This window comes from Haliotis rubra, unplaced genomic scaffold (assembly GCF_003918875.1).
Source record: "Haliotis rubra isolate DU_JTF1 unplaced genomic scaffold, ASM391887v1 Scf1167, whole genome shotgun sequence".
Classification (NCBI taxonomy): Eukaryota; Metazoa; Mollusca; class Gastropoda; order Lepetellida; family Haliotidae; genus Haliotis; species Haliotis rubra.
The window spans coordinates 77,649-138,596 of record NW_025765078.1 but is presented as its reverse complement, the minus strand read 5'-3'; the positions used below and the strand labels follow the sequence as shown (position 1 = coordinate 138,596).

The 60,948-nt window shown below is 40.9% G+C and overlaps 1 protein-coding gene and 1 long non-coding RNA gene across 2 annotated transcripts; one reads left to right on the top strand and one right to left on the bottom strand.

Moving 5' to 3' along the window:
- The first annotated feature begins 704 nt into the window (after positions 1 to 704).
- On the top strand, positions 705 to 21,233 carry LOC124256915 (mucin-5AC-like). Its single transcript, XM_046690889.1, has 5 exons — positions 705 to 713; positions 16,831 to 18,154; positions 18,227 to 18,258; positions 18,289 to 19,395; positions 19,567 to 21,233. The coding sequence occupies exons 1-5, from the start codon at positions 705 to 707 to the stop codon at positions 19,669 to 19,671; spliced, it is 2,577 nt and encodes an 858-aa protein (XP_046546845.1). The 3' UTR covers positions 19,672 to 21,233.
- Positions 21,234 to 39,878: 18,645 nt separating this feature from the next.
- LOC124256925 lies at positions 39,879 to 44,771 on the bottom strand. Its single transcript, XR_006893129.1, has 4 exons — positions 44,608 to 44,771; positions 42,275 to 42,341; positions 41,465 to 41,581; positions 39,879 to 40,676 (listed from the first exon to the last, which is right to left on the bottom strand). It is a non-coding gene; the product is annotated as an uncharacterized LOC124256925 (long non-coding RNA).
- Between the last annotated feature and the right edge of the window lie 16,177 nt (positions 44,772 to 60,948).

Genomic DNA, 60,948 nt, shown 5'->3' with positions numbered 1-60,948 from the left:
ATGATATTGGTCAGACGTTATACATAGTCCTATGACAGTGAGCATGCATAATGAATGGCAGACCAAAATAAGGATTTCTTGTCACCGCAAAGGACGTCACATTTTAGTGAGAATTATAGCTACAAAACACTAAGTGTTTGAAAATATTGCAGTTACCATTATTTCTGTTCTATGTGCATCATTTAGTCTCGTGTTTTGTCAGTTCTACCTGGTGTTACCCATAATTAAGGTTGACAAGGGAAAGATACCTTGCAACGAATAAAGCTTGTCTCGTGGTTGCTTCGTAGTTAATAGAATAACTTGTCCAGGGACGCTAACCCTTTGTAACTGTTAAAAATGTATGTATCCCCTTGTAACCAATTATGCGCTGATGGAATAGGTGGTGAATTGCCGATGCTCTACAGACACTTGTCGAACTGACAACACGAGTCCCCCTCTTGGTCCTAAAAGTCATATTTTGTGCTCTTCATAAACAGTCCAAAAACTCCAAGAGTAAATCTGGCCTAATGCATAATTAATTTGGGCACACAGCGGTGCACGCCTGACATGTGACCTCGTTGCATCAGCCAGTTTATCAATTGAATTTAATAAACTATTTTCTATTGGTGATACTATTCAATAGCATTTACTCGACAATGCTTTTGACTTTGCATATTTGTACGGATCGTATTTTTCATTGCCGTTTGTTTTCTCAGTTTCAGATGATGGAATCGGTAAGTACTTATGCTTTTTTCTGACTATTCCCCATTATTGGTATCACAGTTTATGAATCAGTTTTAGTTTTTCAAACTGTAATCAGGATAAACTATTGAATACATTTTGAAAATGTGTTTGGTGGATCGTTGGGGTTTACGTAATGGAGAGACTCGTGTACATTGATTTGCGTATCCACTGATAATGACACTAGCCACACTGATAATAAAGATTTGAGTCTATATGAAGGGATCCAGCAACAATAACAAATACTGATATCTTTCTTATGCCTTGCATTTTGCAAAACCTATTTTATTATCACCAAACATCTCTCCAGCACATTTGTGCCTGGTGTAATGAATTAAGCAACGTGTCTAATACGTAGTTCTGACCTCACCAGCAGAAGAGATCCAGTCTTACATTGTACATTACTTTTCTCATCATGATATAATGCAAAGAATGACTGAGACTATCAACATTATAGTCTGTCAACCCAACTTTTGGGACACCCCATATTTTGTAAAATATCTTCCAAATAACACCAACTGACCACATGCCAATAATGTATATATTAATGACCCCCCTTTTGACGTAATAAGAAAAAAATGTTCTAATTTCGTTGGGCACTTGGGGAAAACGTTACTTAAGTGACAATCATTAAAATTTCTGATTTTTGTGGTGGCAAGAGACGGGGTGTAGTCGCAGTAAACGTAAGAGGTTACGGGTTAGGTCAGAGCCCAATTCACGTGTATGACCACGAGTCATCATTACAAGTGACTTGGAAGGACAGAGTTGTTACCCTAATGATAATTTCCTCCAAAACATTTTCGCACATTGTACCCATGTTTGGAATCAAACCCGGGTCTCCGGCACCATGAGAAAAGGTTTTAACCTCAAGAATATCTTACCGACCCCTTCCCAGTTAAAACTGTTTAGATGTCTATTCTAGCGTCTGAGTGAGATTATCAGGAGTAAGGATTGTGTAGATGTGTTTTTTAGTGTTCGAATCAGACCAATTGGAGTTAGTGAGTTAGTGTTTGAGTTAGCGTTTAGCAATATTCCGGCATCATCAGGGCGGGGGACACCAGAAATGAGCTCAATACAACGTACCCATGTGAGGAATCGAACCCGGGTCCTTGGCGTGACGAGAAAAAGGCTTTAATTACCAGACTATCTCGCCGACCCTGTCCTAGCTGGATCTGTTCGTGTCCGAGTTAGGACTGTTGAGATGTATCGTTTAGTGTTTGAGAGAGACTATAAGAAGATGTATATGTTAGTATGTGATGTGAGCCTTGAGGGACGTTTTCCTTCCGGAGGGAGTTACTATGTCTGTATGTGATTAATGGTCAAGTTACCCTTAGGGAAACGTATGTGTTTGTGAGAGAGCAAAGACATGGATTGTGTACTGGAAAAATGTGCTGTTTGAAAATATTTATAATTTATAACGTATCTACAACTCGCAGCTAGACACGAAAGGCTACTCATACCAACATAGTATCTTAAATGTTATTCCTGGGGAATGTATACAAGTAAGATGGGGAATAATCTACGCGTGTAAATCTAACAGCCTGCTATTCCACTGATGCATCAGGGAAACGGGGACCGCTGGGAACCCTTGGAGGCCACGTTATAAGACGGATGGGGTTTTCTTCGTTTAGTTGTATGTTTTAGCTGTCGAGTCAGACAACATGTGAGTAAATATGCAGATTATTAGAAACGTACGTGGTAAATAATTTAAAGAACGTCCATTGCGATCAGACGTTAAAGTAAGCTGGCTTCTCTTCAGTCTCTATATGTTGAATACATTTGTTTATTTTGAGCTTTATGGTCGTAAACTATCGTATAAGGTGAATGCCCACACTTGCCATATCTGACCAGTTAGGGAGGGTGACCATGAGGTGGACAAAGTTGAGTTTAGGTGGAACCTGTCGCCCCCTTTGCAATTTGACTGCATCCATTAATCTTGGATCAGTATCATATTTCGTTTGACAGGCTTTTGGGGTAGGGATGGCCCTATTGGCCGAGGCGCCGAAAATTGCTGTGCATGAAATGACTAAATAATCAGCAGCTAAGTAGCAACAAACCAAACTGGCACATTCGGACAGGTTACATAGTTTCGTTTCTGTGATGTGTAGTCAAGACTGTTGTAAACAAGGGTTCAGAACAATGGGTTTTTTTCCCTTCTTTCGGGGATAATTGTTTGGATGTTTTGTGTACATTTACACACACCAGTTGAATGCAGTACATCTCACTCTCTCTCTCTCTCTCTCTCTCTCTCACACACACACACACACACACTCACACACACACTCACACTCCTATCATATCCGTCACTGAGTGTTCTATTGTCAATCAATTCAGATGTGAAACATATCAAAGTGTAGTCCCAACTATAACGTATGTTACATTTGACCACTTTCTAAAATTTCATTGTGTAATCATATGAAGCATATCAGTTAGGTGATGTAGATTGAGATCCCTCATTAAAATTGTTTAGGTCTGGTAGTTAGGTCCGCACACAGCAATATTCCAGTTTTATGGCGACCGTCTGTAAATAATCCAGTTTGGGCCAGACAGTCAAGTGATAAACAGCATTAGCATCGATCTGCGCAATTGGGAACCGATGCCATTTGTCAACCAAGTCAACGAGCCTGACCACCCGAACCCGTTAGTCGCCTCTTATGTCAAGCATGGGTTACTAAAGACCAATTCTAGCAGTCACTGTGGGATTGGGGGTGCCTTAAAGGATTGTGCTATTTATAATATTTATGTTCAACCAAAGTAGAACCTCAGCAATGTACATTATTTAATACCAGCATTGCATATGCTGGTTAATCGTGTACTATAAATACACCCAAGTAACTGGGACAAACCACAATGCTATAAATAGATAGTTTGCTTCACTGCCCTGCACAGAGGATTAATCCTCGAGTCGCGTTACCACTGAGTTATCTCCCCTAGCGAATATCTGAATACTGAAGTTGTTATGGAAACAAATAACCACGGTCATTAACATGTGAATCCAGAAGTGCGCTTGTTGCCAAAATATTATCGCAATCCAAATGCATTTTATGTAGCAAATAAGACGTATGTATAAACACACACATGCACAGTACCAGTGACATGCGTGGCGGGGCTATCCTGTGGCTAGAAATAGTTCCAGGATGGTCTCCTGACTTGACGCTGATGAATACAAACTTGGTTCTTCTTCACATGCATCTTTCTAATCGTCAGTTACTTATATATCAATTATAAGTCTTCCGTAGGTTTATGCCATCGATATCAAGAAGTATTTAGTAAGTGTGAGTGAGTTTAGTTTTACGCCATTTTTACCAGTATTCCAGCATCACCACGGTGGGGGACACCATACATAGTTATACTGGACCTTATTCATACTGGACAGTATTCCACCATCATCACGGCGGGGGACACACATACATAATTATACTAGACCTTATTCATTCACTTATCCACTCGTTAAGTCAGGAAATTCAGTACCAGAATTCTATTATTAGAGATATAATACAATCCAAGGCAGAGGCAGTATCAGAGATGATACGGGACGGGACATATTCATCATATGCCATAGTTATGTCAATTACACAGACGATGGGAAGATAGACGTGTGGTCATCCGAGTGAGGACTTCAGAGACATGTTTTAGGGTGGGATTTAGGTTATTGTAATATGGATGTATTAAGGTGGGTGTAAGGCCGCCGAGGCCGTTTGGTTTACAGAGGCAGCGAGTCTTGGGAGATATATGCGTTGAGGACACAATTACGACAGTGAAAGAGTTAGATCCGGGTGGACGTATGTGTCATCAAACTTTGTGTTACAATTGGAGTTAATTGCATGTGTTAGTGTGAGAGTCAGGTCTGCAGAGACTTACGTTTCTGGTGGGAGTTAGACTGAGGGGAGAGTTACGTTATGGGCCTAGGGCGATGTGTGGGAGATAAGGTTTTGCTATAATAGACTATGCTATAGAATGTACAGATAGTTGGACAAAGTTCACTACATTATTTTATTATTTAAAGTGACAAATTATATCACTTTTATAATGACACTATTTAAAAAAGCAACATCAACCTAATCATTGCGTATTCTCTGACACAATTTTCAGTATATGTCACATGAGTGAGTGAGTGAGTTTAGTTTTACGCCGCACTAAGCAATATTCCAGCTATATGGCGGCGGTCTGTAAATAATCGAGTCTGGACCAGACAAGCTAGTGATCAACAGAATAAGCATCGATCTGCGCAATTGGGAACCGATGACATGTGTCCACCGATCCCGTTAGTCACCTTTTACGACAAGCACAGTCGCCTTTTGTGGCAAGCATGGGTTGCTGAAAAGCTATTCTACCCCGGATCTTCACGGGTCCTATGTGTCAAATGAGATAGCGTCATGTAACAGATGCGGCATAAGAAAGCAGACAGCCATCTACCAACAACCAGCATACAGGCATGCTGAACGTACAGAGTAGTATACCTCAGTATTTCTTCACATCAGGCAGCTACATGCAGCAAGCAGCCAGCACTACTCCAAGTTTTCCGGTTGCGATAATGGCTACAAAGATGTGAAAAACATACTATTACCATGGATGAAGACATATGCACTCATACTCTAAGAACATATAACTTATTTAGTTTGAGGTACTTAGACAAACAATGACAACCAAAAGATGGAAGGTGATGTGATCTTCTCCTTCCTTCCGCCAGGCGTGCTCTCGCTCTCTTATTTGGTTGCTGAAATTTCAGCAATATTACAAAACAGCAAGCTGTCATTCCCCCATACCACACCGAAGGGACACATCCACTCTGTAAATCGGTCATCGTCGGAGGCATGCGATCCAGAGAGACAAACTACTGGAAGAGGTATGCGTTAGAGGTATTGGTAGCTAGAAGATGTGTGTGTTTGTCTGAGAGTCAGATTCCGTTGAGACGAATATTTTAGGGTGGGCGTTAGACTGTGGGGAGATGTATGCGTTAGTGAAGGAGCTAGGTCTGTTTTGACGTATGTGTCAGGTAGGGAGTAGCCAGGTTATGTGTTACATTTGTTGCTAGACCTTGAGAAATGTCAACTGTGCATACATATACACAGATTACAAGACTGAATAGATTACACCACATTATTGCATTATGTATATTCATTACTTTTATTTTGTTATTATTTTCAAAATCAGCAAACTCAACCCATTAATTCCGTAAACTCTGAAAAATAAGGAAGGAAATGTTAACTGTGTAACTAAGAGGCACACGGAGCTTCAAGAAAAGGGGCCTGAGCTTTATGTCATCAGAAAAAGTGAAATCGGCCCTTCCCTGGCAGTAAAGTAGATAAGTAGTTTCCGCATTCAGAACACTATGTCTTTCACAGTGGAAGTAACGAAGCAAGATTATTTATGACAGTACTCTCGAAGAGTCCACGATTACACCCTTTGATTGTAAGCAATGGAGTGTTCATGTAATTGAAGAAAGCTTTAAATGGATGAGAGAGAGATATACAATATTCACCAGATCGTAAAATAACGTTGCTTCTTCAAACTATAATCAGGATAAAGTATTGAAAACATTTTGAAAATGTGTTTGGTGGTTTAGTGGTTTGGTGGTGTTTGGGTTTTACTTAACAGAGAGCCTCATGTATCCTTTACAGTATCTCCTATTTATCCATGAGGAATTAAAGGCACTCACTCACTCACTCATTTACATCGTTCTTGTATTCTGCAATACCCATTGTTATTACCACCAAGCGTCTTTCCAGCACATACATTTCTGGTGCAATTAGTGAAGCACCGTTGTTTAATACGTAGTTCCGACCTCGCCAGTAGAGGAGATCTGTTCTTACATTGTATATTATTATTCTCACCATGATATGACGTAAAGAATCTTTGAGACTATCCACTCTCCCTGGTAATTAAACGAAGAGCATGTCCCAGTTAGGACTGTTTCGATGTATGTTTTAGCGATCGAGTCAAACAGCTAGAAAACGCTTGCCTTTGAGTCTGAGTTAGCTATTAGCAATACTCCAGGACTGACTTGCACAAAGCGATCTTAGCGCTACAATGATTGTAACTCCCATTTTCCAACATAGGCTAAGATAGTCGTAGCGCTAAGATCGCTAAGTGGTCCCAGGAATGTCATGGTTGGGGACCCCAGATATAGGCTTCACACATGGGAAGTCAAACTCGTGTCTTCGGCTTTAACCACTGGACTATCTCACTAACTCCGTTCGAGGTAAAACTGTTTTAGTGTTTAGTTAGAAATGTTTGCTACAATAAAGCATGAGAGGAATGCAGACGGCCATCTACCAACTGCCATCATACAAACATGCTAAACGTACACAGTAGTATATCTCAGTAATTGTATACATAAGGCAGCTACAAGCAGCAAGCATCTAGCACTACTCTGAGTTATTTGGTGGCCATAATGACTACAAAAGATGCGGAAAACATATATTATTACAATATATGAAGACATCAGCACCCTTACACTGACAAGGTACATAACTGATTCCGTTTGAGGTGCTTAGACAAACATTGAAACCTGCAGATGGCAGGTGATGTCATCTTCTCCTTCCTTCCTCCAGGTGTGCTCTGGAACTTTGATTTCGCTGCTGATATTTCAGCAATAGTGCAAAACAGCAAGCTGTCATTTCCCTATACCATACCCTGGGGCGATGGGGTAGCCTAATGGTTATAGCGTTCGCTTGTCACGCCGACGACCCTGCTTCGATGCCCCACATGTATGTGAAGCCCATTCCTGGTTTTCCCCCGCCTTGATATTGCTGGAATATTGCTAAAAGTGGCGTAAAACCAAACTCACTCACTCACTCCACTCCTCAAATCGGTCATGGAATCAACCCCCTGTCCATGTTGCATCAATACACCTGTCTATCGGGAGATCATTGCATAACCAACCATAAACTGAACTCAGTGGGATCGGTATGCAACTTTAGGAATTGTAATTCACCTCTGAGCCATCTCCAAAACTCCGTCATACGATTACACCGACATCACAGCCATTCCTGTTTTTTTCTACCTTGTATGAACATAGGTCTCATCTTATGCCATCTAGCAATGAAGTAATAGCGGGGGACTTGAACATCGGGTCAGATTTATAGGCTACGTGTACTAATCCCCGGGTCGCCCGTTTATATCAAATACATCGCGAACATCTACCTTTGCTTTTGGCCAAGCCACCATGACTCGATCTGTTTGAGCCTGGCAAAACTGGGTTTGCCAATATCAGCGTGTATGCTTTCATGTCAGAACCCAACATTCGCACCTTAAGTTTTATCTGTCCTTGTCGGGCGAACAGTGCCCGACATGATATATACTGCATGCTTCAGTTCTGCTTGCTACGACTCTGTAAACAATCAGTTAAGTGCCTTATAATCTAATGGTGAATACCATGAAGACCGCTGCCGTTGGAGTTCCTACACGTAATATCCACACATACCTGTATAATTGCGTTGTTTGATGTGCCTCACTTTCTCATGGACTCGCTTAACATTGGCAGATTGTTGTACTCTTCGTTTAAACATTTGCCAGACGATAGCGGTACTTAATAGCTAACTATATTTATGCCTGAATAACTGTGTTGGCTGACATGTCATACCACAAGTATCCAATTTATTGTAACATACGAAGACACATATCTAAATATCGATATCTTACAGCTTTTAGAAACAGAACTGCTAAATTGTAGAGGTACTTTCGCGCATTAATTCTTAATTACCAAGGATTTGTAACCCCATGCAACACACATGGGTTAATGCCTCGTGGGTTTCAACATTTTGTCAAAATATTAAAAATGTTACATCACAAACTTATACCTTTACTGAAGACCTTCATGTTCTTCGTAGTTGTTTTGTCATCAGATGCGTATTATACCTGTCCAAAGCCAGTTGTTTCTGCACCATGACAATTTTGCAGTATGCGTTTAGGTAGGGAAACATGGATTGAGGTGCTATTTCAAAGTGTATTATACAACACGGTGTGTGCAACTAGGCACGGCAGACTGACCACGCTTACAGAATCTAAGAATGAACGTTTTTCAGCTTTAAACGAAATATAAGTATAACACCTAGACGTTAAAGACGACAACACGAAAAGAATGCAACCACTGCGTCAGTTTTCTTCCCTTCCACTAGTGACCACGTGAAAGAAAACGTGATTCATATCACATACAATCATCTTAAATATTTTACAATGGAACAAGGCACAAAGCCTTCGTTTGTAAATCTACGTGCCTTCTATTCTACTGACGCATCATAATTACGTGGCTGTGGACCGCTGAGAAGTCCAGGAGGTCACATTTAGATGGATGTATCAATCCATGGGGTTTACCGCAAACACGACATGTGTTTTATGCAGATACATGTAGTAAAGAACAATTGCGCATAAGGGGCAGATTGAAGGAATGCTCCTTGAAGGAGTTAGTCGTTAGAGTAACCTATGGTATCTACAATATCGATACTATTTGAATCAACTGGTTTATTTCGACGATTTATATGCTGTTTCTTCATGGTGATTTTGCAACATTGTTTTCCGTCCCTGTCAGTCGCAGATGATATATTCGTATGCTGATTTTTAATAGGAATTCAAGAAAATAGTTTCTGAACTTGTGCCACTTTATTATATGCCCTTTACAGTCAGTGAGTCATCCAGGTAAAATTTTGAGTGTTGAATGTATTTGGAAATGTGTCTGAAGAAATGGACTACGTTCTGGGGATATGTCTGTGTGTTGAACTGCCTGTCAGCAAATAATGATTCACACTTGCTACTCTGATAAATATGAGACTGTAGGAAGGGATCAGGTTAAAATACCAAATGATAAATTCCGAATGTTTTCCAAGGTTTTTGGAATAACTATCTCCATTTACATCAAATGTTCATCTAGAACCCGTGTGCTAGGTGTGCTAGGGACGTCTGAAGAGACGTATCCGTCTGAAGAGAGGGCATGGACACAGATGATACCTACAGGAGAAATGGTCTGTCTACATTATCATAAACTTAAACAATTAAGTCTCGATCTTTGATTTAGCTGCTGATATTAAAGCCACGGTACACAAACCCTAGTCACTGGGAAATGGACACTGGCATAAAACAAGACCAATCACAGAGCATGTGACCAGGCAATATTAGGTCAAAATAACACCCTGAGAGAATATGAAAACTACAAACATAGCTTAGAAAAAATACAACACAAATATGCAAGCACTTGAATGTTTTATACCTGTTCTAACTCGATTCGTGAAGTATATCATTATCCCCAATTTATAATGGCCTGCTACATCTTACTACCTGCATTTAAAAATATTGCCTTCAAAAGCCTAGTTGATTGTTGAAATTCATAACAGTATGCAATGTTGTATTACATGTTTGGATCTGGTGTAACACATCCTCGTCAATTCAGTCTTAGTAAGTGACGCCTATTATCCTAACATTAAGAATTACAGTACAAACTGTTAAGTGTACCATCATTCCTACCATCCATTGCCACAACACAGTCCCAAACCTAGGGTTTCCCAGGTCAGAGATATAAGCAACTTATGCAAAGGGGGCAACAGGCAAGACTGTATTAGTGATATAAGCCGAGTGGACCAAATTAAGATATACTGTAAACAAATGTTATTGTAAACTGGAATGTAAAGCAACAGTGTTAAAGGTTGCAAAGATACCTAACTAGACTGAGTGAAGGATCACAAAGCTAACGATAAGTGAGAAGATCTGTGTGAAAGTGAACCGGTGCCATTTTAACGTAAACGTTCGAATGACGTTTTAAGCATATCCGCAAAACATATCCCTCAAGAACTGCACGTGCAACTGTGTTTTCTTCACTTACACACGCTGATAACCTCTTTGGGTGGCTATAAAATGTTATAAATCTAATCCATGTGACAGATCACATTGTGACAAAGTATGGTGTTAAACATGGTGAGAATGTCGGAAGCATAACGTCAAAATGCCGCCTGGAAGCAGGCGCGACACGGTAAGATGCTGCAAACAACTTTGATGTTTCCAGACAAACCATCTCCAACCTCTGGTGTCGTTACAATGCCAATGGCTATGTCCACGACAGGTCAAGGTCAGGTCGACCTCGGGTCACTACTTCTGCCCAGGACCGCTTCACACGACTGTGCTAGCAGCACAGCCCTCAGCGCTAGCAGCACAACCACATCCATTCCTGAATAACGCCGGATTTCGGACCAAACTGTTAGAAGAACTGTTGGTGTAGAGTGAGACGCCGATGAATCAGGAATCAGTGGATGGAGATGTTGTTGACACCGAATCATGTTACCCGCTGCATGAGCTCATAGCCGTAGGCGTGTCGTGGGGAACGCTACACCGCCATCTGTGTCTTGAAGGCTGATCGTTTTGGTGGTGGGGCGTTATGGTGTGGACAATCACCCGCTTTGATAGAGGAACAAACAGAGTTTGTGGAAGGGAATCTGTCAGGTGTGCGCTATCGTGATGAGATTCTCCAGCGTCATGTTGTGCCTTTCATTAACCGTCATGGTGGGATGTTTCAACACATCAACGCCAGACCACACATAGCCGTTGTATGTCAGGACTTTCTTCGTCAAAACAACGGGTTTTCTGCCTTGGCCTGCTCGTTCTCTTGATTTGTCACCTATTGAGTATTTATGGGATGCAATCCTTCAGGAAGAATGGCAAAACATCCCACTGCACACTAATCTCCGCTTTATTGCTTCTATGCGCCGTCGTTGTGAGGCAGTGATTCAAGCTTGCTGTTGTGTCACACGTCACTGACCCCCTCCTCCGACAAAAGGCGCGATTTTAGCCTTCCCGGCCATGAACCGTCTCAGAAGGAGGAGGGGGTCAGTGACGTGTGACACAACAGCAGGTTCATGGTCGGGAAGGCTAAAATCGTGACTTTTCTCGGTTTGATGAGCGTAGCCTTCCCGGTACTTGTAATGTAATGTTATGGTTGAATGAACATGGCGCGCCTCACTCTGACAAATAACAAAGAAAAATCGGAGGCTCTTTCGATTTGGCACATATAAAAATATACATAAAGTCATTTACACATTTTCACGTCTATTCTTCTTTGTACATTTTCTTTAATTCGAAATTTTATTGTCATTTCCCATAGTAAATCACATTTATGACAATCTACTTCGAGTTTACGACCAAAATTGTCAACGCTTAGAACTGGAAATTCCCAGACATGCCCAAAGCCAAGTTATACAAAACCATTAATACACTACGTAACCATGATTTATAACCATTATTAACATCATTTTAACATTGATCTGCAAAATATGCCTGCAAAATTTTACGTAAATTCTTTCGAATTCAGAACGTTTCACAATACCCCACACTTCACAGCCATACATCATAGTAAAGGTAACAAAAGTGTCGAATAGTTCACACAAGGTTTTCAATGAAAAGTTGTAACAACTGACATTTTTAAGTAAAGCATTCATAGCTTTAAGACCTTTGCCTGCTAGAGTTCTTCAAGCTTGTGTAAAGGAGCCTGTGTAAGAAAGCGCTATATTTCCTTCGGTCGAAGCAAGATATTTTTTTTCGGTCGATTCTTCGCTCCTTTACGAAAAACCATAATTCTACTTTTGTCTACATTATCGTTAAAGCCCCAGTCTGTGCAATAATTAGCATCATATGTCGGCAAACAGTAGAAAAAAAGGTTAATATAGTTAAGCAGCAATCACGCGTCGATATTTTCCTGTAAAGCCAGATAGCTCACCATTGTGTTAAACACATGATTTCACAGTGTCATACATAGACACAAAGAAATCTATCTACACCCCGACATGGATTATGCTTCCCGGCACCGTATCTTCCGCTTTGGCGGTACTCTCCTACTCCCTTGGAAATTAGCTCTCCTGGGAAATCCGAAATATACATTTTAGCCTTCCCGGGACATCTGAAAAATAAATTTGAGCCTTCCCGGCACGACTCCTCTGAGACTTATGAACCGCGGACATTTTGAAAAACTATCAATCTTGTGATTTATTTGTAAGCATGAATATCTTACCTTTCGATGTACTGCAATAAATCAATATATGCATAAATATTGTTGTTTTTATGTTCCCTCTAACACCGGTGTAAAAGAACTGTTTTTGAACAGTATATTTCACGCATCAGTTATCGTGGTTATCTGACTGAAATGATAGCAGAAGATGTTTTTCAGGAATGGGTCAGTCCTGAAGTGACTTGATCTTTGCTCGACCAAAGCCAAAGCATATGTTGAATACGTAACACCATTTAACCCTAAACATGAAACACATTACATGAAACGTACACATTATTCTGGGCCTTATTCATGCACTTATGTGCTACACGATATGTCAACAGAAGTCAGAAGAAATACAGTTCCAGAATTCTATTCTACTTTAATGGTGTACTTTATTCACATACGACAAGATGAATATATAGTTCAGTCCCAGGCAGCAGCAGTATCACGGGGATGAAAAAGGGGATATATTCATCATTTGCCATAACTGTATCACATAAACAGACAACTGGGAGATTACGTTTTTATCAAACGAGTTAGGACTAGAAATATATGTTTTAGGATGGGAGCTAATCTGTTGTAACATGGTGCGAGTGAGATTGTCGGTGCCGTGTGTTTCAAGGAGACAGCCAGACTATTGTGAGATGTATGCTTTAGTGACAGAACGAGGGAAATACGGTCTGATGTACGCCTTTTTGTAGAAGTGTCACCGGAGCCGGTAGGCGAGGGATGACACTGCTACAAAAAGGCGTACATCAGACCGTATTACCCGAGGGAGAAGCATACAACGTATTTATCTTACCGCCATGTTAAATGTACAAAATATCATTTTATTTTATGTTAAAGATCGCGACCGACTATATGACATAAATGGGGTCTGCCTCTCCACTGGAGTTTTAAAAACAGTGAAACAAATTCTGACAAGCTTAAAACTGCTATAAAAATTGTTAATTATGTTTAAGCTGAGTGTGCAAACCACTCAACCACTCACTATAAAATAGCTTAAATCAAGCAGTGAAAGTCGGTAAAATAAATCTGTACAAAGTGAACACAAAAACAGCTGATCGAACGGTTTTCGAACTCCGGGCACGGCATGCGTCATATTATGACGTCATACGATTGTTAGCGCTTCAGCTTCTCGGTAGAGAGCTTGGCGGTTACCGTGACAGCGGGTAATATTTTTTCCAGTTGTCACCCTCCTGGGAGGGGTGACACGGAAACTTGTTAAAGCGTCATTGACCAATGAAATTAAAGTATTTTACAAGAAGGTAAGATAATGTGCCATCTGCCATCAGTCAGCATAGAAGCATATTGAATGTACCTCAGTAATTGTACACATATTACTATTATTTTATTACTCCCGGGGGATCATACAACTCTGGTAGCCACTAGACGCACCGAGTTAATGTGGCTTTCCCATCCTTATGAGGTACACATTCACAGGTGGGTGGACTGGGACACGTAGTCACAGCTATGTTTACTGCACGTTGCTGTATTCATGTGCCCACCATCTGGTCATTTACCATTCGTGGGTTCTTTTAAGTGTACAGAGTTGTGTATTATGACACCACTGAAACAGTCTGCAATGGTTTCGGCAGACCATGTCACCATTACACGGCAATCAGTACTAATCCCGTTTATATCGTACACATCTCAAACATTTAGCCATGCTTATGGACAAATCACCTTTCAGCCATCAGCCATGACTCGGTCTGCTTTACCCTGGTCATACCACAACTGGACCACACACAGAGTTGGGGTTGCCAGTATCAGAGTGTGTGCTTTCATGTCAGAATCCTATATTCCCACCTCAATGTTTTATCTGTCCTTGACGGTCGAACGGTGCCCGACATTATATACACTAAACTCTTTTGCTTGCGTTAGTTCTGCTATCCTACGACTCTGTAAACAATCAGTCAAGTCCCTTATAAACCAATGGTGAAAAGTAAGAAGGCCCATGCCATTAAAATTCCTGCGCCCAATATCCACATGAACCTGAATACTTACGTTGTCTGATATGCTTCACTGTCTCGGTTCTCATTGGCAGACTTACAGATTATTGAAAGATCGCCGAACCTACTCTGTAACTATCTATGTAAGAAACGCAAGTCTAGTATAAAGTATATTGTACTTATTTTTGAACAGTATAGAATACAAATACCAACAGCGTCAGATATACAGATATTTGAGCAAGAACAGTTCATTGGCAGCAATCACAGATGACGTCATTACATTTTGTGACAGCAAAAGAGTTGGGCAGATTCTAGTCAATTGCCATGATGTCATTCAATACCTCGTGTGGCCACCATTAGCATTGATCACTGCAACATATCTCCTGTACATGGAGTGGATCAGACGATTCGTAAAGGCCCTGGGGATCCTCCTGCCCACATCCAGAACAGCTGTACGAAGTTCATCAGCAGTTGTAGGCACTGGTCACACTTCATTCAGGCGCCTTTGAACCTCATCCCACAAGTGCTCGATGGGGTTCAGGTCAGGGCTGAGAGCTGGTCACGGTAGGACACGGATGTTGTGTTGTTGAAGAAAGTCCATGATAACTCTGGAACAACATGGGGTCTGATGACTCGGTCAATGTAAAGCTGAGTTGTGACCCCATGTCCTCGACCTTGACCCACATTCTGGAAGCACATTGGTCCAAGTCTCGCATTAAGTCCAATTCCGACCCAAATCATGACACTAGGTCCATCCAATGCATCCCCTTTCCAAACATTTCTGTCAGCAAAACGATCTCCTTGACGCGTCCATCTGTATGTGACACAGAAAACCGACTCTCATCAGAGAATATGACACGTCTCCATTCACGTTGACGCCAGTTTTGATGACCCTGTGCCCACTGAAGTCGTGCTTGTCGATGCCGTGGTTGGAGGACAGGACGACGTGCTGGTTGGCGACATCGGAGGTTGCTGGAGCGCATACGTCGGATGACAGTGTCACGGCTGATGCTTCGATTATGCGTTCCTATGGTGTCTCGAGCAGTCTGGCTTGCTGTCCGGAAAGGATCTCGTTGGTGTTGACGTTTAATGTGCCGATCTTGTCGAGGGGTGGTAACCCTAGGTCGGCCGCTTCGGGGAAGGTCATCTGTAGTCTGCGTTGTGTTGTGTCGATGCTGGAGACGGTAGATCGTGGTTATGTTGACATTAAAGTGACGGGCAACATCTTGGACAGACTCTCCAGCTTCCAGCCGTCCGATACCCTGGTTCCTCCAAGTTGATTTAAACGTGGCATTATTGAACAAAGAGTGACTGGCCAAAGATTTTTGCTCAGTTTTATACCCACCGAAGATGGTGGCAACTCGTGCATGTTTGATTGCATGAGGAAAATGTGCATGATGCCCACATCGCCATTGAAGCGGTGCGTTCTGGCGATTCGGTTGTTTTTTTTCTGTTCCCACACTGGATTGTTAAAACGCAACAGAAAATGTTAACAACACCATCAACCATCATTATTTACCAACGTTGTTATAATTTTAGGGGTCTGAGGTTAATTCATCCTTTGTGTAAGAAACTTGCGTTTCTTTTGCGAGTGAGTATATATTAATGTGCCCATGAAATAACTGTGTTCTGCTAATGACCAGATGGAAGTTTACAGAGGAAGAAATATGATATTTCATGATTGATGATGGTAGTTACAGCTTTCAGAAGCAGAACCACCTAATTGTGAGGATATTTTCGTGCAATAATTTATAGATACCAAGGCTTTGCAACCCCATGCAACAAATATGTAAATATATATCAAAATCTTCAAACTATTTCATACAAAATTGATACATATGATAAGAATAGCGTTCCTAGTTCCTTTTTGGTCGACTTGTCACCTGATCAGTATCATACCCAGCACCAAGCCAGTTGTATCATCATGACATTGAGCTATTAGATTGAGAAACACTGCGTATTTAAGGCAGGCTTTTCCATGATTAGATATTCCCAGCGTTTACGAAGGGCAGCGAGCCTTACAAAATAATCAATAAATATCAATATATCTGACTGGGATGTCCACTCATAGTATGAAGTCAGCAAAGAAACGTTTGTTGGAAAAGGGGAATGTTTTGGAAACTAAAGTGAAAGAAAACTTGAAGCAATTTGACTGATTATTCTGTTTAATCTGTTTTCGCTTCTTTTCAGCGGCTTTGTAAGAGGATAATACAGAGGGAAAAAGAACTCGAAAGAGCAGCAGAGCACATCAAGGATGAGACACAGGAGCTCCATAAGGATACTGACTCACACTCTGACCCACAAATAAGACAGACAGCTGAATTTGTCCAGAAGATGAGTGAGGAGATCCTGGAACAGAAGGAAAGACTCTCTGACAAAAAGGCGTCAGTGAAAGACACATGTAGAGAAGTGAAGATATTTCTACATCAAATCACTAACTTAGCTGGGGACAAGTTGCAGTCTCTAAGCGAGGAGGCAAAACTGAAACTAGACTCCTTGATCAAGAGCTTCTGGAAGATGAGAGCCAGTATGTGGAAACTCATCTTCTGTGTTCTCCTGCTGCATGAACTGAGAGATGTGTTTGATATACTGAAGTCTGAATCCTGCTTCATCTCCCTCAGCAGAGGTAGACTCAAGTATGCATTTAAGATGGCGTCGATGTTGGCCTTATGGTTGTCTCGAGACGTTGAGACAAATCCTGGGCCACATTTCAATGAGAGAACATGCGTAGAGATGTATGTTCGTCGGTTATCACTGGCTCTCAGAGACGACCTTGACACTGATGGTAGAATCTGGTCCAAGCAAATTGCCGAAGAGGCTTACAACGCTGGATTTTCAAGGAATTTGAGATGGACCAATCCCTCTTCGGGGAAGAAGAAAGACAGCTTGCACAAGCTGAAAGAGAGGGCAAAGGAACTAATCAGGCTGTTGTCCGCTAGGAACTGTCTCCCATCAGACTTGCCAGCTTTCACTGATCTCGATCAACAAGAAACATTAGACGGACTAAGGAAGTACCTGGAGGTAAAGCACTTCGAGACTGCTGCAAACGTTCTGCTCAATGAGCCAGACATCACAACCTCACTCAAAGAGAAAATTCGTCTCTCGATACAATTAGCGTTGGAGGAAATTTCAAATTCTAATCGAATGATACATAATCCCCCTGCAAGACCACTTTCAGTTTCCAATGTCAACGAGTTTCAACAATTAGCAGACCCACAGTGTCTGAACGACAGTGAAGGTGAGGGAACCACATTACGACAAAATGAGTCCAGCACCGACTGTCCTGTCAGTCCGAGTCCACTATCAACCAGCATGGACACACAGAGGCACGAAGGGGACAACCGGGGCCTGACAAACAGAGTATGTACACAGTCTGCCACCACGGACACACTGCAGGACGAAGCCAGAAGGGTAGAGGGAAGTACAGGGAGTGGCTTTGCATGTAGGACGTCGGATGATAATCAGGAAAACATCATGGCAGCCACGCCGTGTACGCCAGAAACTGACGTTTCACATACTTTCCAAGCTGATTGTTATATCCCGCCAGAAAATAATGCCGTTGGTGAAACTAGCATTCAGTTTAATTCGAGTCATGAAGAACAAAGGGATGTCAACATCCCACCTGACATCTGTGTAGCCATCCTATCTGTGTGGCCATCTGACAGTGATTCATTTGACAGAGCTGATGATGTTGAAGCCTCTCATCCAAACACAGATGCATCTGTAAATGTAAATACACCACTCATAAACACCCGTGACATCACTGTCCCTGCAGATACATCTGATGAGGCTTTACTGGCAGATATTAAACAATTTCTACTCATAAACACCCGTGACATCACTGTCCCTGCAGATACATCTGATGAGGCTTTACCGGCAGATATTAAACCCTTGCTACCCTTGTACGTTGGTGATGCACCTACATCCCCCACAGTCACCTTTGACGTGACTGATGATGTCTCCCGCCCTACAAGTACATCCGATCAGGATATACTGCCAGACTTGGAATCTGGGCCATCCCGTGTCTTGAACGTTGATGATGTAAATACATCACACAGACACGCACCAAATGCTGATTACTCTCCTTGTGATGAGACACAGAGCGCTGTTCCTGCAGCATGTGCTGGTGGCTGTGAAGGCGATAGCACAAATGCATCTGAACCCCTACTGAAGGTATCCCCTGACAACAACCAGGTGGATACAGTATGTGAAGGTGTGTATGAAACATTTGGAATGGAGGCTTGTGAGGCAACACCTGAGACAGACACAAACACTTCTGAAACAACAGAAACTGACACACATGCTTGTGTGACAACAGTTGAAACTGACACACAGGATTGTGTGACGAGAGAAACTGACGCACATGCGGGTGTGACGACAGCCGCTGAAACACAGACGTGTGTGACAACAGCTGAGATCAGCACACAGACGTTTCTGGAAACAGCCGAAACACGCACACAGACATGTGTGACAACAGCAGAGGGAGACACACAGACCTATATCGCAACAACCGACACAGACACGCAGACATGTGTGGTAACAGCAGAGGGAGACACACAGACCTATATCGCAACAACCGACACAGACACGCAGACATGTGTGGTAACAGCAGAGGGAGACACACAGACACACGTGACAACAGCAGAGGGAGACACACAGACCTATATCGCAACAATCGAGACAGACACGCAGACATGTGCGACAAAAGCTGGAACAGGACAAACACCAAGGTCTCTCGGAAACAGCCTCAACCAGGTGAGTATGGAAGGACATAAGATGCGAAATATTAATAATAACAGACATATATAATTGTTCACTAAAACAGATCCCTACGCTGTCACAATACGAAAGTTAGCAAAATGGCTGTATTCCGGACTGAATTTTGCCTTAGAGAGTTAAATTATGTATCATTTTCTCCGGCCTCAGGTTGATAGTGACGAGTCTGAGATGTCGCCTGGGAGAAGCTGTGGCACAAGCAGGAAACGGAAACAACAGCTGCAACATCTCCCTAGCAAGAAAAGACGGATTTAGAAGGCCTGGTGTCTGATCTGGACTCAATACGTTTCTACAGCAACGAGATATCTAGTGACTATGTGTGCTCTGAATTGTTACGTTCAGAAGGATATTTGACATTTACATCCAAATTTACATCATCAGAAACAAGAAAACTGATTTCAGGACAAGGATTGTTCTTCTGATCCTTCATTATCTGTAGTCATGGTGATATTCATGGTGGCAAAATACTAGTTCTTATGATTTTTATCAGGTAGATGAGGTTATCATATGAATGTGATCATGCTGATATAGAACAGTGTATCTCCTATACTCAACACAACTTTCAGTCGGCATATAACCATCACGTCTGGTTTTTCGGTTGTTGTTTTTTAGTTATTGTTTGTAAGTGCAAATCTATGTTGAACACTTGACTGTATTTTAACACGTTCCTTTCCACATTAAATTAAGATATATATTTAGATATTTACACTTGAAATATGTAAATAGATGTAATAATGTCTGTTTAAATGTGAAAGACACAGCCACGCCCCCTAAAATGGACGATCCGCCGGCTTATGTTAGTCCAGCCTGTACTTTTACCCAAGTCGAAAAGCTGGTGAACGTTTTGTGTGAAGAATGTGTGTCTTACACATGAAAGTACCTCTCGCCCTATGACACTGTATATCCATCTCTTATGAAATCCACACAGATAATACAAATGGTTGGTGCCCGTTAAAGTATATGTGTTTATAACAAACGGCTACAAATTAGCAAATACATGATACTTTTCATCATGAATGAATTGCCCTATACGGTCAGAGGTTAACAGACAGACATATACTATATAGCATGAGGTGGGACAAGAAATAGCCCTGTTTGAGTGAGTGAGGATGTATTGTTTTACACCGCTCTTAGCAATGTTCCAGCAATGTCATTGGCTGCACACACTCTCCTATGTAGGAATTCGAACTCAGGTGTTCGGGTAACGAGCAAATGCTTTAGCCACTGGGATACCCCACCGCCCAATATTATGAGAAGAACCGTGTGGTTTTGTCCAAAATTTCATGTGGGCTGTATGATGATGTCCACATAGGCTTTATAAATACAATTCACAAGTAATTGATCATTTATTTCTAACGGGACGTTCTTTTGCGACATGCAGTCAAAAACTGTTGTGTCGAACGTAAGGTTATCTCGAAGTCAAGGTTATCTCGAAGTAAAAGTTATCTCGAGGTAAAGGTTATCTCGAAGTAAAGGTTATCTAGAATTAAAGGTTTGTTCCCCCTTTACGTTTTGTTTAATCATTATTATTTGGTTATCGTCATTTTTGGTTGCGTTTACCAACGGATAAATCGAAGTATCTAGCTAGCTCCCGTTAAGTTCGACACAACAGTGTTTAGTGTCCACGGCGATAGATTGATCATATTTCACTTCAAATCTTTGTTTCCCATCATTCCAGCTCTCAGAATATGCATGAGATACTCGCTTTACTCTATTTCCAAATGAAACATAATGTATGTAGGTGCCATGTTTCATCCTTCCTCTTAATTTTTATGTGTAGATAAGATATTATTGGTGAAATAAATATTTTAACCACAGTTTTTTGCTTTTTTTGATTTACCAAAATGTAAATTTCATGGGAAATATATGTCCAGGGTCCAATGTTTCTCATAAAGGAGAGCAGTTAAATAATTCCGGGTTGGAGTGAATGGGGTTGATAAATACAGAATATTTCTGTCACTTAAAGACTAGAGTAATTTGTCTCAAACCGAGACAGTGGTGTTCTGCAAACACATCTATTTCAAGATACCCGAGTCCCTGTCTTTCTCAGTAAACTATTTTCGGCTGTGATGAAGAATTTGCGAATTACAATTTAAGATTTGAATAAGCCGAATTAGTGGTGATATTTTGTGTGACGTGTGGGTGAATAAGTATTGTTTTACGCCGCTTGGGACAATATTCAAGCAATATCAGTGAAGGACACCAGAGATGCTTCAAACATTGGACCCATGTATAAAATCAACTGACGTGCGAACGCCTTTACCGCTAACCTAACCTGACATTTCACTTGGAAGCAGCTGTAAAATATACATTCAGCAGCGTATTAGCTATAAGGGAAGCAACTCTGGATAGGGCGACAACTGTGGTTAGTTTTTGTCAAAATGAATCGGCTTCCATAGTGCCTTTCGTGGTCGAACTGTTATTTAATCTAAGCCACGAAGCGGGACAATTATTCACCTATTCGTGTAGGGTTGTGCTGGATTTTACAAACAGGCTTATACTCCCTAACTGACAAATGATTTCCCGTGTGCCTTTGCCGTTGGAAGTATTGTGACCTTGTGGCAGGCATTTGTGAACCACTCGTGTTATTCTTGGAAAAGCCGAATTGCGACTCGTGCCCCTCTGGAAGGATTTCATCATTCGTGAACCACTCGTGTTATTCCGGGACAAGCCGAACAGTGACTCGTGCCCCTCTGGAATGATTTCATATTGGCGTATAAACCTCAGAACGACTTTAAACAAGAACGAGAACTCCTTTTTGTTTAATTCAAATAGTACTTTGCATTGCTGAAGCACACTTTTGTTAATTTTTAAATTATTTTAATTTGTTTTAAACAATAATAATGAAAGATGATGATTTTACTTGAAAACATTATCATGTGTACTGACCAGCTGTTCAACTTATATTTCCAAATGTATATTTCTTGATACGTGATAAGAATTGCAAATGGTTTCTACTTCTTCCTTGATAGGCAGTCAAAGTAAGATTTTATTTCAGCTGTAATTAGTAACCCCAAAAGATACACAAAATGACTTTTAACAATATCTAGAATAATAACTGAAGAATATCTTGAGAGTCCATTTGTGATTTAGTGTAGCGGTGTCTGAACTTGTAGCAACCGTGCTGCCATACCCTTTGGTGGAATTTAAAATGGATACGCTGAGTAAATATGAAGGACCTGAGAAACGTCATAGTGAAATATCCCAGTGTGAAGCACAGTGTTTTAATTTATTAGTTGTATATTGTTTCGCAACTCGTAGCTGTTAACTATTTACATCACCTAATAACATCGGAAAGCACACGTAAAATCTCCCGAGGCAAACCCATTTGGAAACGGGAGAATCGTTTTGTGCAAAAAAATACTTATTTGAATCGCGGACAGCTTCTGACCATTCTTTTAAACAATCACATAATGCCATAACCAATTTAATGATATGTATCAAAGTACCTTCACGGATTCTGATTGGTTTGTCTTTCTTTCGCATATACCCTTCATCGATTGGGGGACGCGTCTTACTGGAGATGGCAGAAAGGGGAGAGAGGTGACCAATGGTCTGCCGAGGTTATCTTCATGACATTTCGTCCTGTTCTGGAATAAGCCGAAAAACTACGGCCGGAAACGGGGTGGTTGGTGACGTTTCACAAAATTGGGTTCGTGAGTGAGGGAGTATTACTTTACGCTGCTTTCAGCAATATTCCAGCAACATCACTAGGGGACACCAGAGGCTGTCTTCAAACTTTGTACCCACGAACGGAATCAACTGACGAACGAACGCATTACCCACTAAGCTATCTAAACGCCCTTGACATTCGTGTGGGTGGTTGTTTTGTTGTTTAACGCCACACTCCAGCTACATTCTAGCTATATGAGTGAGTGAGTGAGTGAGTTAACGTCACATCGGCAATATTTCAGCCATATCGTGACGAGAACATTTGACATTGAAATAGAATATATATAGATATTGTAAAAACCTGCCGACAAAGGACAGTAAAGCAACTAGAGTATCACAGATATATATGTAAAACTAGTAATTGAATCAAAAACATTTGAACTATAGGGGACAACACAATATAAAAATAGGCTATAGATCACCAACAACTGAAGAGAGATCTCTATACTAGGGTCGATGGTTCTAACTATGTCAGGGTGGAGTGAGTGAGTGAGTGTGTGAGTGAGTGGTTGTTTTGTTGTTTGACGCCACAATCCAGCTATATTCTAGCTATGTCACGGTGGAGTGAATGAGTGTGTGAGTGAGTGGTTTTGTTGTTTAACGCCACACCCCAGCTATATTCTGGCTATATGACGATGGAGTGAGTGAGTGAGTGAGTGTGTGAGTGAGTGGTTGCTTTGTTGTTTATCGCCACACCCCAGCCATATTCTGGCTATATGGCGATGGAGTGAGTGAGTGTGTGAATGTGTGAGTGAGTGAGTGGTTGTTTTGTTGTTTAACGCCACACCCCAGCTATATTCTGGCTATAAGACGATGGAGACAGTGAGTGTGTGAATGTGTGAGTGAGTTGTTGTTTTGTTGTTTGACGCCATACCCCAGCTATATTCTAGCTATGTCACGGTGGAGTGAGTGTGTGAGTGAGTGAATGAGTGAGTGAGTGGTTGTTTTGTTGTTTAACGCCACACCCCAGCTATATTCTGGCTATAAGACGATGGAGTGAGTGAGTGTGTGAATGTGTGAGTGAGTGGTTGTTTTGTTGTTTAACGCCACACCCCAGCTATATTCCGGCTTTTGACGATGGAGTGAGTGAGTGAGCCACATCAAAGCTATTTTCTGGCTATATGAGATGAGTGTGTGAGTGTGTGTGAGTGAGTGGTTGTTTTGCTGTTTATCGCCACACCCCAGCTATATTCTTGCTATATGACGATGGAGTGAGTGAGTGAGTGTGTGAGTGGTGAGTGAGTGGTCGCTTTGTTGTTTATCGCCACACCCCAGCTATATTCTGGCTATATGACGATGGAGTGAGTGAGTGTGTGAATGTGTGAGTGAGTGGTTGATTTGTTGCTTAACGCCACACCCTAGCTATATTCTGGTTATATGGCGGCGGAGTGAGTGAGTACGTGAGGAGTGTTAAGCTCATGTGTTTCAGGAAAATAACGACAGGATTGATTATACACCCAGGACCTACGCATCTGGTGTAACTATCCGCTGTTCTGTCCCGACAAGACTGTATTATAATTGTTATTATACCACGAGTATATAAAACCATAATGCACTTTGCATTCGTGACAAATCTGGAGTCATTGGTCCAAAAACTGAAGTTGCTGAGCTGAGGAAGCAGCGGGATATTTCACATACTGACAACAGTACACCCTCGCAATACCCACATGGAGATGAGGCACCAAGAAGCTGATAAGCACCTTTCTTTGGGGACCATCTGAACAATTAAATTTCTGTCATCTCGAGGATCTTCTTACTTCACGGCCTTTGCCAGTACAGGAGGATCTCGTGTCTTTGCGAGGATTAAAGATTTTATAAAATATATCAAAACATTTGAGATGACCCCCCGACTCGAAATGATTCAGAGTATAATACATTATGACAAGGCCGGACACTTCAGTGCACCCTACCCGAATCGCATGCAATCGATTAAAACGTACTGAAAACATAACCATGGATGGTTGGCCTATCAAGCACCACTCATGACACCTACCAATTCTTTATTGTTATTTCTGCAAGTCGATTGAAAACCTCAACTAAACGATCTTGACACAAATGGATGACGATATATCCGCACAAAAAGTGGGTGTGGTCGAAGCAAGCCATGGTGTTCGAAAGGCCAATCATCCATGATTACGTTTATATTTAGTTTTAATCGATTGAGTCTCAAAAACAATATTATTTTTAATCATTAATCCTCGCAAAGACGCGGGGGCCTGTGGCCAGTACCTGCGGCCTTGGCGCAGTCCTGTACCGAGAACAAGAAGCAGTTAAAAGCGTCAACAGCTATGCAAGTAAAGGACTTAACAAGTCTGAGGTAAACCATTCAGCTCATCGCCTACGTTTCTAGCACTCAAGTAGGCAGTGACTAAAACGTTACATGATCATCTGTATTCTAGCAGTTTTACTGTCTACACAGACAACAACCTTCTAACTTATGTACACACCTGACGCCACAGGACACCGATGGCTGGCAGCCCTTGGTGCATACTTTTTAAAATTGGCTACAGGTCTATATATTGCAGATAAAGATGGACTCTCCAGATTATCAGAACAGAGAAATAATCAACAATCCAAAATGTCAGCATTACATAAAAACAGTATGCAATGCTCTGCAAGATCACCCAGTGATAGAGTCATTGTGCTCTTCCATATCACAAGAGGTCACAAGTCTGGATCCACCTTGACAGCATCTTACATCAATGACACAGCGAGACTGGACAATGGCTCAGTCTTCTGATGACATTCTGAGATCATGGAGAGCACTGGTGAAAGCAAGGAAGAAATCGCGACGCATGGTTATCAACCATGTCAAACTCATACTGCCTTGTATCGGCACTTTGACAGTGTTACATTTCAGAGCGGAGTTCTGTACAGAAAGGTTATTCTGGATGGACAAGGGAGACAACAGCTGGTATTGCCTTATACCTGCATTGTGATGTTTACATGATGACGTTGGGCATCTTGGTAAAGACCGGACATTACCACTCCTATGTGACCGTTTCATTCTGTCAGGATGTGAAAGATTACGTCCAAAGATCTAGCTGATGTTTAAACCACAGGCCCTCGAGTTTTTGCGAGGATTAAAGATTTTTAAAAAAAGATCAGATGACCCCTGACTCGAAATACTTCACAGTATAATAAATTGTGACAAGGCTGGATGCTTCGGTGTACCCCGCCTGCTTTGCCGATAGCTACGATACCATCGCATTCAGTCGATTAAAAGTTAATGTAAACATAACCATGAATGATTGGCCTATCGATCACCACTCATAAAACCAATTTTGACCCTCAACTTAACGATCTAGTCACAAATGGATGAGGATAGGTCTGCACAAAACGGGTGTGTGGTCGAAGCAAACCTTCTGATTGGTTGACGCTTGTAAATCTGCACATTCTTTATAAATTCGTGGGAATTTTGAATTTCATCGCCTCCTTGACTTGAAAATATTAGAATTGTATTCTAGCAATGGCTTCCCTAAAAAAAGCATCAGCTGTTAATGTGTCGTCGACCAACCAGAGGGCTTGCTTCGACCACACCCGCATAAGATTTAATACCTCATGGTTTCAGAGGTGTGGAATAAACCCAGGCCCACACACGTGGTTAATATGTCGCATAGATAACATTTATAGGATGTCTTTGTATTGAATGTGTTTACTCATGTACAGCAACTGAAAGACATTTAGGATGTACTAATTACTAACTGCATCAGCTGTTTTGCATGGTATCCGTATGTGTACGAATTGTATGAATATATTTGTGATTATGATAATTATCTGTATGTTGCTTTATGAGGGGGTATCAAAAATCTATAATTATCATCAAGAGTGAGTGAGTTTAGTTTTACGCCGCACTCAGCAACTATTCCAGTCATATAGCGGCGGTCTGTAAATCATCAAGTCTGGACCAAACAATCCGGTGATCAACAGCATGACCATCGATTCTGCGCATATTGGAACCGATGACATGTGTCAACCAAGTCAGTGACTCTGACCACCCGATCCCGTTAGTTGCCTCTTACGACAAGCTTGGGTTATTGAAGATCATTTCGAACCCAGATCTTCACGGGTAGTTATCACTAAGACGTATTCAGGGTAGAAACAGTTTTTTTCAATTCCTTCACTATTTTACACCACCCTTCTCAAAAAATAAATAATGGATTTCTCTCAATAATACTAACTAACAGTCCCCAGGGAAGCTACCATATAATTTAATTGCCTGCAAACCGTGAAGATACCGGGTAGAATTGATCTTCAGTAATCGCTGATTTGGTTGACACATGTTGGCACTCAGTGATCAAGAACATGAGCACCCTTGGGATACGATGACATGTTACAAGACCAATTATAACCCAGATCTTCACGTGTCCTACCGTGGATAAGAAATATCAACACACAAGGAATTATTTGTCTAAAAGGGTGTGGGTAATAACTTTGTCGGCACTTGCCCACGTATTTCTCGTACACCTGGCTGTTCCTCTCCTTGCATTCCTCCCTCGTAACAAATAGTGAACTGTGACAGAACTTTAATGATAGTTTGTTGAACAACTTTTCTTTAATTTTAGGACATGAATTCTGCACACACAAAAAACACAGAGTTGGTCTGGTGTTTTGATTATGATCAGTGTTTCATTGAGTATTATATGTTTAGTAGTTTTCGAGTTAGATTCCATTCATCGGTTCGGTGTTGAGTCAAACGGACTATAACTGTCCAGTTGAGTGGCTTCGGAATTGAGAGCGAGCTCAGAATACGTCAGCCCATTTATTTTGACAATATCTTACAAGAGTTGTCTCCCTTACACTGCGAATGGTATCATTTCAGTCAGTTTAAGTAAAACTAGATTGAAAAAAGAAGCATCCTCACAATCCTGTTTGAATCCCATATTGGGTTGTTTATGTAGCAAACAATAATTTCTGGAATTGTTAAATATGCCTGTTAAGTTTAATGACGGTTGCTTGTGTAACCCATTCTGTTGAAGGTATATTTTACAGCCGCTTCAAAGAATGCGTTACTCTTGAAGACAATCAATCCATGGCCACTCTCATCTATCTCGGTCAGCTAGAACATTTAATCATTCATTGAAAGTGGTGGTGACAGTAGCAGTAGTAGTAGTAGTAGTAGTAGTAGTAGTCAGTAGTAGTAGTAGTAGTAGTAGTAGTAGTAGCAGCAGTAGTAGCAGTAGTAGTAGTAGTAGTAGTAGTAGTAGTAGTAGCAGCAGCAGAAGTAGTAGTAGTAGTAGTAGCAGTAGTAGTAGTAGTAGTAGTAGTAGCAGTAGTTGTAGTAGTAGTAGCGGTAGCGTGGCAGAAGTAGTAGCTAGTTGGGTAGTAGAGTAGTAGTAGTAGTGGTAGTAGTAGTGGTAGCAGCAGTAGTAGTAGTGGTAGTAGTGGTAGTAGTAGTAGTAGTAGTAGTAGTAGTAGTGGTGATGGTACCAGTAGTGGCAGTAGTAGTGGTGGTGGTGAGTAGTGGTATAAGTGGTGGGAAAAGTACCAGTGGTAGAAGTAGTGGTGGTAGCAGTGGTGCAGTTGTGAGTAGAGTAAGGTAGCAGTGGTAGTAGTGGTGGTGGTGGCAGTGGTGGCAGTGGAGTGGTGAGAGTGGGTAGGAGGAGCAGTGGTGGTGGTGGTGAGTGGTGGCAGTAGTAGTGAGCCTTGGGAAGTGGTTGTGGTAGAGTAGTGGTAGGTAGCAGTGGTGGTAGTGGTGGTGGTGGTGGTAGTGGGCAGTAACAGAAGTGGTGGTAATTGTGGCGTGAGTAGCAGTGGAAGTAGAGTGGCTTTGGTGGTGGTGGAAGGAAATTAGTAGTGGTGGTAGCGAGTGGTGGCAGTGATGAAGCAGGTGGAAGTGGCAGTGGTGCCTGGTAGTGAGTGGTGGAAGTAAGCAGTAGAAATGGGGAGTAGTAGTGATAGTAGTGGTAGTGAGTAGCGTGAGTAAGAGCAGCAGTGGTAGTGAGTAGCAGTAAGGTGGCAGTGAGTAGTAGTAGTAGTAATTAGTGGTAGGAAGTAGTTGATAGTGAGTAGAGTAGAGTAGAAGAAGACAGTAGTAGTGGTAGTGGTAGTAGTAGTAGAAGTAGCAGCAGTAGTAGTAGTAGTAGCAGTAATAGTAGTAATAGTAGTAGTAGTAGTGGCAGTAGTGGAAGTAGAAGTAGCAGTAGTAGTAGTAGTAGTAGTAGTAGTAGTAGTAGTAGTAGTAGTAGTAGCAGTAGTGTCAGTAGAAGCAGTAGAAGTAGCAGTAGTAGCAGTAGCAGTAGATGTAGAAGTAGAAGTAGTAGTAGTAATAATAGTAGTAGTAGTGGGTGAGTGAGTGAGTGAGTGAGTGGGGGTGGGTGGGTGTATAGGGTGAGTGAGTGAGTGGGTGGGTGCGTGGTTGGGTGAGTGAGTGAGTGAGTGAGTGAGTGAGTGTGTTGGTGGGTGGGTGGGTGAGTGAGTGAGTGAGTGAGTGAGTGGGTGGGTGGGTTTTGAGTGGGTGAGTGAGTGAGTGAGTGAGTGAGTGGTGTTTTACGTCGCTTTAGCAATATTCCAGCAATATAACTGCGGGGAACAGATGTTGTACCCATGTGGGCAATCGAACCTGACCTTCGGCTTGAACCAATCGGCTACCCCAACGCCCCCCAGGCGCTTTGAAACAAAGTGATGAAACAATTAGTGATTTGTGAGAAATTTGAGAAGTTACCTGTTGAAGTTGTTTGCAATATAACACTTTCTCTCGCTGCCCTGTCGGGTTTGGTTTCCATTATTTTCAGATTATCGGTTGTAAAATATGCAAGTATTGATCAGTTTGGCGAAAAACAACATTCATTTGATCGGAAACACGTCAATTTACCAGGCTGTCTGCTTCACAGATACACGAACGCCATACAGGATGTGGACTGGGGCCGCTACCTTCAACATTCATCAACATTCCGTCAGGAATCATTTGAGTAAGTGAGTATGGTTTCGTGAACGCCGCTTTTAGCAACATTCCAGCAATGTCACTGCGGGGAACACCAGAAACGGGCTGCACACATTGTACCCATGTGGGGAATACGAAACATTTGAACTAACAATCTTTTTGTCCGTTTAATTTCGCAGTCAACACCATCAGTCAATGTTTCCAGCTCTTTGACGGCCGTCCGTGAATAAACGAGTCCGGTCCAGACAACCGAGTGATTACCATCATCGGTATTGGTGTTAAATAAACTAGTTCTGCTACCTTCCACTTTCTTCCACATTCTGTCATGAATCATTTCTAAAAAAAGTGTTTAACTTCGCGCTAAACAATAATATTTTCCAGCTTCTTGAGGGCTGTCTATGAATAGACAAGTATGGATCAGACCATCCAGTGATTGACATGATGAACGTCAGTCTAAGCAGATGGTATCGTGCATCAGCCACATCATCAGTCTGATCACCAGATACCGTGAGTCGTTTATTATATAAATGGATTGCTGAAAGCCAATTCTAACCCGTCCCTTCACGGGTCTAACAGTTTCGATTTGTTTAAAACAACATTCACCCCACCGGTAACAGTCTATTCGCTGGATTGTCGAGATTCCCCGTGATACACAATTACCACACAAGATGTGAAATGACCCCTTTACGCTCCGCATTCTATCACATGTAACTTTAAAATAATGATTTCTATATGCCGTAAAACAACATTCAATCAATCGGACGACAATTGACCAGGTTGTCGAGATTCCCCGTGATACACAATTACCATACAAGATTTGAAATGACCACTTTACGTTGCACATTCTATCACATGTAATTATAAAATATGCCGTAAAACAACATTTATTTCACCCGAAACAAGTCCATTGACCAGGTCGCCTAGTTTCACCGGGACACAAAATCGCCACACCAGATGTGGAAAGTTCCCCTTTACGTTGCACATTCTATCACATGTAATTATAAAATAATGGTTTCCATATGCCGTAAAACAACATTTATTTCACCCGAAACAAGTCCAATGACCAGGTCATCTAGTTTCACCGGGACACAAAATCGCCAGACAAGATGTGGAAAGTTCCCCTTTACGTTCCACATTCTATCGTATGTAATTATATATTAACTGTTTCTATTTGACCTAAAACAAGGTTCACCTAGTCTGTCTCACAGTCCCTGAACCATATTATTTTCCCTACTGCCTAGCCCTTCCGGCAATGCTAAAGATATAAATGAAGCAAGGCTAGATTCTCACTTATCGGGGCTGCTTTCCAATTTGAATGGGTTTATTTGTTACTATCAAAATTATATATATTAAGGGACTAAGCGTTAGGAAGGAAACAATTGAAGAAGAAATAATTAAGGACCCCCAATATTTGGTCGTGCCTTCCCCATTAATATCGCCTTTTGAAGTTCGTAACAGTTCCTAACCTTCAGACATGGAAGCCAGTCAATCAATCAGCTGTTTTTCAATATTCTTTAATGGAACCATAATGGAGTTAACTTTTAATTAAATCCTTTGAACCATCAGCAGTATGTTTGCAAGAATCGTACCTAAAATCTACAGATATATTGGATTGAAAACAATATGATTCATACAAGTGTTTCACACCTCCAGGTGATAAGGCTACTGGAGGATCTTCTGTTTTGGTGAATCCATAGCATTGTTCCTCTCCATACCCGTCTTCGTGCAAGTCGTATTATTCTGCATATTGCTGTCACCTTGTATGTGCTGTATATTCCGGCATCATCCACTCTGCGCCAATCTGATCTTCAGATGCTTTATGACCCACTTCCAGCTATTGTTTCTACCGTAAACCCAATGATGCCAACTTTACCAAAACCAGTTGGTTTCTTTTTCGGGAGTATTTACTTTATGCACTGAGAGATTAAAGAACAAATTATTTCTGAATGTTACTGATCCTATCCAAACGTATTCTGATGAGCTTACTATATATAATCGCTGATTCCAAAGTCCTCGACAGTTCCACACATTCGTACTCCATGGTTTGACGGTGACTGCAGCCAAACTAGAAAGGCTAGGAAGAAAGCAAAACAATGTTTCGGTCGCCATCCAACTGTAAATAATGTCAATTTGAAAATTCAAACGCAAAGATTCGTTGCACATTTAAGCTAAATAAATGACAATCATGGCAAACCTATGTTTCTAAAATTAATTCACGAACAATTGTTTCTAAGGTTTGGAATATGGCACAGACAATTAAAGGTAAAGGGTCCAAATGTAGTGTTCAACATCTGAAGGGGGACTATCACTCATTTAACAGAACAATCCCATATCGGTTATTTCAAATTCCTAATCATCTTTCCTATTCATCTATTATCTACGTTTCAGAATTAAAAACACATACTTCCCCTTGGCAAATTCCTGACACGCCTTCAGGGCCCGATAATATTCATTACCAGTTCCTATTATTCAATATCTACCCTTCCTCACACGCTGCCATTATCATTTCCCCCTCCACCATTTCAAACACCCATTTAGTGGAACATCTAAGAACAACTGTAATCAGAATAATGTTTAAGGTAATCCAGGTACATGAACTTGCACCGCGCAGATCCGTTGAACAAAGAGGTACGTGAGTAGTCGGGAATTATTCCATGGCTATGAACCAACTGAAGGTATTTTGGCCACTGTTGATGGTCCAGTGTCGGGATGAAGCTTCACTGGTTATCAACCAATGAAGACCGATTTAAATATTGACTAAATCCGTATCTGTCGCCATTTTGGGAGTACTGCACTTTACCGGGTGCACATTTTCAAGGGTCCCCTAACCCTAAGGATCGTAAAAGGTGCCTAACCCTAAACCCTAACCCTAAGTATCGAAAAGGGTTGTTTGACTCTAAAGATGCAAGTGAAGGGAGACGGCTGCGCCCGGTAAAGTGCATTCTAGCCGCCATTCTACCACAGCGTGCAATAGAGGTGAGGTTAATGAGAGATAACTCTTCACTGCTTATACTACTCAACAACAGCGAAATGACACACTTGGAGGACGACTCCATCTGTGGGTCCCAAGTGAACTGTCATATGATCAGTATTGACGATTTCGAGGGAAGACAAGTAACTCTTCACATCTTCATCTTCTTCTGTTCGTGTTCCGGGTACAAGGCACACGGACAGCAACTGCATGACGCATACAGAGCGTTGGGTAGTAGAACATATTTCCAGCTTTTTGTCTGTGTACCAAGACAAACACTAGTGACACGAACACTCAAAGCTATGTACCACGACAAACACTAGTGTTACGAACTCTCACAGCTATGTACCACAACAAACACTGGAGACACAAACACTCACAGCTATGTACCATGACAAACACTAGCGACACGAACACTCACAGCTATGTACCACGACAAACACTGGTGGCACAAACACTCACAGCTATGTACCACAACAAACACTGGAGACACAAACACTCACAGCTATGTACCATGACAAACACTAGCGACACGAACACTCACAGCTATGTACCACGACAAACACTGGTGACACAAACACTCACAGCTATGTACCACGACAAACACTGGTGTTACGAACTCTCACAGCTATGTACCACGACAAACACTGGTGACACAAACACTCACAGCTATATACCACGACAAACACTGGTGACACAAACACTCACAGCTATGTACCATGACAAACACTGGTGACACAAACACTCACAGCTATGTACCATGACAAACACTGGTGACACAAACACTCACAGCTATGTACCACGACAAACACTGGTGACACAAACACTCACAGCTATGTACCACGACAAACACTGGTGTTACGAACTCTCACAGCTATGTACCACGACAAACACTGGTGACACAAACACTCACAGCTATATACCACGACAAACACTGGTGACACAAACACTCACAGCTATGTACCATGACAAACACTGGTGACACAAACACTCACAGCTATGTACCATTACAAACACTGGTGACACAAACACTCACAGCTATGTACCACGACAAACACTGGTGACACAAACACTCACAGCTATGTACCACGACAAACACTGGTGACACAAACACTCACAGCTATGTACCACGACAAACACTGGTGACACAAACACTCACAGCTATGTACCACGACAAACACTGGTGACACAAACACTCACAGCTATGTACCACGACAAACACTGGTGACACAAACACTCACAGCTATGTACCACAACAAACACTGGAGACACAAACACTCACAGCTATGTACCACGACAAACACTGGCGACACGAACACTCACAGCTATGTACCACGACAAACACTGGTGGCACAAACACTCACAGCTATGTACCACGACAAACACTGGTGACACAAACACTCACAGCTATGTACCACGACAAACACTGGTGACACAAACACTCACAGTTATGTACCACGACAAACACTGGTGACACAAACACTCACAGCTTTGTACCACGACAAACACTGGCGGCACAAACACTCACAGCTATGTACCACGACAAACACTGGTGACACGAACACTCACAGCTTTGTACCACGACAAACACTGGTGACACAAACACTCACAGCTATGTACCACGACAAACACTGGTGACACAAACACTCACAGCTATGTACCACGACACACACTGGCAACACAAACACTCACAGCTATGTACCATGACAAACACTGGTGACACAAACACTCACAGCTATGTACCACGACAAACACTGGTGACACAAACACTCACAGCTATGTACCACGACAAACACTGGCGACACAAACACTCACAGCTATGTACCACGACAAACACTGGTGACACAAACACTCACAGCTATGTACCACGACAAACACTGGTGACACAAACACTCACAGCTATGTACCACGACAAACACTGGTGACACAAACACTCACAGCTATGTACCACGACAAACACTGGTGACACAAACACTCACAGCTATGTACCACGACAAACACTGGTGACACAAACACTCACAGCTATGTACCACGACAAACACTGGTGACACAAACACTCACAGCTATGTACCACGACAAACACTGGTGACACAAACACTCACAGCTATGTACCACGACAAACACTGGTGACACAAACACTCACAGCTATGTACCACGACAAACACTGGTGACACGAACACTCACAGCTATGTACCACGACAAACACTAGTGACACAAACACTCACAGCTATGTACCACAACAAACACTGGAGACACAAACACTCACAGCTATGTACCACGACAAACACTGGCGACACGAACACTCACAGCTATGTACCACGACAAACACTGGTGGCACAAACACTCACAGCTATGTACCACGACAAACACTGGTGACACAAACACTCTCACAGCTATGTACCACGACAACAAACACTGGGGACACAAACACTTACAGCTATGTACCACGACAAACACTAGTGACACAAATACTCACAGCTATGTACCACGACAAACACTGGTGGCACAAACACTCACAGTTATGTACCATGACAAACACTAGTGACACGAACACTCACAGCTTTGTACCACGACAAACACTGGTGGCACAAACACTCACAGCTATGTACCACGACAAACACTAGTGACACGAACACTCACAGCTTTGTACCACGACAAACACTGGTGGCACAAACACTCACAGCTATGTACCACGACCGACAAACACTAGTGACACGAACACTCATAGCTATGTACCACGACAGACACTAATGACACAAAAACTCACAGCTATGTACCACGACAAACACTTGTGACACAAACACTCACAGCTATGTACCACGACAAACACTGGCTGAACAAACACTCACAGCTATGTACCATGACAAACACTAGTTACACAAACACTCACAGCTATGTACCACGACAAACACTGGCGGCACAAACACTCACAGCTATGTACCATGATAAACACTAGTGACACAAACACTCAGAGCTATGTACCACGACAAACACTAGTGACACAAACTCTCACAGCTATGTACCACGACAAATACTAGGGACACAAACACTCACAGCTATGTACCACGACAAACACTGGCGACACAAACACTCACAGCTATGTACCACGACAAACACTAGTGACACAAACACTCACAGCTATGTACCACGACAAACACTAGTGACACAAACACTCACAGCTATGTACCACAACAAACACTTGAGACACAAACACTCACAGCTATGTACCACGACAAACACTGGCGACACGAACACTCACAGCTATGTACCACGACAAACACTGGTGGCACAAACACTCACAGCTATGTACCACGACAAACACTGGTGACACAAACACTCACAGCTATGTACCACGACAAACACTGGCGACACAAACACTTACAGCTATGTACCACGACAAACACTGGTGACACAAACACTCACAGCTATGTACCACGACAAACACTGGTGGCACAAACACTCACAGCTATGTACCACGACAAACACTGGCGACACAAACACTCACAGTTATGTACCACGACAAACACTAGCGACACGAACACTCACAGCTTTGTACCAGGACAAACACTGGCGGCACAAACACTCACAGCTATGTACCACGACAAACACTAGTGACACGAACACTCACAGCTTTGTACCACGACGGGCAAACACTGGCGACACAAACACTCACAGCTATGTACCACGACCGACAAACACTAGTGACACGAACACTCATAGCTATGTACCACGACAGACACTAGTGACACAAACACTCACAGCTATGTACCAGGACAAGCACAAGTGACACGAACACTCACAGCTATGTACCACGACCGACAAACACTGTTGGCCCAAACACTCACAGCTATGTACCACGACCGACAAACACTGGCTGAACAAACACTCACAGCTATGTACAACGACCGACAAACACTGGCTGCACAACACTCACAGCTGTGTACCACGACCGACAAACACTGACGGCACAAACACTCACAGCTTTGTACCACGACAGACAAACACTGACGGCACAAACACTCACAGCTATGTACCACGATAGACAAACACTGACGTCGGAAACACTCACAGCTATGTACTACGACCGACAAACACTGGCGGCTCAAACACTCACATCTTTGTACCACGATAGACAAACACTGACGGATCAAACACACACAGCTATGTACCACGACAGACAAACACTGACGGCACGAACACTCACAGCTTGTCGTTTATATACCACGACAGACAAAAACTGGCTGTACAAACACTCACAGCTATGTATCGCGACAGACAAAAACTGGCGGCACAAACACTCACAGCTACAATAATGTAGGCGACTGTAGACTGTAAAGCGTTGGCTTGTCACGCCGAAGACGCGGGTTCGAATCCCCATTTCTGGTGTTCCCCGCCGTGATGTTGCTGGAATATTGCCAAAATCGGCGTGAAACAAAAAACTCATTCAGTCAGTCTTACTCAATGGCGGGTTCGCTGTTATGGGTACGCAGAATTTTGCGAGGAGCCTTCCCTTGAAAGTAAGGAGACAGATTCTGATTATCTGCGTATGGTTACTTGTATTTATTGTTTCTATTGTAAGAAATACCGATAATGACCGTTCTCGTTCTGAGTGATTGTGCGTCAGTCCTGGCATCATGCTGCACAGAATCTTTGATAATTTGGTAATTTCACCTTACTAAAATATATTTTGATATGTTCGTCACGAGTGGCCTCCCTTTGCATGTTCACGCTAGTTTTATTAGAGTTAACTCCCTTTCACGTTTTCACTCACATTGGTTTCGCGCCCACATGACGTTTGTCAGTGTTTGCTAGCATGACGTTTGTCAGTAATTGATATTTTGTCACCAATCCCAACATCCCAGGAGTATTATTGGTTTTTCAGGTAAAGGGGAATCAGTTATGTGGCTTTCTTCGACTGCATGTTGGCACCTTTTCATGACACTTACTTGTTTGTTTAATTGATGTGCATATTAGAGTTCTATTTTCTTGACATGCATGCCTTTTTGTTGTTTTTAACGAGTTGACGTCCATATTGTTAAAGTATGAGTTTACTAAATCTTTGTATTGTACGTTTTCTTAATTTCCTATTTCAATCGACTTTGCTTTTGGCAGAGATTTCTTATGTATGTGGAAAGGGTTTGGTCGCTTCTATTTTGTAAACACTATCCAATATGGCTAAAAGTTCATATTGGCGTGGGTGTATTTTACAAAACTTCAAAATCTATTCTAGGTTTATCTTTGACGTTTCAGAATTATTTTAGTGATGTTATGATCAGTGATCAATGATATGCTATTTTTTAAATTCAGTACTCCGTGTAATTATCCGAATTTTACATTTAAATAACCCCAACTTATCACATAGCCAAAGAAAAAGTCATTATTCAGCAATTTTGCTTTGTCTAAAACGATAACGAATGATATCAGGAAACAGGAAATTTCCAGCAGGATTCAAAACCATGATGTGCATTTGTGCGCGTGACACATTTTGAATTTTCTTAGACTTTTAAGTGAATGGTAATCTATTGGGTAACATTTGTTTTTCATTATATGAGAGACAAAAACTTTTCCACATCCAGAAGAACTATCAGGATCAATTGTACAATTGTGATTATATCACGAGTATATATTTGTTTCAGCAGTATTACAGCTTTACCATTTTGTTTATTAACAATCGACCATATGCTGCAGTGGTTGACACTACGAGATATGATGACGGAGCATGTCAACGGATCAGTATCAAATAGTGATAATACCTGGTGTTCAAAGGTGTCCAGGTGTCTATCCTGCCCCACTGGTGCAGTTCATTATACGTCTGACGTACGTACAATGTAAGTAGAGTTACTTACCCTCTTGGACATATATAGAGAGATTATTACATGACCATAATTTTGCACGAGTTGCGTATTTATAAACCGTATGACACACTTGCTCGAGTGTACTGATTTCTTTATTATCCATTTTATTCATGAACATTTGTGCAGTAAATAGAGAATACTAAACGATGTCCTGTTTAATACCATATTTAGGAAACAAGTGAATGGTTTGGTATCTAACGAGCGAAATACAATTCACGAGTTTCATAAATATGACATTACAAGGGGACATATTTTAGCATTTTATTTCTTACTCAGCCAACATTAGCAAAATAATATCGAGCAAAGTAATTCCTTCCTAAGCATTCAACGAGTGTGATGACTCTCAGCTTTCCGCGAGTCAAGTAAGGTCTAATACTATTGTGACAGAGGTATTGGCATGGTGACGTTACAACTGAAAACCACTTTGACGTCATACGTACGGCATCACGCGATGTTATTACACAATGTGTAATAACATTGTAAAATGATTAAACAGTGATTTCAACGGGCGATTAATAAAGAACGGTAATTGGGATACGATGACCGAAAAGAGTCAGCGAGCCTGACCACCCGATCTAGCTAAGATACATGTCAGTGAACGCTATGTTCCTTAGCTACACCCGATCCCGTTAGTCGCCTTTTACGACAAGCACGGGATGCAATATTCCAGCAATATCACGGAGGGGGACACCAGAAATGGGCTTCACGCATTGTACTCTTTCGGGGAATCGAACCCGGGTTTGGGGCGTTTTGAGAGAAAGAGATGTGGGCAAAATGAGAAATGACAAGAAATCTGACGAATAGGTGTTAACAATGTTTTCCTTACCAAAAGATTAGCGATACAAGACAGGTGAGGTGATATGATCATTGACGGCGAAAGTACCTACGTGTATGAAATTAAAGTAACGTCCAACCAACTGTTGACATGGTTCGATATTAACTTTCTTGATCTCTGTACTTTGTACATGTAGAATGTGTGACTCAATACATATCAACAGTTAAATACCGTTGATAATATGACTTGTGTGGACATATCAATTTTACAGTGTTAAAAAGTATGATGAAAAACGTAACAAAGTTCTTTTAGATTTTACAGTTTATTATGAAACTACAACTACAAAACTTTTTCAAAATGAGTTGTTTTCCTTAAAATGAAGGATAGTGAGTGATGTAGGTTCTTCCTAAAATACAAAAGTATTTTGCGACACGACAATTGTTTAAAAAATACATACACACAAATGTTCATATATTTTACCTCAGATTTACAATTCAAGATGTGCAAATCAGCGGCAGAACAGTATTCACGCTTGCATGACGGTCCAAACGTAAACACAATCTGGATTTGGTGTTGCTTGGGTCATGGCAAGTGCATCATCCCAATACGTCCAAATACGTAAACATCATGCAACGGTGTTTTGGTAACGCATTTTCTGCTGGATGTAATAGTCTGAATCTGGAATTGGTTCTCGTTGCTAGTGGAAAAGTGTAGCTACAAAGTACAGATGGAACAGATAGATGCTGTTATCATCCACAAGAAACAAAACAAAAACAAAACAAACAAACCAATAAACAGAACAAACAACCCCCAAAACGCCCAAATAGATTGTGATGTGCTTGTAAGACAGGAGAAGTACTATCATGAATTCTTAGCTATAAAGCACAAAGAAAGTTGCTTGGTTTCCTATTTCAAGACGAATCCAGGCACAGTACTGTCCAAATCTAAATCAGGTTTGATTTTTTCTCTGTGTATCATTTTCATCCAAATACGTAAACATAATATAACGGTATTTTAAAACACATTTTCTGCTGGATGTAATAGTCTGAATCTGGTAGAACTGGTTCTTGTTGCTAGTAGAAAGGGTTTGTCATTATCCACACTCTGAAAAGAAGGAAAGGAATAGTTATTCTTTTGCCACATGATGTAGTGGGATGCCATTCAGGGTTTGTACGAGGTTAGATTACTTACAGTGGTGAGTTATTATGCTTCATTTACCAAATTTGATTGGTACATTTTTAATATGTTTGGGGTTGCCAATAAAAAACGAAATATTCATCTTCAAAGAATCATCACTGTTCAAACCATGCCATGGCGAGGAAACGATATTTGTCATCAAATAGAGTGGTCCGACATCACCATTCTTGCCAACAACCAAACGAACTGCACTAAACGCAAGCTCACAGAAGCCATTCACATCAAACGCCACAAGCCCACCATCAACCGTGACCAAGGATACTTCATTCCATCAGCTTATGATCAACTCCCCCACCAAGCCCAATCTATTGTATAAACATCTCATTGTAACTACATCTCTGGCTTCCATTCACTATCCTTTGTGTACTCACTGGCTTCATCAGCTTACTGCTTAGCCAATCATGGCAGTTATGTTGTTTCCTTTGTCTATTATGTTGTTTCATTGTTATATGCAGTATATATATGCAGCTCCTACACTTCATGTATCACTCTTGCTTGACAACGGTACAAGAATCTGTATCGAAACGTCGTACTCACGAAATAAAGAAGTTGTTATCCATAAAAACTTGTTCTATATTGATATTTGTCCTCATGATGTGAATCCAGTTCGCGTTTCCGGAAGCGATGAGCAAACAACTTAACCACGAAGCTACACCACCCGATGCAATTATAGTGTCACTATAAGGTTAACTCACCAGCGCAGCCATTAAAACAGCCCATGTTCCAGGTGCACCTTTTTTATTCTACAGAGGACAATTATCACTGCAATCAGGATCACAGCAATGATTGCCACTATAATTCCAACAGCAGCCCTGAAAGAAACAAAATACAAAATATAACACGTGTCATGGTAACCATAAACAAAAGAATAGCGACTCAATGGGACTCGACTCAAAAAGAACTAGAACTTGTACTGAACTAAGAAAGTGTAATCCCAAACATATGTTACATTTGACCACTTTCTAAATGGCATAGTGTAATTATAGCTGTAGTCTAGACTGCCAGTTGTCCGACTTCAATTTTTGTGGAAGTCGCAGTGGCTGAGCAGGTTAGGCGGCTGACTTTGTGTGCTGGCGATGAGGTGCCTGGTTTGGGTTGGAATCCCGGATGGGACTCAACTCAAAGAGTACTAGTATTTGTACTTTACTAAGATAGTGTTATCCCAAATATAGCATATGTTATATCTAAGGACCGCCGTCATATAACTGGAACAAACTTAAACAAAAGAACACGCTGAAATCACCATCGGAAGTTTTTCTCCATTTAGATGTATCGCTAAGACCCCTCAAAGACCCTAGTGAAAAGTGGCCTTCCTGAACCCATACTTTTCAAAACAGACCAACGTGACCGGGTTGCTATGGTCACTGACTTTCATGATCGATGTTGTCATCGTGTCCCAAGTACAGAGATCGATGCTCAGTAATCAATACTGTTTGTTCCAGACTCGACTATAGAGAGACCGATGTTACATTGCTGCAAGGTGACTCATGGACGCCCAAACATACCCGTTGCTCAATCTGCATTCGGCATTAGTTTTTCCATCCACGTGGCCAAACATGCAGTAATCCTCCCCTGCACAATAAAACAAAAGAAGAAAAATACACAAGTACACGTGTGTTTGGCATTGTTCCTGTCAGTTTCTTAGAAGAAATAGCGATCAGGACCTCTTGACTTATTCGACACTTCTGTTGTTTTTTTATTATGGTGGGGTAGCCTAGTAGTTAAAGCGTTCGCTCGTCAGCCCGGGTTCGATTCCCTACATGGGTACAATTTGCGAAGCCCATATCTGATGTCCCCCACCGTGATAATGTTGGTGGGTAGCCATGTGGTTAAAGCGTTCACTTGGCACGCCGTAGACCAGGGTTCGATTACCCTCATGAGTACAGTGTATGAATTAAACCCCCACCGTGATATTTGCTGGAAGGTTGTTAATAGTGACGTTAAGCCACACCCGCTCAATATTTACCACAAAAAACATGATTGTACGTCAGAATGTTTCTTATGGGAAAGGATTGGACTGCTCCTTCAATAAAAACACCTTTCTAGTCGTAAATGTATTTCGTTTTGTAATCATAGCCGTTGAGAATGGAAAAGATTGTATACTTTTCGATGACCAGTTTCGTCCACGCCATGTGTCCAGGTGTCCGATGTGTCAACCCTCACATTGCCCCAGGTAACACATCAATCCAACACATTACCCTAACAAATGTCATACATTCAACCAAACTACTGCCACACATTCATCCCACACACTGCCAGACACACAGGCCACACATTCAGGCCACACATTGCCACACATTCAGGCCACAAATTGAGATCATACATTGCCACATATTCAGGTCACACATACAGGTAAAACATTGCCACACATTCAGGCCACACATTGTCACATATTCAAGGCCACACACTGTCAGACATTCATGTCACACATTCAGGCCACACATTGTTACACATTCAGGTCATACATTCAGGCCACACATTGCTACATATTTAGGTCACACATTCAGGCCACACATTCAGGCTACACATTCAGTTCACACATTGCCTCATATTCAGGTTACACATTCAGGTCACACATTGCCACACATTCAGGTCACACATGGCCACACATTCAGGTCGCACGTTGCCGCACATTCAGGTCATACATTGCCACACATTCAGATCATATATTGCCACACATTCAGGTCACACTTTGTCACACATTCAGGTCATACTTTGTCACACATTCAGGTCACACATTGTCAGACATTCAGGTCATACTTTGTCACACATTCAGGTCATACTTTGTCGCACATTTAGGTCATACATTGCCACACATTCAGATCATATATTGCCACACATTCAGGTCACACTTTGTCACACATTCAGGTCATACTTTGTCACACATTCAGGTCACACTTTGTCACACATTCAGGTCACAAATTGTCACACATTCAGGTCATACTTTGTCACACATTCAGGTCATACTTTGTCACACATTCAGGTCACAAATTGTCAGACATTTACCACACATTGCCACACATGAACATATTCAGGCTGCACGTTGTCACAGTTTACCAAATACATGTACTCAACAAAAGATTTAGTATTCCCACATATTGCCATTCATTCAATCACATATTCTGTGTCTTGGGATATAAATATCCCGCATTCCCACGATTAAATCAACATATTATCATACAACACCACAGATTCAAGCACATATACTACTCATTCAGCTCACATATTGCCATGTATTCAGCCAACAAATTGTAACAGTCCACACATTGACATACATTTTCTGACATTTAGCCCACACTTTCAGCTCACATATTGCCCTACCTATTGCCACACACGTCGTTATACATTTCAGCCCGTACATTATACTACTGACTGTCACACCTTCAGCCCACCTATTGCCCCATATTCATCACATTCATTACCCTTTCTGTTGCCCCATTTTCAGACCCACATGATGCCACACATTCAACCCACACATTATCATGCCCATTGACACATATGCAGTCCAAACATTGACACACCTTCAGCCAACACATTATGCTACTTATTACCACACATTCAGCCCAAAGATTGCCACACATTCTCTCACATTTAGTCAACCCACACATGGCAACATGCAACCTATTTATCGATAACGTTATTAACTCCGCTGTAGTAACGTAATATGAAACATATGAACATGCACATAATCAATACATTGGTTATATCATGAACGCAGAACTATAATGAACACAACTAAACCTGTAAGATGACAAGAAAGCTGAGAATACAGCCTATGGACGTCCATGCGACTTTTGGAACCTAGCAGCATCTTCTGTAGTGAAGAACCTGAACTTACCCATGACAGACGGTATCCCCAGAAGGAAAGCAAAGAGCATCCCTGTACATTCCTTACTCTCCATTTGATAGCAAGTTCGAGTATTTAGTAAGAATTATAAACACACAGTGGCAAACACTTTGTCCGACTAAAATGGCACCGTACCGGATATGACGTAAATCTTAATTTTAACAGTACTTTCCTAGTTTCATTTTTGTCCCGATTTCCTTGATACAATTCTTTCTTTCGTTTCACTTGCAGTCACAGTTTGAGTGTTAAGACAATTAAAGAAACATCTCCAGGTTACGTTTACCTCAAGATGACTGAAATGTAGAAGTATATCGGGTTTTAGATACACAGGTCACAGACTGAGGTACATGGGGTTTACGTGTTTCAAGCAGGTTAACCCTTAATTGCCGTGACGGTGCGACCTGGGACGATCTTCGGCAACCCATGCTTAGAAGATAAAAGTACTCTATTTTCAATTTTGCGCTCCTTTATCGTTGATATAAGACCGCTAAATGTAATTTTAAAACCGAACCCAAAATTGAAAACAGAGTAGCTTTATTTCCATCCTTGCACGACCGACAAGCGTTTTAAAACCGGACTCTTTAGCGCGCAAGAACACAAGTCGTGAAGGGGCCTTTTTCCTGGAAAGCGCTTGGAATCGTCCAGTTGAGGGACAGATTGTGTAAGGAACAAAATAAGACATTTTCAGCAACATAGATGCTTTATTTCAGGAACCAATGTGATTTTATTTGTAAGAAATAGCATTAAAAGATAACATAAATAATACAGTTTATACTGTGAGCAAGTACAATTATTTGATTTTTCTCAAGGGAATCATTAATCTCCCCTATTGTATGACAATCGACTCGCCCCAATTCAAGCCGTGAACTCGCTAAGTACAGTCGCAGCTATCTTTATTCCACGGCCGTAAGTAGCCCATCTTTTTACAGACAATTTTTTGGTACATCAAAGTATTGATATAACACTCTTTTGAGTGTCATATTCCTTCACCGCAGCCCTGAAATCCACACCTCAATTAATGACGCAGAGATTGCGGGCAGTCAATCTGACAGATGATCGGTAACAGAATGATACACCTAATTACACATGATTACAACAACTATTAATAAATAAAATGAGGAATCCAGGGCAATGATATAGCAATATCCCTAATCCCATAAAACCTTTAAGGCATGAATAGCCTAATAAACTTTACCTACCTAGTTGAACAACTGTAGGCCACGTGGGCTGACACTTGACATAGACTACCCGGAACCCTTTAAACTGAAGGCATATTGTGTAATACCTAATGATAATTAAGGAACAAAAGACTTAATTAAAAAAAAAAGGATTGTGTTCAGACTCCAAAAAAGACAGGATTGTCAAAATAAAGGATAACAAACAAAACAAAGACTACATAATACACAAACAAACATTGATTGGTGAAACAATAAATAAATAGTATTACATAAACTGTCGACTTTGTTATATTTTTGGAACTATGAACCGATGCTATATCATGAATCATTCCCTCACCCCCATGATCATGTGGTAACTTGATCTAAAAAGTCTTGGAACTTACAACATGGTCATCAGTGCAGCGAGCTAAATGCGGCGCCACCTGGGGACAGGACATCAGTGGTACTTTTGCATCAGCTTGCATATTACTGGCTCTACTGATTACCAGCATATCAAATACAGCTATAAGTGCATAATGGAGTCAAAATCATTTCTGATATTCCCTTGGAACTGAATGTGCTAATTTCATGGTTTATCATTAATAAAGCAATGTTTCTGACGGACTTTTCTGGGTAAGTTGCAATGAGTAAACTGAGTGAGTGAGTAACATTGAACAACCCCAAAGATATCATGTATATGCTGTAAATTTCAAGTGCAATTTCTGGACTGTCAACTGAATTTAATAATAGAACTATTGTATATTAATACTGAACAAAACATTTATTTTGCATGTATACAGGTATGTCTATACATATTTATAAAGTTTAGTTCAGAACAGTCTGTACAGTTGTTATAATTTTGAACAAATTAATTTGTTTGAGAAACGTGAAAAAAATTGGTCAAACGTGGCAGGAAAAGAGGAACTTCTTTACAGAATTGGAGATCGCATAAACAGAACCATTCTAACTTCAGAAAGCAGGAGTTGCATCCGAGAGCATCTAATTTAAACAAATTCCAGGGAGAGCGTGGGGAGCGATCTGTAGGCTACCCCAGTGCCCCTACGGTTATTGACTCGCCAGTATGGCTGTACGCACAAACCTTAAAAGGTCAATATATACAACTACGGTGTGTGAATTGGCTAGCTTTGTCAAATCAAGATATGCATTGTCAACCAACCAGCATTTAACTAAATGTTTGACTTTCATCCACTGTTGATATGTTTGTATGGCATTAACATGTGTTAAGGTCTTAAAGAATGAACCTTCACAAGAGCTTCGATATCTTCGCATGTTCTCAACACAAACACCGGTTGTCTCCCAAAGCCCCTACATCCCATGACCCAAACATCCCATAACCCCTACAATCAGTTACAACAACAGCATTTACCTGTCTGTCATAATGAACTGACCAGAAGGAGAGATTACAGGGTGGAGTATACAGTGTGAGATTAAGCTGCGCAGATGTATACAGTTGAGAAGAGAATAAGATTATGCTGTTGTTACGAGGGTTTTAATTTATTTTAAATAACTGAGATGAATTAAATGTTGAACTAGTTTTTTTAGCTTCCTGACGTACATAAATAATCTGAGATGATTTGAGGTGGTATATGCGAAGGGCGTTCAAAAAGCAGTCATATTCGCAATGTCCAATGCTTGAAAAGCTTCCATTTCATTTTGAAGAAATCTCATCAAATCTCCCAAAACTATACACTAGAAAATGTTACACCCCAGGAAGTATCATTTCACCCACTCTCCTCAATGTTATGGTTGATGATATCTTCAGCAACCACAGTAAAACGTAACAAATCCCAATTTGCCCACGATAGAGCAATATGGGTTTATAAAAAAAATATACACAAAGCACAAAAACAAATTCAAGCTGCACTTAACCATATTGAAAACTGGACCAACCAACGGGGCTCTAACTCTCTACCACTAAACAACAACTGTAGTATTCAAAGCACAATATCGAAGAAAACAAAACGTACATCTTTATATTAGCAAACAAAATTACCGCAATCAAGTACAGTTAAATTTCTAGGTCTAATCGTAGACCAGCACTTATCATGGAACAAACATTCAATCCATACAAGAAAAATGCAAGTTAGATCTCAACATTATTAAATACCTATCACATAGTAAATGGGGTAGCAACAAACAAACATTACTACTACTATATAACTCTCTCATCAAATTAAAATTACTCTGTGGCTGCGAAATATTTTAAGATATGGCCCAAACACATAAAAACAATCTTAGTTCCATCCAATTCCAAGCACTTAAATGTATACCTGGAGCATTCCCAGGAACATCGCTCCAAGCATTATTGGTAGAATGCGGGGAACTGGACTTCACTCTCAAATGGGAAAGATGTACAATGAAATACGTAACTCGATCCCTTAACAACTTATATCCCTTATATACTACAGAATATATTACAAACCCTTTTTACAAATCCCTTCCTCCAGCAATACTGCCAAAGATTCTGGCAAATACAAAACTTACTGAACACAATATTCTTAATAACTTCACAGTGCAAGAATTCATACAACAATATTACAATCCACTGGATAATCTTCACATTTATACTGACGGATCCAAGGACCAAAATGGTAATACTGGTTTTGGTATCTACATCCCCCCAAGCCTTAAACAATCCTGTAATCTCCCAACAAACTCCAGTAGCTTCACAGCAGAACTCGCAGCCATAGTTCAGGCCTTGCAAACAACATCTGACCAAACAAACACTACCATCAGCATTTTTATGGATTCCTTTAGCTCCATACAAGCTCTCAAAAACTACTCTACAAGATAAAAGTCCAGATCTAATAAATAACATATACAGAAGAATACTATACCACCAAATAGAAATAATCAAATACATTTCATCTGGACTCCACTCAAAAAAACAAATAAAAATACCTTACTCCAAAATAGACCAAACAAATAAAGTTAGCAATATTATAATAAATAAATTAAATTATAACTGGCAAATAATTGGAAAACATTATCCACTCTACCAAATCCAACAAACACTTATTACAAAATGTAACAATTATCACCAAACAACGTCGAATTCATGTTGCATAACCAGACTTAGACTAGCAAATTGCAATCTTTATCACTATCTATACAAATCAGCCTTCATCCAAACGGCAAATGTATCACTTGCCAAATTCCTGAAACAATAGCCCACACTATGTTTTACTGCTCAAAATATAATAAACAAAGAACCCCATTTACCAATGCTTTAAAACGGTGCCTCAACAATGCTAACTTGGTTAACAAAACAAAAAAAACAAGAACAATAACCATTAATTACACTACACCTCTATTAAATTCCAAATCTCTATTACTATTTACCTATTTCATATTTTTTACCTTTATATTTCGGCCTCCCATTCAAATTTCCCTTAATGCTCAGTTGTTTTGTGTGTGTTTTTGCTGTTGTTGTAGTAACACCACTCTTTCAAAATTTCTGTTTTTTGTTCACCCTCATTTCTCAGTAAGTGTACTATTCCGTCGCCGAAGTATCTTAGTTGTGCGTGCGACGTTTAATAAAGCAAAATAACAACAACCGTCATTTCTTTTCAGTTACCATTGATACATTTCGCGCTCCGTAAATGACTCATTGAGCTTTAATGTGTGTGTTTAATCAACCTAAATGTGAGAACAGGAGTGCCAGCATTCGTCTTCAGTTCGTTTCGTATACAGCGTTATAGTGAGTGAGTGAGATAATACTTAACGTCATATCGGCAATATTACAGCCATATCGTGACGAGATCAATTTAATATATATCAACATTAAAATCAATAAACTGAGAACATTAAAAAATCTGTCATCGAAGGACAGTATAAATACTAGAGTATCACAGCTCTTAATCTAAAACTAGTAGTTGGCTACCTGCATGGACCCTAGCTGGATTTATATCAACCCTTCAGCTGCTGGCGATTTTGGTCAAATTTAACCAAACTTAAAATGACAAACATGCTACATTTAAAATCTGGTAAATTTAAATTGCCTTTCAATGTTTTGGGACTTACGTACCCTCTCGGGAGGACAATAATTTTACAATACTTTAACCCCCCTTGAAGCCTAGGGTACAGCCACTAACAATGTAAGTTACTAATCTAAACTACCAATCATTAAAATACATCTATCTACAGAACATATTTATTAAAATTCCTCAATTAAACCAATTTCTTTAAAAAAATAAATATCATTAAATGAAAATTAAGGGTGGTAAAAAGATCCATGACTGTTTTTACATTGAAATATTTATCCCTTATAATGGAGAATTCAACACAGTCAAGCAGGACATACTTGACCGGGACTCTCTCATCACAAGGGATACAAGACGGAGGATCTTCCCCTTTTAACAGGTATTTGTGAGTATATTTGTCACAAATTTGCTGAGTGCTGCCTTAGCAGCAAAATCGGCCATTGTGTTACCAGAGATTCCAACGTGGCTGGGTAACCAACAGAGGACGATGTCGTATTGGCCAGTAGCAAGAGCATTATATAATCAATAATTTATATTAAAAGTGGACTTTTGGAAGAAAGATTTTCAATAGCCTGAAAGCAAGAAAGAGAGTGTGATAAGATGATGTATTGTTTAGATTTAGGGTGTTTATTAACATATTTTAAGGCTGTTAACATGGCATTTGTTTCTGCTGTGAATATAGAGCTATTACCAGGCAATCTAGAAGATATTGTTCTGGATCCAATGACAGTGGCACAAGCAACTGTTCTATCATCCTTGAACCATTCTGTAAATAACGATTTATAGATCCAAGACATAGTCCAAAGTTTCATGCTTTTATCATTACATGCACATTTTATCTGCTTAGCCGCTCCTCTATTATATTTATAGTTTGGCATGAAATGCATGTGGACCCGTTTTTTTTGTAAATATCTCTTCATTTAATGACCCAATCGATCTCAAACTGTGCAAGTGGATGTTTTGTCAGACAACCTAATCACATGGTAAATCACCGATTTTATGCATTTGTATTATAGAATCTGTCTATGTAACTGTCAACAAAATAAACAGCGGAACGCAGACGGCTTGCAGAGGGAGGGAGCCAATGACCTGTAACAGCGGCAGTGTCTAAAATTAATTCTGGGTCTTTGTGAGGTTTATATTTTCGGCAAAAGTGGATACAATTTGTTTAGATTTTAAAATTTGAAACCGTTTTCGAGACACCATTAATGAATTTTATTCAAAAACAATTGCAATTGCCTATTAATAGTATGCATGCTTTACCACGACAGAAAATGTTAAAATCATCCACAAATAACGATCCATCAATTGAATCGTTTAAAACTTTTGATAAACTATTAATCTTTATACTAAAAAATGTGACAGACAAAATGCTATCTTGTGGGACCCCCTGATCCTGTTTGTAATGATCAGACAGGGTTGAACCCACGCAGTCTTGAAATTGTCTGTCAATCCGAAATCGTGGAGATCTCTTAAAACACCATGTTTCCATGTAGTATCATATGCCTTTTCCAGATCGAAAACGATCGACACTGCATGTTGTTTATTAATTATGGCATTTTTGCAAAAGATTCCAAAGGCACCAAATGATCAATGGTACTTCGTTTTTCCGGAAACCTCATTGGATATCAGTGAGAAGATTGTAAATTTCTAAGTACCAAACGAGACAATTATTGATCATGCGTTCCACGCTTTTGCAAACGCAGCTAGTAAGTGAAATAGGTCTATGATTTGAAGGGTTGGTATGATCACGTCCAGGTTTAGGAATAGGGACAATTATGGCATCACGCCATGAAGATGGGAATGTACCAGAGGTCAAAATATCATAAAAATATTGAAGAGTGTCTCTGAACAGGATTCTGGTAAATGCTTCAAGAGTTGATTACTAATATTATCAGCTCCTGTAGCAGTATCATGAGCTTGTTCAAGAACAGTATGGAGCTCATGAATAGAAAATATCTCCTTGTAATCTTCCCCATTATCTGAATTGAAATTAATAGTTTTCTTTTTCTGCCTGTTTTTGGTACTTTTGAAAGTTAGGCACATAATTAGATGAGGAAGATTGTTTCGGCAAAGTTTAACCAAGTTTGTTAGCAATATCAGATTTATTACTTAATATCTGGTTTCCGTCTTAAGGTGGTGAACGTTAGCTTTGGAGCCCTTTCCTTTGATTTTTTTTGATCATATTCCATACCTTTGACATTGGCGTACGTGAGTTAAGCTTCGATACATAGTTTGCCAAGATTGGCGTTTATTTTGTTTAAAATTTTGCCGTGCTTTAGCATTTAAAATCTTAAATTTATTCAAAGTATGCACCATAGGGTGTCGACGGAAATAATGCTCAGCCTTTTTCCGTTCCTTCCTAGCTTGTTTGCAGGTATCGTTAAACCAGGGTTTTTGAATGTGTGTAATTACAGAAGACTTTGGGATACATTCGTCAGCTATGGTATTCAATTCATCAGAAAAAAAACTTTAGAGCATCAGAAACATCAATAAAACGTAGCAGCACACAGCGTTTCATATAAAGGCCAGTTAGCCTTTTTGAAATTCGATCTTGATAATGGAGGAACATCAGATGGGGCTACAGGCTTTAGTATTGTAGGAAAATGGTCACTTCCACAGAGGTCATCGTGGACTGACCATTCAAATTCATTTAGCACGTTTGAGTCTGTAATGGACATGTCAAGAGCTGAATACGTTCCTGTGCCAGAGTGTAAATAAGGTTGGAACCATCTTTATGAATACATAAATCATTATTCGAAATGAAATCCTTCAAAATTTTACCTTTAGCGTTCGTGGTCACACCAACCCAGAGTGGGTTGTGCCCATTTAAATCACCCATGAGTACGCATGGCTTGGGTAGTTGATCATAGAGTTTGCAAATCAGCCTGCTGACGAGTTGAAGAAGGTGGAATGTACAATGAACACAAAGTAAGTGTAATGTTCAAAGTAATTCGCACTGCAACTGCTTGGAGATTTGTTTCTAGTGTCACAGGGCTATGGATAACATCATGCCTAACAAGGATTGACGATCCTCCAGTGACCCTATCGCCTGGTGGAGAAAAATAATGATATTCATTATACTGACGGAAAATAAAAGTATCCGTCTGTTTTAGATGTGCTGAAAGTTTAAAGTCTTGAATTAATTGGTGAAGTTCATTAAGATTAGTCTTCAGACCTCTGCAATTCCACTGAATAATATGTGAAGAAACTATTTCTTTGGAGGGTTTATTGCGGATCTACCCCTTGCTTTCCTTGAGGGCGACAAGCCGTGTGCCCTAATTAGTATGTTTTTTGGACACATCCATGTCCTCTAAGGATCCAAACGTATTGAATAGTTGGATTTTGTCATTCCAACCATTGGAGGCTCTGCCACTTTAACTTTTTTGCGAATCATTTCTAGTTTTGATTTTAGTTTTGGACTGATGTTTCCCATTATCTTGACATTGATGTTTTGGTATGGACTGTGATTCTGCTGCTGTTGATGATTGTTCCTGTGTATATGATTGAGACTGAACACGAGCAAGTGTTTTAGGGAGTGATTCAGCAGTCTGAGCGGACTGGTTGGGCGAGTGAACTTCAGGGTTAGCTGTATCCACCCGTGTCAAATCAGTCTGACACAGTGTTGATGAAGTGGACACAGTGATAGTTGTAGTGATATGAACGACAACTATCACTAAAGTATGTAGGTTTATTCTAGCTCAAGATGGGCTTACATAACAAGCATGGCAAGGCAGTGGCCATGTGCTCTCAACTGACTAGAAAAAGGGCAATCAGAGTTATTCCCCCTTACACTATAAATAGCAATGGGGCCCTGTTGGGGATAGAGGCCCATTTAGGGTTGTACAGTTCATACTAGAAAAGCTGATACCACATCCCCCTTTGTAAGAATAGAACACTTATCAGTGAACAAGACAGAAATAACGAGAAACTTAATGAGGGACATTGCTGTGTATGAAATAATCAAAGAAAATAACTTTTATGCTCAGTGCATGCACATTTAAATGTCCATAAGCTGAAAAGGAACACTAGGATAGATTTATCTTATCCCGAGAACCCTAGAAGTCACGTGCACTGGCCTGGCTTGACACACACTACACTGCACTACAGGTCAAGTCTGTTTGGCTTGGTGGACACCCTTCCTGATCTGGTGACTGTACTGTTTGGAGGAATGTCACTGCTTGACTGCGGCTGAGTGAAGTAGTTCTGAGCGATGTGAAGTTGACTGCTGTTGTGGTGGCAACAATACAAGATGTTCTCGATTTCTTCTCAGGAGATTGTCGCCTGACTTCACGTAGTGAGAACGTGGAGTGTTTGCTTTCTTGTATACTTGGGCTTCCCGAGTTGCTTCAGGATCATCAACTAACACCTTATCTCCCTCCTTTACTGGTGGAAGATTGTGACGTGAGCCGTAGTCAGACTTTTGTCGCTGTTTAGATTGCTTGAAAGATGAATCAACTTCTTGTGAAGAAGGCAAATGAGGTTCAAGTTGTGATGGATGAACAGGAAGAGTTGTACATAGATTACGTCCAATCAACAACTGCGCCGGACTGTAACCACATTGCAGAGGCGTACTTCTGTAAGTTAGCAATGCCAAATATGAGTCAGTCGCTTTCTTCAAAGTCTGTTTGATGGTTTTGACAGATCTTTCGGCTTCTCCGTTGCTTTGGGGATATCTCGGACTGCTCGTGATGTGATTGAAACAGTAGTCCTCTGAGAAAGTCTTGAAGATGTACGACGAGTACTGAGGACCCTTGTCAGAGACGACGATATCAGGAATTCCATGTCTTCCAAAGATGGATTTCAGATGGTTTAACAACACATGCTGAAGTTGTTCTGGAGAGTTTGGCTATCTCGATGTACTTCGAATAGTAGTCTATGACAAGCAGGTATGGACTTGAATTGATTTCAAACAGGTCAGTGGATACCTTACTCCATTGACGAGTAGGAATTTCTGACGGGATGAGTGGCTTGTTCGATCTGAGAACTAAGTCCTGGCCACCATACAGATTCCTTTGCACGAGCATGACACTTGGTTATGCCCTGGTGAGTAGAGTGAATGATATCAATCATTTCTGCTCTCATGCAAGATGGAATTACTAGCCTTTATCCGAACAGTAAGAGCCCTTCGACCATGGAAAGTTCTCCTTGATAAAGCCAGTAAGATCTTGTACAGTTTGGAAGAGATGTATAAATTGGCCATCCCTCGAGACAGTATTTCATGATGAGTGAACAGACAGGGTCTTAGCGCAACTTGAGACGAATTTCACCCAGACGCTGATCAGAAGCAGGTAAGTTTGCTAAGACTGAGTCAACGTAGATGTTTGTGTCCGCTGGAAGACAAAATTCCACAGTGGAGAGTGGCGCGTTAAGAGGAGCTCTGGAGAGCGCATCTGTGGAATACAACTGCTTCCCAGGAACATGAGAAATGTCATGTGAATATGCCATGAGGCGCATTCTGAATCGTTGTATTCTTGGTGGGAGTTGGTCAAGAGACTTGTTACCAAGAAGAACGAGAAGAGGTTTGTGGTCAGTATTGATGTGAAAGTATTTTCCCAGTAGATAATCTCGGAAACGTTCGCATGCCCAAGTAATGGCTAGTGCTTCCTTTTCTACTTGTGCGTTTCTACTCGAGCAATATGCTATTGGTTTGTGCACTCCATTGTCACTTCTTTGCGAGATTACCGCACCCAATCCATAGGAAGATGCGTCGGCTGACAACACTGTCTCTGCATTTGGGTCATAATGTCCAAGAACTGGAGCACATGTGAGTTGAGATTTGATTGACTGAAATGCAGTTCGCTGAGGTTCCTCCCGTATCCATTGTCGGTCCTTGACAAGGAGTTCACGAAGAGGCTGCGTGATGGAGGCAAGATCTGGAACAAACTTTGGAAGTTTGTTGACCATTCCGAGAAACCTTTGGATATCTGAGACATTCTGTGGTTCTGGCATTTCGAAAATAGCGCTGATTTTATCTGGGTTGGCTCGAATACCACTTTGATCGATGATGTGTCCAAGAAATTTCACTTGTGATTTGGAAAACTGACATTTGTCACTATTGAGAGTTACACCTGCGTCCCGAAGTCTGCATAAGACTGCTTCAACACGCTGATCGTGTTCATTGTCGTCACGCCCATATGTGAGAATGTCATCCATTTCACAAACGACACCATCCAGTCCTTCTAAGATTTGTTGCATTCTCTTCTGAAAGAGTTCAGGTGCAGACGAAATGCCAAACGGGAGTCGATTAAAGCAATATCGACCAAAAGGTGTAATGAAACAAGTGAGAAGTTTGGATTCTTCAGACAATAGGAGTTGTTTGAATCCTGAGTTAGCGTCAAGTTTGGTGAATACTCTTGCTCCTCTTAACTGACTGAGAATGTGATCTACAGCTGGGAGCGGATGATTTTCACGTCTCACAAATTCGTTTAGTTTGGTGAGATCAACACAAATCCTTACTCTTTCCGACGACTTGGGAACCACTACCATGCCGGCACACCACTCGGTAGGAACATCGACCTTCGATATGACGCCGTTATCTTCCATAGACTGAAGTTCACGTTTCACATGGTCAATGAGAGGAAGTGGTACATGTCTAGGTGTAGAAATTGCAAAAGGTTTTGCATTCTCCTTGAGTTTGATGGTGTATTCGCCCTCCATTTTCCCTAATCCACAGAAAAGTTCAGGGAAATGTTCCTTCCATTTGTCACCTGTAACACTATCAATGAGTTCGATGAGGTGCAGTCCTTCGATTGCCGATCTACCAAGTAGAGAACGTTTGAGACCTCTGGCGACATATATGTCTTGTTCTGTTTCAACATCCCTGTTTATGCACTTGAGTTTGGCGTGAAACTTTCCAACAACACTCAAGCAGGAGTTTGAGGGACCATACAGCCTTTTGTCGCTTCTCCGTAGACGGGGAAGATACTGAGATGTGTTGACATCATACGGAATTACCGTAACGTCAGCACCTGTGTCGATCTTGAATTCTTCTGTGACAGATGAATTTATCTTCAGGTTTACAGTCCATGGCTGAGATGAACTTGTGCTGAGCATCCCGACAAAGGCATACTCAGGCTCATTTGTAGTAGGAGACTTCGGAGTAGATCTGACTTCTGACAGTCTAGATTTAGAACTTCGACACACAACATCCCAATGTCCGGCTTTACCACATTTGCGACACGTAGAATTAGATGCAGGATACTCACTTCTAGGATGAGAATTCTTTCCACAATATTTGCATGTTGGTTTAGGCTTGGAGCGATCAATGAATGGACAAGATTTCTTTAATTTTGGCTTGTGCTGTGATTTCTTGGATTTTGCTGATGGAGACACCACTTCCTCCACATTGGAATTGCTAGTTACATCAGGCCTACTTGTAGCTCCATGAATAACTGGTTGCTGTTTGTGAATAATTTCTGACTGGCGCACATGACTAACAGCATACTGTAGAGTGACATTAGAATCATGCTCGAGTTTTTCTGACAGTTTCGTATCACGAATTCCAACAACTATTCTGTCTCGGATCATCTCGTCATGAAGAGAACCATAATTGCAATTTTCAGCAAGAGAATACAGATCAGTGATGAAGGAATCAACAGGCTCTCCCTCTTTTTGGCATCGCTGATTGAATTTCGCCCTCTCGAATATCACATTTCTACGCACTGAGAAATAATCATCAAATTTCTGCTTTACTGTATCATAGTCATTTTCTTGATCCTCACTGAGAGAAAACGTAGGGAGAATATCATCTGCTTCAGCACCCATTAGATACAATAACTGATTCACCTGAGCTGTAGAGTCCTTAGTAGATAGCCCGGAAGTGATCTGGTATCTCTCAAATCTTCTGATCCAATGAGTCCAACTTTCAGGATTAGAAAAAGTCAAAAGATTCAGGTGGAGTGATCTGAAAGTTTGCCATGATGAGCTTTCAACCACTTCTGATACCATTTGGTGATATGAAGGACAACTATCACTGAAGTATGTGGGTTTATTCTAGCTCAAGATGGGCTTACATAACAAGCATGGCAAGGCAGTGTCCATGTGCTCTCAACTGACTAGAACAAGGGCAATCAGAGTTATTCCCCCTTACAGTACAGCACTGGGGCCCTGTTAGGGATAGAGGCCCATTTAGGGTTGTACAGTTCATACTAGAAAAGCTGATACCACAATAGTAGTTGCTTTGTGGCTGATTACAGAGTTTGTTTTCATAAATGAGGCATAAGATGCAGTTGGTTTTGTTGTGGGAACAACAGGTTTCATAGCATCAGCAAGACTGATATTCTGTATGAGTTTAATTTTGTTAATCTCCCTTTGTTGCTTCCACAGTGGACATTGTTTAGAAAAAGATGAATGTGTTCCAGAGCAGTTGGTGCATTTTTTTAATGTTCATATTGCAATCCTCAGTAACATGGGTTTTCTCACTACAATGGGCGCATGTTACAGAGTTTGTGCAGGTATTGACACCGTGGCCGTACTTTTGGCACTTGAAACATCTCAATAGGTTGGAATATAGGTATCAACACTGATATTGCAATATCCTGCTCTAACTGATTTTGAAAGTTGGAAGAAGAAACCTGGAAGAGATAGGTGTTAGTAGGTTTTCTTTCAGAGTTAATCCGGGTTGTAATCTTTTAACGAAAGTCACTCCTTTTCTTTCACTTCTGATACGATGTCGAGTTCAGTCACATCAGCAAACAATCGAAGTCAATCTCCAACAATCACTTTGCTCGTGTTTCGAGTTTTGTGTGGAGGAACTCAAACCGGAAACTCCAACAAACAACTCCGTTGACAATTGGTTGGTTGATTGCTGTTTCCTGCTACATTCTACATGAAGGGAGCCCGAATGCAATCTTTTGATATTCTTTACCTCACTTGCGATACCAGGTATACCTTTTGATACTGGAAAAGGGTTTAATTTTATAGGTGACTTGCTAAGAGTCTCGATCACGAGAAATTGTGGCCAATATTTGATTGATGTGGACCGTCGTGGTTCATCATAATCATTGTCAAGCTGACGTTTGTTTCTTTTAAGGGGGGTTGTGCAATCCATAGTTAGTTAAATATGGTTCATCATCTGAGCTCCCCACCCACCACGGAGTATCACAAGGACAATGCTAAAAACAAGGCCTACGACTTGCAGCACCAAGGATACTCAGATGATATACTCAAGCAGAAGTATTATAAATAATCAATCCACTAGATTGGCCCATGAGCCACCGCCTTCTGGGCATAAGACTCTAGCCAAATTGAATAGGTCATATTTCAAAATCGAAAGAAATTTTACAAGCAAAATGAGCCAAGACCTAAAGTCAAAATACAGTTCATAATATAATTTGTGCAGATTCAAATAATGCACAGTGATCGACATGACCAGCCGATTGATAGAATCGGGCCCATTCTACCACCCCTCTAAGCGAAGTAAGGGGCGAAGTGGTATGATAGGCAAAAGAACGCTATTCCTGGAACCAACGCCCTCAACCACCAGACTCCCATCCACTCCGATGTTACAAATGTCAGCATTTCGGACACGGTTCGCAGTCTTGCAAAAACTCTGTAGTATGTCATCGTTGTGGCGAGATTACAAGTGTGCAACTTGTAATGGTGCACATCCTGCTTCATCGAAATCCTGCCCTGTGTTCCAGCGTGAATCGCAGATTATGAAACTTAAAAATGTTTCATACCTGGACGCCCAAAAATTGCTAAATAAAACCTCTACTCCTTTAAACATTACCTACGCTGCGGCAGTTACTCGCTCTGTGGCAGTGACCTCTACTGCGTGTAAGACTGAGTCAGAAAAACGTATTTCGTCAGCTTCAGCCACTAAACCTACTGCCACAGTTATTCAATCTACGTCCGGTTCTACGACTGATGAAACTGAATCCGAGACATCATCGCAAACGTCTGTTTTGCAACCAGCCATCGATTAATCTAAAAAGAAGAAAAGAAAAAAGAATTAACAGAATTAATGCAAACTACACCTTTCAGATTCTGTCCACAAACCAAGGATTAAGTTTATGTCTTGGCTCCTTTAGAACTTCACCTTGGTGGGGGACAGAATCTGAAAGGTGTAGTTTGCATTTGCAGGTTCCACCATATACGATGGAGCCATAATCAAGATTGGAACGGATCTTCATCGATAAAGTTGTAGTAGGGTAACTTGATCCCTTCCTCACTTAGAATTGGAAACGACTTTCAACAAGTCAAGTGCCTCCAGGCATTTAGCTTTAAGGGATTTGAAATGTGGCAGAAACATTAAATGTGAGTCAAAAATTAAACCCCAAGAACTTGGCCTCCTTAATAATTTTGATGGGAGTGCCTTCCCGTCTGCTTTCTTCTCCTCCTTGGCAATTGGTGAGGCCACAAGTTGACCTAACACTGACAACATTAAAAAAAATCAGAAACTTGTGAACTACAATATATACAAGAATATAATCAATTAAAAACTAAAAATAATACATATAAATCCTTATTTGCAGATGGGTCCAAGGATGGTGGCGCGGTTACTTGTGCCACTGTCATTGGATCCAGAACAATATATTCTCATTTGCCAAATAACAGCTCTACTTTCACGGCAGAAGCTAACGCCATATTAACAGCTCTTAAATTTATTTAAAAAAACAACCGAAACATAAACAGTATATCATATGTTCAGACCCTCTTTCTTGCTTTCAGGCAAACATCTTTCTTACACATCCACTTTTAATAGAAACTATTGATGCCAATATGACATCGTCCTTTGCTGGTTACCCAACCACGTTGGCATTTCTGGGAACACAATGGCCGATCTTGCTGCAATGCAGCACTAATAAATCCGTGACACCACGTCTGATCCCATATTCTGATTACAAAGCCGTCTTTAGATCTTATATCCGTGATCTGATGCAGAAGAAGTGGGACACCCAAGTAGGCATTAATAAATTACATGAAATAAACCCTTATATGGTTGCATTTACTTGGGTTGTCAGTCCAGATTTGAAGAGGTCATTATGCGACAATGACGTATTGTCTATACTAGATATACTCATGATTACCTGTTAAAAGTTGATGATCATCCGTTTTGTGTCCCTTGTGATGAGATAATCACGGTCAAGCATGTCCTGCTTGATTGTATAGATTTTTCCATCACAGGGAATAAATATTTCAATGTCAAAACAGTGAAGGATCTTTTT

Excerpts from the sequence above, each read along its gene's own strand:
- LOC124256915 (XM_046690889.1), top strand. Across the intron at positions 18,155-18,226 it reads GCCAGAAACTGACGTTTCAC|CGAGTCATGAAGAACAAAGG; the intron begins ATACTTTCCAAG and ends TTCAGTTTAATT. Across the intron at positions 18,259-18,288 it reads AACAAAGGGATGTCAACATC|GTGTGGCCATCTGACAGTGA; the intron begins CCACCTGACATC and ends GCCATCCTATCT.